This window comes from Neoarius graeffei, chromosome 18 (assembly GCF_027579695.1).
Source record: "Neoarius graeffei isolate fNeoGra1 chromosome 18, fNeoGra1.pri, whole genome shotgun sequence".
Classification (NCBI taxonomy): Eukaryota; Metazoa; Chordata; class Actinopteri; order Siluriformes; family Ariidae; genus Neoarius; species Neoarius graeffei.
This window is the reverse complement of record NC_083586.1, coordinates 55,706,729-55,757,236: the sequence shown is the minus strand read 5'-3', so window position 1 is coordinate 55,757,236 and position 50,508 is coordinate 55,706,729. Positions and strand designations below refer to the sequence as shown.

The 50,508-nt window shown below is 40.4% G+C and overlaps 2 protein-coding genes across 3 annotated transcripts; one reads left to right on the top strand and one right to left on the bottom strand.

Moving 5' to 3' along the window:
• Positions 1 to 13,414: 13,414 nt before the first annotated feature.
• On the bottom strand, positions 13,415 to 35,218 carry LOC132866782 (tetraspanin-1-like). The gene is made up of 7 exons (XM_060899557.1): positions 35,040 to 35,218; positions 31,164 to 31,379; positions 30,587 to 30,661; positions 28,023 to 28,130; positions 15,418 to 15,549; positions 14,537 to 14,629; positions 13,415 to 13,782 (listed from the first exon to the last, which is right to left on the bottom strand). The coding sequence occupies exons 1-7, from the start codon at positions 35,094 to 35,096 to the stop codon at positions 13,741 to 13,743; spliced, it is 723 nt and encodes a 240-aa protein (XP_060755540.1). The 5' UTR covers positions 35,097 to 35,218; the 3' UTR covers positions 13,415 to 13,740.
• A 3,771-nt stretch (positions 35,219 to 38,989) lies between these two features.
• On the top strand, positions 38,990 to 50,295 carry LOC132866319 (B- and T-lymphocyte attenuator-like). Of its 2 annotated transcripts, none has more exons than XM_060899034.1 (7): positions 38,990 to 39,085; positions 39,179 to 39,298; positions 41,483 to 41,821; positions 45,495 to 45,554; positions 45,771 to 45,893; positions 46,007 to 46,047; positions 46,130 to 50,295. In XM_060899034.1, the coding sequence occupies exons 2-7, from the start codon at positions 39,217 to 39,219 to the stop codon at positions 46,487 to 46,489; spliced, it is 1,005 nt and encodes a 334-aa protein (XP_060755017.1). In that variant the 5' UTR covers positions 38,990 to 39,085; positions 39,179 to 39,216; the 3' UTR covers positions 46,490 to 50,295. The 2 variants fall into 2 exon arrangements, with proteins under 2 accessions (XP_060755017.1, XP_060755016.1); XM_060899033.1 differs by having other exon boundaries at positions 46,004 to 46,047.
• The last annotated feature ends 213 nt before the right edge of the window (positions 50,296 to 50,508 follow it).

Here is a 50,508-nt window from a genome sequence, read left to right as displayed (position 1 = left end):
GTAGAACAGGATAAAGCGGCTAGAGATAATGAGATGAGATATTTTAAAGGTTCTGAGCGCAAAGTTGAATTCTGGGTTAAATGTTCTATTTCTATTGCTGTTGGAGTTTTGAGATGTTGCGCTGCCACACACACACACCGTCAGGGGCGGAGCTAAAGGGGGTGGGCCCTCCCCCTAGCTGTACAGGGCACCACCCTTTGACATTCAGGCCCTCCCAATAAATGTGCCTTACGCGATTTCATTGGAAATTCCTTGAAACCTACAAGTTTTCACATGATTACAGACTAGTTGACCTATATATCTCTCATTTTTGCTACACATTCTTATCATGGTTAAAAAAATAAAATAAAAAAACCCTGTGAAATCCCTAAACAAACTTAAAATATAATAAATTGTAATGTTTTCAAGCTAAACTAAGCTGTTCCTTTTGTATTTAATTGTTTTTCATTTGAGGAATTTGCAAAAAAAAAACAACTGCAATGCATGATGGGTAGGGTCTAAAGGCTGCCTAACGTCCTCATCCATCTGACGACATGCAACAAGTCTAGGAAGGTGCATGCCTGGTTGCGGTTGTTGGTTGTCTACTAGAAACGAATTCAGCATGTTTAAAAGTAAAAGTGGGGCACAAAAGAGGAAGGAAAAGAAAAATAAAGAGGAGGCAAACTCTAAACTTCCAAGGTTGGATTCATTTTTTACTTTGCCTTCTCCTGTCCCTGAATTTGCTAGTAGTGAACATGCGTTGCCCTGTGTTAGCACTAGCAGCAGTAGCGTGGTGGTGCTTAGCAGCAGCTCCAGCCAAAGTCATATAGAGGAGGGTGGGGAACGTGGAGAGAGGTTAGCTGAGATGAGCAACCAGAGTCAGGAGGGTAGGGAATGTGGAGAGTTAGCTGAAGTGAGGGCGGCACGGTGGTGTAGTGGTTAGCACTGTTGCCTCACAGCAAGAAGGTCCGGGTTCGAGCCCCGTGGCCGGCGAGGGGCTTTCTATGTGGAGTTTGCATGTTCTCCCCGTGTCCGCGTGGGTTTCCTCCGGGTGCTCCGGTTTCCCCCACAGTCCAAAGACATGCAGGTTAGGTTAACTGGTGACTCTAAATTGACCGTAGGTGTGAATGTGAGTGTGAATGGTTGTCTGTGTCTATGTGTCAGCCCTGTGATGACCTGGCGACTTGTCCAGGGTGTACCCTGCCTTTCGCCCGTAGTCAGCTGGGATAGGCTCCAGCTTGCCTGCGACCCTGTAGAAGGATAAAGTGGCTAGAGATAATGAGATGAGATGAGCTGAAGTGAGCAGCATGATTCCCAGCATGGAATCATCAAACCCAGCTAATTTTCCAAAAGACCGTGGTAATTTCCCTGAAAACATTGCAGATGCTAATGTGAAGAGGTATATCCTTCAATCTGGCCCATGTAAGCCAAATGGTCCCTTTCCTGTCACTGGCAATTGCAGTTTTTCAACTCATTACTACACATCTGTCACTAAAACTGGTATTAAACTTCCACGAAGCTGGTTATGCTACTCACCCAAGCTTGACTGTGCATATTGCGAGCCTTTCTGGCTTTTTGCCAATCGTCAAGCCCCCTCCTACAATAATGCCTGGGTAAATGGAGTTAGAGATTGGAAACATATCTTCTCCAAAATTGCAGTGCATGAATCTACCCAGATCCATCTCGGTGCGTGTGTAGTCTATGAGCAGTGGAAACTCCATGGTACAATAGATGCTGATATGGAGAGGGATGTTCGTAATGCGGCTAACTTTTGGAGGCAAGTGTTCGAGCACATTGTGAATGTCACACTGACCTTAGCATCATGTAACATGGCATTTAGAGGACACCAAGAGTCCATTGGGCAGGGGAACGCAGGAAACTTTTTGTCCATCATTGAACTGTTGGCCCGCTACGACCCTGTCCTGAAAGAACTGATCAGCCGGCCCGAGGGATCAGTTAAATATCTGAGCCATGCTATTCAGGATGAGATCATTTACATATTATCACAGAGAGTCAAGAGCAACATAGTCCATGAAATAAATGCATCTCCATTTTATTCCATCATTATTGGTGTTTTATTCCATCATGATTGGTGTTTTGCCCCGGGGCCTTGTGTGCAGTTGTTCCGCCACTGCACACCGTGCATCCTGTGTGTGAATGTTTTGCCGGGATAAAAAGCGTCCCGCATTTCATGATTCCTGAAATTGCCGAAGCAAGTGAGCAACAATATCACTGTGACCACCATGGGGCGTGTTTGACCCAAACTACTTTTAACCAAAACAAGTCAGCATGGGCAAACATGGCGGACTCGGCTCTCCCACCAGCGGAAAAGAAAAGGAAAGCCCGCCTAGTGAGTACAACTGGGTAAATCCACCTCAAATCACCAGCCTTCAGAAAATGTTCCCGACTGACCATCTCTGTTTGCGTCATACTTTCACAAGCTAATATTATTATTCCCAGTAAACACCACACAAAATTTCAGCCTCATAGAGTATCTTTATTAGTTTTTGAGATATTGGGGCTTTAAAAAATATAGTTTGGTTCAAGATACCAACTTCATATTTTGTGAATATATTAATGAAGAGGGGGCGGCACGGTGGTGTAGTGGTTAGCGCTGTCGCCTCACAGCAAGAAGGTCCTGGGTTCGAGCCCCAGGGCCGGCGAGGGCCTTTCTGTGTGGAGTTTGCATGTTCTCCCCGTGTCCGCGTGGGTTTCCTCCGGGTGCTCCGGTTTCCCCCACAGTCCAAAGACATGCAGGTTAGGTTAACTGGTGACTCTAAATTGACCGTAGGTGTGAATGTGAGTGTGAATGGTTGTCTGTGTCTATGTGTCAGCCCTGTGATGACCTGGCGACTTGTCCAGGGTGTACCCCGCCTTTCGCCCGTAGTCAGCTGGGATAGGCTCCAGCTTGCCTGCGACCCTGTAGAACAGGATAAAGCGGCTAGAGATAATGAGATGAGATATTTTAAAGGTTCTGAGCACAAAGTTGAATTCTGGGTTAAATGTTCTATTTCTATTGCTGTTGGAGTTTTGAGATGTTGCGCTGCCACACACACACACACACACACACACACCGTCAGGGGCGGAGCTAAAGGGGGTGGGCGGGGCCATTGTTCCTGGGCCATTGCCCTTGGGCCCTCCCCCTAGCTGTACAGGGCCCCACCCTTTGACATTCAGGCCCTCCCAGTAAATGTGCCTTACGCGATTTCATTGGAAATTCCTTGAAACCTACAAGTTTTCATATGATTACAGACTAGTTGACCTATATATCTCTCATTTTTGCTACACATTCTTATCATAGTTAAAAAAAAAAAAAAACCTGTGAAGGCGGCACGGTGGTGTTGTGGTTAGCGCTGTCGCCTCACAGCAAGAAGGTCCGGGTTCGAGCCCCGTGGCCGGCGAGGGCCTTTCTGTGTGGAGTTTGCATGTTCTCCCCGTGTCCGCGTGGGTTTCCTCCGGGTGCTCCGGTTTCCCCCACAGTCCAAAGACATGCAGGTTAGGTTAACTGGTGACTCTAAATTGACCGTAGGTGTGAGTGTGAATGGTTGTCTGTGTCTATGTGTCAGCCCTGTGATGACCTGGCAACTTGTCCAGGGTGTACCCCACCTTTCGCCCGTAGTCAGCTGGGATAGGCTCCAGCTTGCCTGCGACCCTGTAGAACAGGATAAAGTGGCTAGAGATAATGAGAATGAGAATGGGATGAGAGAAACCCCTGTGAAATCCCTAAACAAACTTAAAATATAATAAATTGTAATGTTTTCAAGCTAAACTAAGCTGTTCCTTTTGTATTTAATTGTTTTTCGTTTAAGGAATTTGCAAAAAAAAAACTGCAATGCATGATGGGTAGGGTCTAAAGGCTGCCTAACGTCCTCATCCATCTGACGACATACAACAAGACTAGGAAGGTGCATGCCTGGTTGTGGTTGTTGGTTGTCTACTAGAAACGAATTCAGCATGTTTAAAAGTAAAAGTGGGGCACAAAAGAGGAAGGAAAAGAAAAATAAAGAGGAGGCAAACTCTAAACTTCCAAGGTTGGATTCATTTTTTACTTTGCCTTCTCCTGTCCCTGAATTTGCTAGTAGTGAACATGCGTTGCCCTGTGTTAGCACTAGCAGCAGTAGCGTGGTGGTGCTTAGCAGCAGCTCCAGCCAAAGTCATATAGAGGAGGGTGGGGAACGTGGAGAGAGGTTAGCTGAGATGAGCAACCAGAGTCAGGAGGGTAGGGAATGTGGAGAATTAGCTGAAGTGAGGGCGGCACGGTGGTGTAGTGGTTAGCACTGTTGCCTCACAGCAAGAAGGTCCGGGTTCGAGCCCCGTGGCCGGCGAGGGCCTTTCTGTGTGGAGTTTGCATGTTCTCCCCGTGTCCGCGTGGGTTTCCTCCGGGTGCTTTGGTTTCCCCCACAGTCCAAAGACATGCAGGTTAGGTTAACTGGTGACTCTAAATTGACAGTAGGTGTGAATGTGAGTGTGAATGGTTGTCTGTGTCTATGTGTCAGCCCTGTGATGACCTGGCGACTTGTCCAGGGTGTACCCCGCCTTTCGCCCGTAGTCAGCTGGGATAGGCTCCAGCTTGCCTGCGACCCTGTAGAAGGATAAAGTGGCTAGAGATAATGAGATGAGATGAGCTGAAGTGAGCAGCATGATTCCCAGCATGGAATCATCAAACCCAGCTAATTTTCCAAAAGACCGTGGTAATTTCCCTGAAAACATTGCAGATGCTAATGTGAAGAGGTATATCCTTCAATCTGGCCCATGTAAGCCAAATGGTCCCTTTCCCGTCACTGGCAATCGCAGTTTTTCAACTCATTACTACACATCTGTCACTAAAACTGGTATTAAACTTCCACGAAGCTGGTTATGCTACTCACCCAAGCTTGACTGTGCATATTGCGAGCCTTTCTGGCTTTTTGCCAATCGTCAAGCCCCCTCCTACAATAATGCCTGGGTAAACGGAGTTAGAGATTGGAAACATATCTTCTCCAAAATTGCAGTGCATGAATCTACCCAGATCCATCTCGGTGCGTGTGTAGTCTATGAGCAGTGGAAACTCCATGGTACAATAGATGCTGATATGGAGAGGGATGTTCGTAATGCGGCTAACTTTTGGAGGCAAGTGTTCGAGCACATTGTGAATGTCACACTGACCTTAGCGCCACCAAGAGGACACCAAGAGTCCATTGGGCAGGGGAACGCAGGAAACTTTTTGTCCATCACTGAACTGTTGGCCCGCTATGACCCTGTCCTGAAAGAACTGATCAGCCGGCCCGAGGGATCAGTTAAATATCTGAGCCATGCTATTCAGGATGAGATCATTTACATATTATCACAGAGAGTCAAGAGCAACATAGTCCATGAAATAAATGCATCTCCATTTTATTCCATCATGATTGGTGTTTTGCCCCGGGGCCTTGTGTGCAGTTGTTCCGCCACTGCACACCGTGCATCCTGTGTGTGAATGTTTTGCTGGGATAAAAAGCGTCCCGCATTTCATGATTCCTGAGATTGCCGAAGCAAGTGAGCAACAATATCACTGTGACCACCATGGGGCATGTTTGACCCAAACTACTTTTAACCAAAACAAGTCAGCATGGGCAAACATGGCGGACTCGGCTCTCCCACCAGCGGAAAAGAAAAGGAAAGCCCGCCTAGTGAGTACAACTGGGTAAATCCACCTCAAATCACCAGATTTCAGAAAATGTTCCCGACTGACCATCTCTGTTTGCGTCATACTTTCACAAGCTAATATTATTATTTCCAGTAAACACCCCACAAAATTTCAGCCTCATAGAGTATCTTTATTAGTTTTTGAGATATTGGGGCTTTAAAAAATATAGTTTGGTTCAAGATACCAACTTCATATTTTGTGAATATATTAATGAAGAGGTGGCACGGTGGTGTAGTGGTTAGCGCTGTCGCCTCACAGCAAGAAGGTCCAGGTTCGAGCCCTGTGGCCGGCGAGGGCCTTTCTGTGCGGAGTTTGCATGTTCTCCCCGTGTCCGCGTGGGTTTCCTCCGGGTGCTCCGGTTTCCCCCACAGTCCAAAGACATGCAGGTTAGGTTAACTGGTGGCTCTAAATTGACCGTAGGTGTGAATGTGAGTGTGAATGGTTGTCTGTGTCTATGTGTCAGCCCTGTGATGACCTGGCGACTTGTCCAGGGTGTACCCCGCCTTTCGCCCGTAGTCAGCTGGGATAGGCTCCAGCTTGCCTGCGACCCTGTAGAACAGGATAAAGCGGCTAGAGATAACGAGATGAGATGAGATATTAATGAAGACATGCTCTTTCCATTGGTAAACTGTGGGTGGTAGAAATGGGCAACTGGACTTGCTTGAAGATTCTTGAAAACGTTTCACCTCTCGTCCAAAAGGCTACCACCCACAGTTTACTATGACCTGGATGATTGAGAATCTTCACAGACATCTTTCCATTGGTATAATTCTTTTTATGGTAGTCTCTGTAAACCTGCTGTAGATCCTCAAACTACAAACATGGACATTCAAGACTCACAGCGCCCTCTGTCTCCCAAATATTAACTACCGCTGACACTAATCTCCTCAATTAGCCCTTCTCCTAATTAAACCACTCTCACACTCCACTCCAACGTGAAGTATTGTTCTGTATTCACCCAGTTCATACCAAGCCTTGCATTTCTCTATTTGCCTCTCGATTTTCTGACCTTTGCTAGCCTTATTTCGTTTACACGCTGTCTCGTCTACTCTACGTTGTTTGCCGATCGACCGATCCTCGCTTGCTTCCTGACCTCGCTTCTTGTCTATCGTTTTGTCTTCGTCGACATTCTGCTTCCCTGCTCTCCTCTGCATTTACATCCATAAGTGCCTGCACTCTGACAGGTAGACCTTGTCATACATGAGCAATATGCATTTGAAATGTAGGCATGAAATGATTTTTTTTAATGCCTCATAAATCAGAATTTAATTTCTTTTCGAACAAGTCAGTCACCAAAATAGTACTACAACATGAGAAATAAATACCAAAATTTGAAAGATCTGATGTGCTTCAATGTGGAAATACAGAGGGCCAAAACTGCTCCAAAGCACAAACGATTTAAAAAAAAAAAAAAAAACAGTTTTCAGCAAGTTATAAACTGACAAATATGCAACTTTGGATCATCTTTTATAGTAGTTAAAGACATCTAGTACCTACTAACAACTCCTGAAAATTTCATGCATCTAGCACCCCAATATCTCAAAAACTAAAAGATATAAGGCTGAAATTTTGTATGGTGTTTACTGGGAATAATATTAGTTTGTGAAAGTATGAAGCAAACGGAGATGGTCAGTCGGGAGGCCTCCGGTGATTTCATATGGACTGACCCAGCTGCAAGATAGCACAAAGTTAGATGATGACATTTTCCTGGACAGATAACTAAATCATTCTAGCTAGCGATTAGCTATCTTAGCCTTAGAATACATGAGCTCGACTGCACGGGAGCGAGCATGGAGTTATACACCTAATATTTTTGATCTTACAGAGAAAGAAACGAGAACACAAAAGCAGTAATGGAGAAAAGTTATATTCATCTTTTGTTTCATGGGTTTATTAGCGAATGTCAATCACAAATTACGTCCCTGCGACTCAAAAGGTCATCACAGGGCTGACACATATACACAGACAACCATTCACATTCACACCTACGGTCAATTTAGAGTCACCAGTTAACCTAACCTGCATGTCTTTGGACTGTGGGGGAAACCGGAGCACCCGGAGGAAACCCACGCGGACACGGGGAGAACATGCAAACTCCACACAGAAAGGCCCTCGCCGGCCACGGGGCTCGAACCCGGACCTTCTTGCTGTGAGGCGACAGTGCTAACCACTACACCACCATGCCGCCCAAGAAAGGGTGTGTGTATAATAATAATAATAATAATAGCTGGGGTTTTTTTTCATGGTATATCAGATATATTCCATTCAGCTACTTGTCTTCAACTCGTTCAATATCATGCTAGCTGAATGGAATATATCTGATATACCACTCAACACCAGACAATATTATTTCATTCGAAAGCTGTCCATCAAAAGAAAAGCTAAAACTCAATCAGTAGATTTAAAATAAAAAGGAGTGGCGGTAGAGAAGGGCAGGCACACTAGCCTCATCCCAGAACAAACCTTGCTCCAAGGGGCCCTCGCCTGCCTGTTTTGTGCTGATCTATAAGCATAATTTTAGTTGAAATAAATATAAAAATAAACTCGATATAAAAATAAATCTATATTCCAAAATGGGCTTAATAATTTTACTTGGAGTTTCTCAGCTGTTTAATGATTTGCTGTAAGCGATCGTGACACTGAACGATCGTGCATTTGTGAGCTCATGTATGTGGAAGACGGTAGATAGCGTTTTCTTCCGAGTGTTTCACTGCTCTCTGATGCAGCATAAGCAGCAGTTTGAAAAGACGCGGTTGTTTGGCTTCATGTGTCTCGGAGGAAGCGTGTGTTCACCCTTGCCCTCATTGTTTGGTTGCCGTCATGTGACTAAGGAGAGCTGTCTGGTAGATGGGAACTGGCAGGTGCCCAAATTTGGGGAGAAATTTTAACAAAAAGAGAAGTTACTCTGGTAATGTGATGCTATTTCTGATTAAGTTCCTCTCTTCACTATTTGTTGCATAATATGTGCTCTAATGTACACTACCGTTCAAAAGTTTGAGGTCACCCAGACAATTTTGTGTTTTCCATGAAAAGTCACACTTTTATTTACCACCATAAGTTGTAAAATGAATAGAAAATATAGTCAAGACATTTTTCTGGCCATTTTGAGCATTTAATCGACCCCACAAATGTGATGCTCCAGAAACTCAAGCTACAGCCACACGACAACGGCAACGAGATTTTTTTTTTAAATATCGCGTCCACATGGGCAATGGATCACTAAAATTTCAGGTACATATGGCAACGCAACGCTTGCTGAAAACGATGCAATACACATGCCACACCTCTAGGTGCGCTGTAAGACGGTCCCGTCTGAGACACCAGAACAATAGAAGAAGGGGTTTGCGCATGCGCATAAACCCCTTCTGTAGCATCAGCCACATAAAGTTTTGATTATTAATCAGTAGCGTAAAATAGTATCTATTGTCTAATACACTTATTTATATTTCATATTAAAACGTCTATGTAAATTAATACATAGAAAGCCTGGCCAGGCGCTGAACGTTCTTCTGCCTTTACTTTAAGAGAAATTCAGGGCGAGCATGAGCCTAGCTTCTTCCGTGTCACTCACCCTGTCACTGTCACACGCACACACCTTCTGCTCGTTTTTTGAATGGAGACGTGGAAAGAGGAATGAATGGGGGTAGATGGAGAGAGAGAGGAATGAATGGGGATAGATGGAGAGAGAGAGGAATGAATGGGGATAGATGGAAGCCGCCAACATTCTGATATCCTCCAGAATTCTTTAATGGTCCGGAATATATTGAATGCTACACGTTGATGGATTACTTTGTTCTTCTACGCCCTTTTTGAGGAATGTATTGTCTGACTTAAACCAACATCTGAAGAGGTGAGATCGCTCCTTTTTTCCCCTTTTTTTCCTTTTTATTTGTTGACAACTCGCATCAAGTTCGTTACACTTCTACCCGGCGTGAAGCACTCACAGTCATGTGGTTGTGACGTCATCGTAAACAAATCCATTCTACTCATCCAGACGACTTCGCAACGGCGCCGTTGCCAGATCTTTCCACTCTGGAACCCGTTCTCAAAAGATTTCATTTTGGGGCACCCAAAACGCCGGTGCCGTGTGGACGCCAGGCCTAAACGATAAACAATTTTATCAGATTCACCTGAATCCGTTGCTGTGTGGACTGGGCCTCAGTCTGCTCAAAGGAAAGTCAGTTTTATAGCTTCTCTAAAGAGCTCAACTGTTTTCAGCTGTGCTAACATGATTGTACAAGGGTTTTCTAATCATCCATTAGCCTTCTGAGGCAATGAGCAAACACATTGTACCATTAGAACACTGGAGTGAGAGTTGCTGGAAATGGGCCTCTATACACCTATGGAGATATTGCACCAAAAACCAGACATTTGCAGCTAGAATAGTCATTTACCACATTAGCAATGTATAGAGTGGATTTCTGATTAGTTTAAAGTGATCTTCATTGAAAAGAACAGTGCTTTTCTTTCAAAAATAAGGACATTTCAAAGTGACCCCAAACTTTTGAACGGTAGTGTAATTAAACATTATGTAAAAATCCTGATGCCCTAAACCTTGCTGATGTCTCATCACATCACCCCTGTGGAGGATGACCCCATATGGACAGTCGAAAGATGCACTTAGAGGACGGCTCTGGATGCTTACAGTTTTGCTGTGATGGCTGAAGACTACAGTCACCATGGTAACTTGAGGACTGCAGTTGTCATGAACATTTTTGCACTCAAGTCTCCATCAATGAACAGTTCAACAAAACAGACTTCATGCTAAAACTATAATGAACTTCCTGGTTACACAGTTGTACTTTGTGACTCTATAGGACACTGTTACAGAAGCAAGTTATTTATAATCATGCTATCTGTTATCACCCAGATGAGGATGGGTTCCCCTTATGCCGCTTTTCCACTACAAACGCGGCTGAGCCGTGCCGTGCTGAGTCGAGCTGAGTCGAGCTGAGCGGGGCTGTTGGAGTTGCATTTCGACTACAACTGCGCTGAACCGTGCTGGCTGGAAGTGGGTGGACACATTGGGTGGAGTTAGCGAAAGTGGGTGGACGTCACGTGATGTCGTTAAGCAGCGCAAACAGTGACATCAGTGAGCTTTTAAGCGGTAGTCTCACGACCCGGATAGTAAACAATAAACATGGAGGACATGGAGTCGTTAGTGTTGCTGGTCTTGGTGCTGTGGCTTGTTGTCACCGACAACGCCAACAGATACTGGCAAGAGCGTATAGATGAGGCGAGGCGCATAAGGCTTCAGAAATTCTCGTAATTCGTAATTATTCTTCTTCCGGGTTTGCGGTGTTTACAGATCCCAGCGTGCTCGCGGGGCATGTGTGGGCATGTGAGGACACTCCTCCTCACCAATCAGTGCACAGGGGAGTGTCTGCTCACGCCCCCAGCCTCACTCGGCACGGTTTGGCTCGCTTCAGCCCCACTCCAAAACGGTGCGAGTTTTAGGGGCTAAGCAGGGCTGAAGCGAGCCGAGTAGTGCTGTTTTTTGGTAGTCGAAATGCGAGCCATGTCGGGCTGAAGTGAGCTGAAGCGAGCTGAAGTGAGCTGAAAAAGGGTAGTGGAAAAGGGCCATTAGAGTCTGGTTCCTCTCAAGGTTTCTTCCTCATGTCGTCTGAAGGAGTTTTCCCTCACCAACATTGTCCTAGGCTTGCTCATTAGGGATAAAATTAGCTCATATGTTTAAAATCTTTATTTTTCTGTAAAGCTGCTTTTACGACAATGTCTGCTGTTAAAAGCGCTACACAAACTATATAAACTGACTTAAAATGAATTCAATCAGTGAGCTCCCGTGAATGACCACACATTAGATTCAGGTTTATGCTTTATGATTTTTTACTTGTAAAACAAAACACCGAGAGGAAAAAAAAAGCCCGAAAAATAAATAGGGAAATAAATGCTAACAGTAAAAAGGTATAAATATAAATATGTATATAAAATATACAGAGGATATTACATGATGGCGCCAAGATATTTAGTTTATCTTTGAGTGGTGAACATATTCATGAGTCAGTGAAGTGAACACGAGAAGATAAGCTTCATATTTTTCCATCACCATGTAATATTCTTTATATTATATGGACACATCCACAGAAAAAAAATGCAAGTTAATGAAAAGAATTTTAATTTTGAACCGGTTCGTCATTTTGACAATGCATGTCTAGTCAGTGGGAAAGCACTGGGAGTGACATCATCGGAGTGAAATATCGGGAATTGTTATACGTACAGGACACTTTTTCGATGGCATAAAAACATGTTCTAGTCCCTTCTAGCAGGTTTCATTCATTTGGTTTGACAGCATGCAATATTGTTAGTATATCGCTTACCCTACGTGTATTACGTCACTCTACCCAATGGAGAATGAGCGTTGAATATGGTTTATGATATTGCATGGTTGTCAAGACAGCATGATGTCACATGTCGGAGATGTAAAACGTCCGTCCTAGCAAGCGACTGGGACAATTTGTAAACAAACATGGCCGCCAGGTTTGCTTCGTTAAATACAGAAGATGCATTGAACACCCGAAACAAATGTGTATGTATAATAATAATAATGTCTGGCTTTTTTCGCGGTATATCAGATATATTCCATTCAGTGACTCATCTTCGACTCGTTCAGTATCATGCTAGCTGAATGGAATATATCTGATCTACCACGAAAAAAGCCAGACAATATTATTTAAATGTCACTCAGATCTGCGATGTATTTTGTATGAAAAATGCGAGTTTTTCAGCATGAGAAGATAAACTTCATATCTTCAAGCCAAAGTGATTTTCTTTTTATTATAATCGACACAAACAAAAAGTCCCCAAATTTCTCAAAACAACTCGCTCATTGATTTCCTCACGAGTGATCTCTCGAGATTTATGTCATAGTTTCGGTTCTCTGTGTACCAGATGGAGCTCATATGAAAAATACGAGTGGTGTATTTCCCAGTAAAACACTCATGTCTATATAATATAAAGCTTTTATTCACGGACCTATACCAAAATATTTGCCTTGTTGTTGTATACATATTGTGCTTACAAAAGTTATGAAAGAAACATACAGGATTAAAAAGGTGCTAAAAAGACTCTTCTGTACACATTGTAGTTTATAACATGTGGGACAGAATATATACAGTACTGTGCAAAAGTCTTATGGAAAGAAATGCTGTCGACCAAAAATGGCTTAAAAATAATGAAATGTTTCAACATTTAAAAAATAAAATAAAATAAATACTATAAACAGGAATCAGTAAGCCATAATAACTGAAACAAAGTCAGTATTTGGTGTGAGACGACACTTTGCTTTAAAAAAAAACAAAAATAGTAGTCTCAGGTCCAGTGAGTGCAGTCTTGTGCGGAAATGAGCTGTAGGTTTTACTGAGCGTCTTACAGAACCAGCCACGGTTCTTCTGGACACTTTGACCATCACGCTCGCTTCTTCATTTTACACCAAAACCCAGTAGTCTTCGTTATGTTTTCTTAATCTGAAAAGTGCTCTCTTCTTTTGTAATATGCTGCTCAGATATATTACAAACGTTTTTTTTTCTCATCTCATCTCATTATCTCTAGCTGCTTTATCCTGTTCTACAAGGAAGGTTGCAGGCAAGCTGGAGCCTATCCCAGCTGACTACAGGCGAAAAGCGGGGTACACCCTGGACAAGTCGCCAGGTCATCACAGGGCTGACACATAGACACAGACAACCATTCACACTCACATTCACACCTACGCTCAATTTAGAGTCACCAGTTAACCTAACCTGCATGTCTTTGGACTGTGGGGGAAACCGGAGCACCCGGAGGAAACCCACGCGGACACGGGGAGAACATGCAAACTCCGCACAGAAAGGCCCTCGCCGGCCATGGGGCTCGAACCCGGACCTTCTTGCTGTGAGGCGACAGCGCTAACCACTACACCACCGTGCCTCCCGTAATGTCGAAGTCATAAAATAGAAATCTATAACAAAGTTTGTATGGGGAAAAAAAGGGGTGCCAAGACTTTTGCACAGTACTGTATAATTTTGTAGCAGTGTTATTTCAGATTGTATCTTGTTGGATGCGAGAGGTCCATGTACAGTGCTTACACCTGCAGGTTTCCAGGTTTAGTTCTTGTACAGTATAAGGGACACGATCATTGCGGCAACCTATAAAAAGAGATAGAAAACACAATCTCAGCATTAAACATAAAATATTTAAGTTATTCTACGATATCGAGTTGTACATGAGCTGATAGCGGCTATAAGCCATGTGCGACGAGATTGAGTGGAATAACTGTTGTATTCTACCCACATCACTGGATTTTGAGAAACGGAGCATTTTTATTTTTTGAAAAGTTGATAAATAAAACCTTTATACAAAACATCTGAAAATTAGAATGTAAACAAACCGGTGAAATGACAGTCGCAATTTGTGAAAAATGCGATGATGATAATAATTCTTGAAAAATACATTTAAAAAAACGTATGTTCTTACCATCAAATACTTTCATTCCATATTTAGTTGCTTTTTTATTTTTATTTTTTAGGGTTTTGTTTTCGAGTAGTTTTTATTTCGTCCTCGGTTGGTTCAGCAACACGCTCCGCCATTTTGTTTTTCTCTACTCATGGTATGTGAGCTGATATCCTACTCATAGAATAGCCAATCAGAGCATGCGATTGCTCATGTCCAGTGAATATAGATATACTAAAAACAAATATCCATGTGAGAACCCTGACATTTGGCACATTTGGGCCAGATGACCATGGGAGTCACATCCATCACGTGGCTTTGCGACAAATTTGGGAAAGGACACAGTGCTATACTGTATTTGGTCTAATCCAGCTCTGCATAAATTAGTTCTGTGCGAATATACAGTACTCCTCTGAAAATGGACCCAAAGTGGTGTTAAGATTTCAGTACCTCGATAGCAGCGACACAAACGGCCACGCCCGCTAGCAAAGTCGAGTTGCTCTTCACCAACTTCACCACAGCATCGAAACAGCCGACCACATGCTGTAAGGAAAATATGAATGAATGAATAAATTAATTTTTTTTTTGAATGAATGAATTTATTTTTATTTCGAACATGTATAAAAAATTTATGTATCTATTTGTGCATGCAAAAGAAAGAAAACGAGAATTTAAAAAAATAAATAAAATAACAAAGAGCTAAGACATTACAAAACACCACATATTGTTCAAAAAAGGAGTGGGAAGAAGTACAATACTTTTTTAATTTCCCACCCCTTTTTAACTACCCTGAAATCCAAACTACATTAATACACCTATAAAAATATATTCCATATATACACTTCATGAATATCTATATAAATATTTAATTACAAAAATAAATATATACTACATACCATATATACACTTCATAAATATCTATATAAATATATAATTACAAAATATATATATATATATATATATATATATATATATATATACCACATATACACTTCATAAATATCTATATAAATATATAATTACAAAAATAAATATCTACTACATACCTATCCCTGTAAATATGAATATATAAACTATACCCATAAATAAATATATACCATATACTAAGTTAGTTCTAATATAACAATCAACCCTATTCTATTTATCCCTCATCATCCTCCGTTAACATACAAAAATAAATATGAGGGTTTTGAAATCACAAAGATGGATAAATTATATCTCAAAGAAACAGATTAGCAGTTTTAAGAGCAGGAAAAGCCTTGAAGTTGTCTAAGTTAAATATAAAGGTTATAGTGTATGACTAGGTTTGTGAGTGGACTCAGGAAGTGTACCGCTGAAGTTGCTTTATCACCATCACAGCTTTCCGTTCTTGGAGAGCAGCAGAACTGGGGGTACTGGGAGGTGCGTTTTACAAACGGGGAGCCAGTGAAGTCAGTGTAGTTGGTGTAGCCACAGCATTTCAGCTAAAAGAGCATTTGTACACATACAAATTTTGGCACTTTAGTTTGAGAATCAACAGCAATGCTATTATATTTAACAATTAATTATTCACTGAAGGTGAAGTGAATATTGGTGAATAATAACCGACAACGTCATGGTAATTATTTCATCATTATTCCACGAAATCGAGTCGTACATGAGCTGATAGCTGACGAGGTGCATAGCACCGAGTTGTCTATAAGCCATGTACAACGAGATTGAGTAGAATAATTGTTTTATTCTATCCGCGTTCACTGGATTGAGAAACGGAGCATTTTTATTTTTTGCAAATTCGATAAATAAAAACTTTATACAAAACGTCCGACAAAATCATTTCTGCTTAGAATGTAAACAAACTGGCGAAATGACAGGAGCAATTTGTTAAAAATGCTATAATAATAATAATAATAATTCTTGAAAAATACATTTTAAAAAAAGATACGTTCTTACCATCAAACACTTTCTTTCCATATTTTGTTGTTTTCTTTGTATTTTTTTTCGAGTAGATTTTTTATTTCATCCTCGATTGATTCATTAACACGCGTCACCATTTTCTTATGTTTTTTGTGGTTGGCAAACTAACTTAAAGGTGCATTACCGCCACCAACTGGGCTGGAGTGTGGAACAGGCGATTGGGAGGGGATCTATGTTCTTTTAACTTAAAGCCTAGGTTACAACTGGACATACGATTTTTTGGCCATGCGATTTTTGGCGTTTCCCAAATCACTGCGTTTTTTTGTTCGTGGAGAAAGACGCACATTGGCCGTAAGTTTGTCTTGCAACCTGAAAAAACGTAAGCGCCCGTAGAGTTTGTTTGACATGACAAAGAACCTCTGCGGCCAGCCTACGGCTCGAAAATCAGCACGTCACACACGCGCCCTCTGTGCGTTTCATGCACGTCCTCCGTGCGTTTCTTGCGTTTTTTGCACGTAGACCGGCCGTAGGAGCACGTACGGCCGGTTGTGACCGAGGCTTTAGCCATTTCTGTTTCTTTTTAAATACTTGATAAAGTGATACAGTGGTATGCAAAAGTTTGGGCACCCTGATCAAAATAGCTGTTACTGTGAACAGTTAAGCAAGTTGAAGATGAAATGATCTCCAAAAGGCATAAAGCTAAAGATGACTCATTCCTTTTATATTTTAAGCAAAAACAATTTTTTTTTATTTTCATCTTTTACATTTTCAAAATGGCGGCACGGTGGTGCAGTGGTTAGCGCTGTCGCCTCACAGCAAGAAGGTCCTGGGTTCGAGCCCCGGGGCCGGCGAGGGCCTTTCTGTGCGGAGTTTGCATGTTCTCCCCGTGTCCGCGTGGGTTTCCTCCGGGTGCTCCGGTTTCCCCCACAGTCCAAAGACATGCAGGTTAGGTTAACTGGTGACTCTAAATTGACCGTAGGTGTGAATGTGAGTGTGAATGGTTGTCTGTGTCTATGTGTCAGCCCTGTGATGACCTGGTGACTTGTCCAAGGTGTACCCCGCCTTTCGCCCGTAGTCAGCTGGGATGCGCTCCAGCTTGCCTGCGACCCTGTAGAAGGATAAAGCGGCTAGAGATAATGAGATGAGACATTTTCAAAATGACCAAAAAGGAAAAGGACTCAAAGCAAAAGTTTGGGCACCCTGCATGGTTAGTACCTAGTAACACCCACTTTGGCAAGTATCACAGCTTGTAAACACTTTTTGTAGCCAGCTAATAATCTTTCAGTTCTTACCTGGGGGATTTTCACACATTCGTCCTTGCAAAAGGCTTCCAGTTCTACAAGTTTCTTGGGCTGTCTTGCATGCGCTGCTCTTTTGAGATCTATCCACAGATTTTCAATGATGTTTAGGTCAGGGGACTGTGAGGGCCCGGGCAAAACCTTCAGCTTGGGCCTCTTGAGGTATTCCATTGTAGATTTTGAGGTGTGTTTTGGATCATCGTCTTATTGTAGGACCCATCCTCTTTTTATCTTCAACTTTTTTACAGATGGTGTGATGTTTGCTTCCAGAATTTGCTGGTATTTATTCGAATCCATTCTTCCCTCGACCAATAAAATGTGCCCTGTGCCACTGGCTGCAACACAACCCCAAAGCATGATGGATCCACTCCCATGCTTCAGAGTTGGAGAGGTGTTCTTTTCCTGGAATTTGCCACCCTTTTTTCTCCAAACATACCTTTGCACATTGTGGCCAAAAAGTTCTATTTTGATTTCATCAGTCCACAGGACTTGTTTCCAAAATGCATCAAGCTTATTTAGATGTTCATTTGCAAACTTCAGACGCTGAATTTTGTGGCTCGGATGCAGGAAAGGTTTTCTTCTGATGACTCTCCCATGAAGGTCATATTTGTTCAGGTGTCGCTGCATAGTAGAACAGTGCACCACCACTCCAGGGTCTGCGAAATCTTTCTGAAGGTCTTTTGCAGTCAAACAGGGGTTTTTATTTGCCTTTCTAGCAATCCAACGAGCAGTTCTTTCAGAAAGTTTTCTTCATCTTCCAGACCTCACCTTGATCTCCACTGTTTCTGTTAACTGCCATTTCTTAATAACATTACAATCTGAGGAAACAGCTACCTGAAAACACTTTGCTACGTTCTTGTAGCCTTCTCCTGCTTTGTGCGCACCAATTATTTTATTATTCAGAATGCGAGGGCGTTGCTTAGAGGAGCCCATGGCTGTTTATTTTAGGGACAAGTTTGAGGAGTCAGAGAATTTATCCAGCTTTGAAATCTGCATCATCTGACCTTTCCTAACGAAGAATTTGAACAAGCCACAGCTCAATAAGCTAATTAAGGTCTGGAACCTTGGTCAAAGTTACCTGAGAACTCAAATGTATTGGGGTGCCCAAACTTTCGCATGGTGTTCCTTTTCTTTTTTCACTCTCCAATTGTACAAAACAAAAATAATACACAAATCTTGCAGAAAACGGTGAGAAGAAATGTCTCGTCTTTACCTTTATGCCTTTTGGTGATCAGTTCATCTTCTGCTCACTTAACTATTCACAGTAACAGACATTTTCAGTAAAGGTGCCCAAACTTTTGCATGCCACTGTATGTCTGACTTGATGCACTCCGCCATTTTGTTTTTCTCTACTCACGGCATATGAGCTGATATCCTAGTTAGCCAATCAGAGCATGTGATTGCTCATATCCAGTGAATGTAGATAGAATAATCTCCAATATTCACTGAGCCTGAGGTGGATAATTGTTTTATTATAAATACACAGGTGATTATTTCAAAACAATAAATAGAAAATCACATAAAAAAAATTATTTAAAACTTCAAAAGCGGCAATAAAGGCGTGGCGCAGACTTGTGTCACTTATCTACGCTGAGTTATATAAAATACTTTTTGAAATTGATAAAATAAATCACAATTCCACTTTAACTTTGAATAGTTTTAGACCAAACTTTGTAGCAGCTTTAGTGATTTTAGGAACAGCGTTTTCTTTCATAACTTCCTCATTTACAGTGACGACGTGATCGGTCGCCATTTTGCTGAGTCACTCAAGGTGATTATCGAGAAATAGTCCGAATTTCTTGACCAATCAGTGCATGTGATTTCCTATAATCACCTGTGCATTTATACTAAAATACAACAATACTGTATTTATAGTCAGTTGTTATAGTGTTTGTTAAATTAAGAGAAGCTGAGACGTCTATCCTGGGACATCATGCTCCTTCACGCATATTAGAAAGTAACTTTATCCATATGTAGCTACTCATCACACACAATAAAAGTAAAACTTTCCTTAAATAAAAAATCCAAATACTTCTTTAATAGATACTTGGGTAGCAATGAAAGCACAACTCATTTACTCGAACTAGCACATACAGGTGCAAAATCTCTAAAGCTATTTTTAAAGAATGAAATTTAACGAACGCCTCTGATCACACACCGAGTTTGGATACTTGATTGTAAATTACTGTTGTGCCATTTATCCAAGGAACCAAAGAATAAAACCTAATAAACAACAGCTATTATTGTGAGATAAATATGAGCCAGCTAGCATGCTAATTGGCAAAAGATAAACGCACAATGTAGATATTTTTGTCGCGGTAGGAGATACAGTGGTGCTTGAAAGTTTGTGAACCCTTTAGAATTTTCTATGTTTCTGCATAAATATGACCTACAACATCATCAGATTTTCACACAAGTCGTAAAAGCAGATAAAGAGAACCCAGTTAAACAAATGAGACAAAAATATTATACTTGGTCATTTATTTATTGAGGAAAATGATCCAATATTACATATCTGTGAGTGGCAAAAATATGTGAACCTTTGCTTTCAGTATCTGGTGTGACCCCCTTGTGCAGCAATAACTGCAACTAAACATTTGCGGTAACTGTTGATCAGTCCTGCACACCGGCTTGGGGGAATTTTAGCCCGTTCCTCCATACAGAACAGCTTCAACTATGGGATGTTGGTGGGTTTCCTCACATGAACTGCTCGCTTCAGGTCCTTCCACAACATTTCAATTGGATTAAGGTCAGGACTTTGACTTGGCCATTCCAAAACATTAACTTTATTCTTCTTTAACCATTCTTTGGTAGAACGACTTGTGTGCTTAGGGTCGTTGTCTTGCTGCATGACCCACCTTCTCTTGAGATTCAGTTCATGGACAGATTTCCTGACATTTCCTTTAAAATTCATTGGTATAATTCAGAATTCATTGTTCCATCAATGATGGCAAGCTGTCCTGGCCCAGATGCAGCAAAACAGGCCCAAACCATGATACTACCACCACCATGTTTCACAGATGGGATAAGGTTCTTATGCTGGAATGCAGTGTTTTCCTTTCTCCAAACATAACGCTTCTCATTTAAACCAAAAAGTTCCATTTTGCTCTCATCTGTCCACAAAACATTTTTCCAATAGCCTTCTGGCTTGTCCACATGATCTTTAGCAAACTGCAGATGAGCAGCAATGTTCTTTTGGGAGAGCAGTGGCTTTCTCCTTGCAACTCTGCCATGCACACCATTATTGTTCAGTGTTCTGATGGTGGACTCATGAACATTAGCCAATGCGAGAGAGGCCTTCAGTTGCTTAGAAGTTACCCTGGGGTCCTTTGTGACCTCACTGACTATTACATGCCTTGCTCTTTGTTGGTCAACCACTCCTGGGGAGGGTAACAATGGTCTTGAATTTCCTCCATTTGTACACAATCTGTCTGACTGTGGATTGGTGGAGTCCAAACTCTTTAGAGATAGTTTTGTAACCTTTTCCAGCCTGATGAGCATCAACAACGCTTTTTCTGAGGTCCTCAGAAATCTCCTTTGTTCATGCCATGATACATGATACTTCCATAAACATGTGTTGTGAAGATCAGACTTTGATAGATCCCTGTTCTTTAAATAAAACAGGGTGCCCACTCGCACCTGATTGTCATCCCATTGATTGAAAACACCTGACTCTAATTTCACCCTCAAATTAACTGATAATCCTAGAGGTTCACATACTTTTGCCACTCACAGATATGTAATATTGGATCACTTTCCTCAATAAATAAATGACCAAGTATAATATTTTTGTCTCATTTGTTTAACTGGGTTCTCTTTATCTACTTTTAGGACTTATGTGAAAATGTGATGATGTTTTAGGTCATATTTATGCAGAAATATAGAAAATTCTAAAGGGTTCACAAACTTTCAAGCACCACTGTAGGTTGTGTTTTTATGGCGGTGACGTGGTATGTTTTTTATATATATATATATATATATATATATATATATATATATATATATATATATATATTACACAGGGTGCGATTTGTCAAAAAAACAGAAGGGGGGATGTTTTTTTTTTTTTAATCATGAAACGTCACAAAATTAAGGTAACAATAGGCTAACAGCTCAATAACATCCGATGATATCGAAGGAATAACACTAAATGAAAACGAACACTAAACCAGAGATAGTAAATTCATCTTCCTATCTCTCTGACTAAATACACGAACACTAACACACAACAAAGTTCGCATTGCTTGTCGCGTTGCTGTGATGTTTCTCTCCCTTCGGATTAAATGGACAGTGACTCGAAAATCACTAAAATACATGAATACTAAATGAACAGTTTGCTCTGATGGCGCAGTTCATGTGGCCTTTTCTGCTTTCCCGTCGGTGCGCTATCCGCCGCGTTTCGCCCTTCTTTAATCCACATTTCTGTGAATTTCTCAGCAGGGAAGGAACGCACGTCTGGCCCATTGACAGCGAGGAAAAGAAGGCTGTCAGTGTGGATACATTCATTCTGTTGCGCTCATCAGTAAGGATGTGATTCATGGCGCTAAATCCACATTCACACTCTGGATATTGTTATTATCTACAATGTATCTATTTGCTGGGGACGTTCATGAACATCAAAGCTGCCACTTCGGGTCATTTTGAAAGTGAGTGCAATGTAGACCATAGAAAACTGTGTCACAACATGCCTGTCATATCAATTTTTTTTTTGGTTTGTTTGTTTTATTGACGGGGTTGTCCCCGAGGATTTTTTTTTCAGCAGAGATAAAAACCAGAGGGGGGATGATCCCCACTATCCCCCCCAGCAAATCGCACCCAGTATATGTGTGTATGTATACAGTGGGGCAAAAAAGTATTTAGTCAGCCACCAATTGTGCAAGTTCTCCAACTTAAAAAGATGAGAGAGGCCTGTAATTTTCATCATAGGTACACTTCAACTATGAGAGACAGAATGGGGGGAAAGAATCCAGGAAATCACATTTGTAGGATTTTTAATGAATTCATTGGTAAATTCCTCGGTAAAATAAGTATTTGGTCACCTACAAACAAGCAAGATTTCTGGCTCTCACAGACCTGTAACAACTTCTTTAAGGCTGCTGGGCCATAGAAGGTTCACGCTGCACGCTGCATGCTGCACGCTGCACGCTACACGTTCACGTGAAGAACCGGACCCTGGGCCATTAAACTTCATGCTTGGATGTTCACGTGTTGCGTCTGTTCTACTTTGACCGAGTAACCAACAATATGGACTCTTCGGATGACGACGATTGCCTCATTCTGCTTTTACTGAGACAGAGGAAGAGAAAAAGGAACAGAATTTGGAGCCGAGAACACTTCCTTCTGAGAGAAACCCGTGGTGAATTTCACCGAACATTCTATAATCTGCTTGACAATCCCGATGAAGAACTATTTTTCAATTATACCATTCAATTATATTTTTTCTGAAGTTTTCCCCTGAAAGCATAGAGTTATCTCCCTAGACCCGTTCTGATTGGCTGGCGCGGCGGTGACCGCATGCATTGACTGGAATTTCCGTCTTCACGCCTAGAAAAAAGTGTGCATGTTCATTTCACGCTTCACGCGTGAAGTGTGCAGCGTGCAGCGTGCAACGTGAACGCCGTTCTATGGCCCAGAGCAAGTCATGCTACGTTTGTCCACTTTTCTTTACACGCGTGTAGCGTGCAGCGTGTAGCGTGCAGCGTGCAGCATGCAGCGTGCAGCGTGAACCTTCTATGGCCCAGCAGCCTAAGAGGCTCCTCTGTCCTCCACTCATTACCTGGATTAATGGCACCTGTTTGAACTCGTTATCAGTATAAAAGACACCTGTCCACAACCTCAAACAGTCACACTCCAAACTCCACTATGGCCAAGACCAAAGAGCTGTCAAAGGACACCAGAAACAAAATTGTAGACCTGCACCAGGCTGGGAAGACTGAATCTGCAATAGGTAAGCAGCTTGGTGTGAAGAAATCAACTGTGAGAGCAATTATTAGAAAATGGAAGACATACAAGACCACTGATAATCTCCCTCGATCTGGGGCTCCACGCAAGATCTCACCCCGTGGGGTCAAAATGATCACAAGAACGGTGAGCAAAAATCCCAGAACCACACAGGGGGACCTAGTGAATGACCTGCAGAGAGCTGGGACCAAAGTAACAAAGGCTACCATCAGTAACACACTACGCCGCCAGGGACTCAAATCCTGCAGTGCCAGACGTGTCCCCCTGCTTAAGCCAGTACATGTCCAGGCCCGTCTAAAGTTTGCTAGAGAGCATTTGGATGATCCAGAAGAGGATTGGGAGAATGTCATATGGTCAGATGAAACCAAAATAGAACTTTTTGGTAAAAACTCAACTTGTCATGTTTGGAGGAGAAAGAATGCTGAGTTGCATCCAAAGAACACCATACCTACTGTGAAGCATGGGGGTGGAAACATCATGCTTTGGGGCTGTTTTTCTACAAAGGGACCAGGACGACTGATCCGTGTAAAGGAAAGAATGAATGGGGCCATGTATCGTGAGATTTTGAGTGAAAACCTCCTTCCATCAGCAAGGGCATTGAAGATGAAACGTGGCTGGGTCTTTCAGCATGACAATGATCCCAAACACACCGCCCGGGCAATGAAGGAGTGGCTTCGTAAGAAGCATTTCAAGGTCCTGGAGTGGCCTAGCCAGTCTCCAGATCTCAACCCCATAGAAAATCTTTGGAGGGAGTTGAAAGTCCATGTTGCCCAGCGACAGCCCCAAAACATCACTGCTCTAGAGGAGATCTGCATGGAGGAATGGGCCAAAATACCAGCAAGTGTGTGTGAAAACCTTGTGAAGACTTACAGAAAACGTTTGACCTCTGTCACTGCCAACAAAGGGTATATAACAAAGTATTGAGATGAACTTTTGTTATTGACCAAATACTTATTTTCCACCATAATTTGCAAATAAATTCTTTAAAAATCAGACAATGTGATTTTCTGGATTTTTTTTTCTCATTCTGTCTCTCATAGTTGAAGTGGCCTCTCATCTTTTTAAGTGGGAGAACTTGCACAATTGGTGACTGACTAAATACTTTTTTGCCCCACTGTGTATATATATATATATATATGTATATATATATATATATATATATATATATATATATATATATATATATATATATATATATATGTATACACACACACACAGTGGTGCTTGAAAGTTTGTGACCCCTTTAGAATTTTCTATATTTCTGCATAAATATGACCTAAAACATCATCAGATTTTCACACAAGTCCTAAAAGTAGATAAAGAGAACCCAGTTAAACAAATGAGACAAAAAATATTACACTTAGTCATTTATTTATTGAGGAAAATGATCCAACATTACATATCTGTGAGTGACAAAAGTATGTGAACCTTTGCTTTCAGTATCTGGCGTGACCCCCTTGTGCAGCAATAACTGCAACTAAACGTTTGCGGTAACTGTTGATCAGTCCTGCACACCGGCTTGGAGGAATTTTAGCCCGTTCCTCCATACAGAACAGCTTCAACTCTGGGATGTTGGTGGGTTTCCTCGCATTAACTGCTCGCTTCAGGTCCTTCCACAACATTTCGATTGGAGTAAGGTCAGGACTTTGACTTGGCCATTCCAAAACATTAACTTTACCCTTCTTTAACCATTCTTTGGTAGAACGACTTGTGTGCTTAGGGTTGTTGTCTTGCTGCATGAGCCACCTTCTCTTGAGATTCAGTTCATGGACAGATGTCCTGACGTTTTCCTTTAGAATTCGCTGGTATAATTCAGAATTCATTGTTCCATCAATGATGGCAAGCCATCCTGGCTCAGATGCAGAAAAACAGGCCCAAACCATGATACTACCACCACCATGTTTCACAGATGGGATAAGGTTCTTATGCTGGAATGCAGTATTTTCTTTTCTCCAAACATAACGCTTCTCATTTAAACCAAAAAGTTCTATTTTGGTCTCATCCGTCCACAAAACATTTTTCTAATAGCTTTCTGGCTTGTCCATGTGATCTTAAGCAAACTGCAGACGAGCAGCAATGTTCTTTTTGGAGAGCAGTGGCTTTCTCCTTGCAACCCTTTCATGCACACCATTGTTCAATGTTCTCCTGATGGTGGACTCATGAACATTAACATTAGCCAATGTGAGAGAGGCCTTCAGTTGCTTAGAAGTTACCCTGGGGTCCTTTGTGACCTCTCCAACTATTACACGCCTTGCTCTTGGAGTGATCTTTGTTGGTCAACCACTCCTGGGGAGGGTAACAATGGTCTTGAATTTCCTCCGTTTGTACACAATCTTTCTGACTGTGGATTGGTGGAGTCCAAACTCTTTAGAGATAGTTTTGTAACCTTTTCCAGCCTGATGAGAATCAACAACGCTTTTTCTGAGGTCCTCAGAAATCTCCTTTGTTCGTGCCATGATACACTTCCACAAACATGTGTTGTGAAGATCAGATTTTGATAGATCCCTGTTCTTTAAATAAAACAGGGTGCCCACTCACACCTGATTGTCATCCCATTGATTGAAAACACCTGACTCTAATTTCACCTTCAAATTAACTGCTAATCCTAGAGATTCACATAGTTTTGCCACTCACAGATATGTAATATTGGATCATTTTCCTCAGTAAATAAATGACCAAGTATAATATTTTTGTCTCATTTGTTTAACTGGGTTCTCTTTATCTACTTTGAGGACTTATGTGAAAATCTGATGATGCTTTAGGTCATATTTATGCAGAAATATAGAAAATTCTCAAGGGTTTGCAAACTTTCAAGCATCACTGTATATATGTAAGACCACAGTTAATATATTTCAGCCATGAATTATGTCAGTCATGTATTATCTAAGTAATTCGAGCCTATTTTGTTCCTTCACAACTCTGAAGATAATGTTCCGAACATCTTATATTTGCGCAAGTTCTGATTAGCAACTAGCACACGGTACAAGATCAATGGCAAATTCAAGGAAAATGCGAAATGTCTGTCACATTACAGTTGCATTACACACACAGAGACAATATATTAGGCCTAAAATGAACTCTGCTGGCTAAGTTTGATGTCTGTATTATTTATTACCCTCTATATGTGGATTAGCAAATGCTAACTCGATCGCTAGGTGGTGGAGGTGTGTAGGAAGGTTAATCCTTGGTGTGTACAATAGGATTTCAAGTAGCCTATCCATGGAGTTAGAAATATTTTTAATGGTACTGAGTTAGATGTGTGTTTGGGTAAAATGTGTTACCTCAGAGCTAAACTTAGTTCAGCCACAAACTCTAGGCGCCAACGCTACGGTCACACTGCAGTTCACGATGCTTTGAGATGGGTTATCAATGAAAATGAAGCGTTTTGGTGGCGATGTGTACTTCGTACAGGCGAGCTAAAAGTTGTGGTCCCACAGCAAGCAAACACTTGGCCCGAGGAAACCTGCTTCAGAATTTTCTATGTATTGGCAGGAGAATAATCTCCGATGCTTTGCTCAATAGATTTCAATGATGCGTGACATGAGCACCAACCAATCGGCGACAATCACAAATTCGTCACCTAACCATCACCAAACTACAACTACTACTACTTCTTTTCAGCTGCTCCTGTTGGGGGTCACCACAGCAGATCTTGTTCCGCATATCTGATTTGACGTAGGTTTTTTTGTTTAGTTTTTTTTTACACTGGATGCCCTGATGCAACCATCCTCGAGCTATCCAGACTTGGGACCAGCACTAAGTATGCACTGGCTTGTGCAACCCCAGTGGCTGGGTATTTATTTTATTTTTTTACCTCATTTGCCAGAGCACCCAGAGGAAATCCACACAGACACAGTGAGAACATCCAAACTCTACACAGAAAGGCCCCTGTCAGCCATGGGGTTCAAACCCGGAACCTTCTTGCTGTGAGGTAACAGTGCAAACCACTACACCACCACGCTGCCCCTAACTATCCATCTAACCGTCATCAAACATTTGCTGAATATTCATGAACCCTTCGCCCAACCAATTACAAACCTTGGCGAAGGATCGCCTAATGTAAATGCACTTTTTAAGTCTCGGTGAATATTGGACCATGCCTCGTCACTGTGTCGCAGCCCCTGCGAGCATCAGGATATAGATTTGAGACAAATACATCTCAAGAGGCTCGGCAAAGAATCCCCAAACTTTGGGAAGTATTCTCAAACCCATCTGGAAATTTTTGCTGCTTTGTTTGTCAACGAAAACATCGCCACCAAATTTCAATGCATGCAACGAAATTTTTCATGATGTTTTTAGCCATTCATGAGGTGGAGAAGCTTGGAGAACGTTCACCATGCATCGCACGATTGGTGGCGATGCGACCAATTTTTCATCACCAAGTGTGACCAAAGTGTGGTCGCAAAACCATCGCGAGCTGTAGTGTGACCAGGGCCAAAACTAGCTCATTTAGGTCATGAAATTAATTTGTGTTGTGGATAGCTAGCTGTTCCCCCTCGATATCAAATTGAAACTGAGTGTCAAATTGAAACTCGGATACTGAAATCAGATACCACTCACGTCTACTTGTGACACCTACTTTGCTAGCATTTAACTAGCTGGATCGCTAGTAGTGATGATAGGAGGATGCTTGCAAGCTAATTACAGTTGCTGTGTGAAATAGTAAAAACTGTGTGTTCCCTCAAGTGAAATGTGTGTAATTCCCATTATTATAATAATGGGAACTATTCATCCATACAGTGCAAACTCTCCATCCTGACACAAAACAGTGAAATGTGATGTACCAGACTCATCGTTTCATTCCACGCGTTAGTGACGATGTCGTTTTGACCGTAGTCCTCTTTAATATTCTTAGCAACTTCTTCACGCAATTTATCCAGCAGTTTCTCCGCCTGAGAAAACAAACAAAATAGAATTAAACTAATGGATTAAATATTACAACAAACACACGCTCATTTCACTTTTGCTTTTAAAAAAAATCCATAGTCGACCTGTTGTACTCTTTCAGAACGTTTTTGTCCGTTATGCTTGTCACTGTATATGGCAATGAACTGCTCCTATTGGTTTAGAAAAAGGAAGTAAATTTCAGCCTGTTTGCTAAGGGGCTCTTTTGAGTTTCCTAACTGTCCAAGGTCTAATGTTAATCACAGTGCACCCAGACAGAAAAACATGAAGTTTGACTCTGAGGTCAGCACTGCTGACACACTTTGTTTCGAAATGTGAAATCAGACCATTAATCTGAATTGTTAAGAAAAGAAGGAAGTAGATGTTGGACAAGAAGGGGAATTTCAAAACAAAGCAACAACAACAAAAAAAAAACTTATTAGTAACTGAGCCATTTCACCGAATCGGAGCCATTTCCGTCCCTAGAAAATTATATGTATAAATGCACATAAAAATGTACTTTAAAATACATTTCCTTATTATGCAGAATGTCCTGCACATTGATCTGATTTCAAATTTAAGATATATAATTGTAAGGATTAATAAAAACTACCTAAAACACTGAAAAATAGCATGTGTTACCTGTCCCCGCACTCTATACTTAACTATGAAATATTATGATTAAAATCCTTCAGAAACAGTATTTCTTTTGCACTGTTGTGTGACTCCATATCCTATCCATGGTTTAAATATTTTTTTTCATAAGAAATCCACAATATCTTAGTTAAAATACACATTTTAGTTGTGTCCCTGGGTTTTCACTCAGTCCTGTTACCCAAACATATTACCCCATGTGACAAATTTGGAACATTCCATAAATCACATGCTCAACAGGAAGTTACATCAGTTGTGTCTTCTGAAGGTCATGGGAAAACCAAAAGTTAGTTCTCTCATTTCCTTTTCTGTATATTTGATGATTTTTTAACTTTGACTGATAAGGTCAATGTCAACATACTGTCCTGTTACTTAAATTATTTCTTAGATGATATTTGTTTATTTTAAAAATACAGATTTTTGGTAAATCACTAGAATGTGCCATGTGTGGTCATGCTATTAGCGATGACGCCATGTGGCTTAATTCCATGTATTAGCTAATCCTAGGCTAAAAACTCAGTCCTGTTACTTTCAGTCCTCTTACTCATATAAAGAGTATGCAGTCATCTTTGACTTCCAAACCTTTTAAAAAAATAAATAACGTAGCCTGAGGTTGACCAATACACATTTTGAATAGTTAAATATGTGTGTTATTATAATCAGTGTTGAAAAGATATAACAAATTAAGTTTTATTTGGGAGTGGTACAACAAGCAAATGGCACCCATTCGGTGGAATGTCCCAACTGATGCTTAGATAGTGGAACTTTCTTGAAATATGATGAAAATATATTTATAAAAAATGAACCTCCTATAAGAATGTATAAATCATAAATTTATGATTTAAATTACTTTTAAGATCAAGTATATGGAACAGAATGGGGTCTCGAGGACTTCTGAGACCTTGATGGACTCGATAGAAAAGCTATGGAAGCAGATGGTCAGATACAAAGCTCAGAGGACAAAGAAAGTCCACTTGGGAATGTAGGTAACAATATTTGGGAAATATTGTAGACAGCTACAGCTAAAAATAACTTGGAATTGGTCAGGGTTCTTTCATAAGCAGGTGAGACTGGGATTAAAATCTTTCTAGCACACGTCTGGGGACAGATACTGGGGACCAGTGACCGAGATGCAGTTTTCAACTGGCTGCTTGGGAAATGTATCATACTGTAAGCATCGGTGTATACAATAATAATAAGAAGAATAAGAATAATGTACACACTCTGGCTACTTTAATAGGAACTTGTTCTTGATTCTAAGATCCCTGTTCTTGGCTGGCAGGAGATGCTTTTCTGCTCACCACGGCTGTAAAGAGTTGCTATGAGTTACTATATTTTTCCTGGCAGCTCAAACCACCAATCCAGCCATTTTCCTCTGACCTCTCTTATCAACAAGGCATTTGTTGTTTGTTTCCACCCACAGAACTGCCACTCCCTCGTTCAATGTTTTTTGTTTTTTGCACCATTCTGTCTGTGTAAACTCTAGAAATTGTTGTGTGTGAAAACCCCAGGAGGTCAGCAGCTTCTGAAATACTCAAACCAGCAGTCCATCTGGCTCAAATCAACACCCAGGCCACAGTGAAAGAAAGTTACACTTCACTGTGAGATCACAATTTTTCCCATTCTGATGTTTGAACATTGTGAACATTAACTGAAGCTGTTGATTTGTATCTGCATTATTATTTTTTTAAATGCGTTGTGCTGCTGTCAAGGGATCGGCTGATTAGGGAACGGCATAAAACAAAACAGCAGGTTTATGTGTGGGTGTTCCTATAGCCAGCAAGTGTATATTCAGGATCTTTGCACTTACCGTAGGCTGGTAAAGCAGAATGAGTACAGCTGCAGCCACCTCCGCGATAAAAACAATGAGGATGATGATGAAAAACTGTAAAGACATGTGACGTTGAATATATACATTACAATAGTTCTTAAAGGAATGCTTTGGTGAACAACAACAAATGTAGTCAATCAGCCAAGGTGCTGTATGTTTACTGTCGCACAGAAACAAAATGTAATGTATAGAAATGAATGAAACTTTTCTATGTAGCTGAATACCGGAATATTATCAGGGTAGCCACCTTGGACAACTAGTTATCATGTCCTTCCTTAGACCAGTTTGAGCTTTGACCTACAAATCATTAATTTAAAATTTCAATTCCATAACACAATGATGTCATTTGAAGGAAAAAGAATCGAAGTACAAATCTGGCTGTGGATGTCTTGAAGAGATTGTGGCTGAAATAGACTTGTTAGCTTCATTAGCCTTGTAGGTCCAGCACCAAACATCAGACGCTAAACATGTCTTGGCTGTGTGACTAGATTTGGAAGTAAGAAGCAGACTTTTCATCGAGAAGGGTTATTAAAAACCAAGGTCAGAGGTCACTCACGGTCATGAGCATGCACTTATTTTTACAGCAGGCTCCACAGCAGCCCAGGAATCCCATGAAGGCGAGTATGACCCCAACAGCGATCAGCAGGTAGCCAGTGTTAGCCAGATGTGCTAATTCTGTAGGAACGTCTTTAATGTGTTCCAGCACTCCAAATATAAACTTTCTGTTAATTTCAACCAAAACTCCAATGGCCACAGTCGCAACTCCTGCAGTCTGGAGACCAAGTGAGAAAAAAATACAGATGAAAAAGGCAAAATTAGAATGTACCGTAGGTGTGGAAAAGAGAAGAGGGCAATTCCATGTAAATGTCAACCTCACCATGCAAAAATAAAGCAACATGTAATACATCAAAACCACTCCCAGAGATATCACCTAGGCCTGTATTTTACAGATGTGAATAAGTTGAACCAATTTGTAACCAACCTAATATGTCACTGTCAGTCTTTCTTTCTTATAATGTAAAACCCAAGCTAAAATCAACTTTGATCATGTACAATTCTATATTATTGCCACAAGCCACAGAAATGTATGCTAAAATCCACAAAACAGCAAAACAATAGCCATCCTAAATATTATTTAAGAACTTTGATAGTTTTAGCTGATATTTAGAGAGTTTTTCAAAGGGTTATGGTGGTTAAACTGCTGATTTTCTAAACATATGCCATGTCTATTTCAGACGCGTCACATCCATAACGGAATTTCGTCACATCCATAACACTGACTTTTCCTTCCGAAACTCTGCATGAAATACAAAATATTTTAAACAAAGATTTTTTAATATTCACCTTGGACCCCTCTATCAAATGGATATCTCCATTTCGACATTAGGTTTACGATTTCACAGAGTTTGATAAAAATGTACAGTCACCCAAGAAAAGTGATACTTTTTCTGTCACATCCATAACGCATCTTTTATTGGCATTTTCTGGCATGCCCTAGATGTACTATGGGAATTGTTCTTGTTCTATCACTTCTCCAGTATGGTACAGCCTTAAAATATGCAACACCTGTTTAAATACTGGGAGACAATAAAACATGCACTGGGTCATTTGTTGCCATTTTGAGTTCAAGTGTCACGTCCATAACGCTGGAATTGCCCAAGAGCTATAAGGAGACTGTAATTTTAGCTGAGGGAATGTGGAGTTAGAGGAAGCAGTGAGGGAGTAAAACCCAAGAAAAGCACCAACAAAAGTAGGCTGCTGTTTACTTTACTTTCTTGGTTTAAAACCAAGAAGCCGCTAAAAGCTAAACCTCAGTTTGATTCAGATTCTGTGACAAGATCTGAAAATTGTTGTTCACCAATGATCTCTCTCAAAGACACCAGACCTTCAGCAATTTGGTCAAGAAGAATTGAACAAAAATATCAAGATCCAAGGATATATAAAGCTCATCTCATCTCATCTCATTATCTCTAGCCGCTTTATCCTGTTCTACAGGGTCGCAGGCAAGCTGGAGCCTATCCCAGCTGACTACGGGCGAAAGGCAGGGTACACCCTGGACAAGTCGCCAGGTCATCACAGGGCTGACACATAGACACAGACAACCATTCACACTCACATTCACACCTACGGTCAATTTAGAGTCACCAGTTAACCTAACCTGCATGTCTTTGGACTGTGGGGGAAACCGGAGCACCTGGAGGAAACCCACGCGGACATGGGGAGAACATGCAAACTCCACACAGAAAGGCCCTCGCCGGCCACGGGGCTCAAACCCGGACCTTTTTGCTGTGAGGCGACAGCGCTAACCACTACACCACCGTGCCGCCCTGTATAAAGCTGATGGATATATCCCAGAAGACTTTCAGCTGGAGTTGCAACCAAGGTTCTACAGAAAGCAACTGTTCAATCTGTTCAAAGTGTTTGAGGTTTTTAATTTGGTTCACAATAACAATATCACTTTCAGGTGTTACACATGTTCTGCAAATCAAATGGTGACAATTCCAATTAAGTCAATTACAATACCAGGTTGTAACACTACAAAATGTGGGAAAGTTCAAGAAGGGTGAATATTTATGCAGGTCAGAGAAGGTCTTCTGAATGACCCAAGACACATACACTGGTGTCCAAAAGTCTGAGACCACTAGAGAAAATGCTTCTGTGTTGGAAGGTGTACAAAAGGTTTAATTACAAATGATATCAGCAATAACTTAAGTCAAAATGTAAATTTTATAGAACATTTGCACGAATTTGAAATTTTCTTTGGATTTGGTTTGTCTCCCATGACAGTTAGCACTCAAGTTGACATGGGCATCACAAGTTTGTGTAAAACCTAATTATTTGTGTTGGATCAAAACCACGGGCGTGTCGTTTGAACACGTTCTGCAGTGGAAGGGATAAATCTCTCGGAATATCTGACCTTTCATACAAAGGAGTTACAAATGTCACAATGTCGCAAATTTGCTTCAGTTTAATTAGTGAATTACAAATCATCCAGAATATTGAATAGTTTGGATTTTGAACATTTCCTTTTCTTTATTAGCTCATCCAGCCAACAGGCGATGAGCTTATTCCATCATGTGTTGTTCGTCATCTGTCGTTGTCCACATTTCACGAAAATCGCTTCTTCTCTCTCAATTCTTCACCAATTTTTATTCTTTTTGGCAGGAAGGTTGGTCTGCCTGGGGTGCATATGGCTTCTACCCAAATTTGCATAATTACAATTAATAATGACGATATGGAGTAATTAATCCCTAATGAGCAGTTTCCATACAAATCGCTTCTTCTCCCTCAATTTGATTCTTTCTGGCATGAAGGTAGGTCTGCCTGGGTTGCATATAACTTCTACCCAGATTTGCTTAATTACAATTATTAATTAAGTTATGGACTAATTAAGCCTTAATGAGCAGTTCAATAAAAATCGCTTCTTCTCAGTCAATTCCTCGCCATTTTGGATTCTTTCTGGAAAATAGGTCGGTATTCCTAGGGTGGATATCACTTCTATATATTGCTTGTGTATAGTGTATATAGCTTGCAACATCTATTGCACAGGTGGCACGGTGGTGTAGTGGTTAGCGCCGTCGCCTCACAGCAAGAAGGTCCGGGTTCGAGCCCCGTGGCCGGCAAGGGCCTTTCTGTGCAGAGTTTGCATGTTCTCCCCGTGTCCGTGTGGGTTTCCTCCGGGTGCTCTGGTTTCCTCCACAGTCCAAAGACATGCAGGTTAGGTTAACTGGTGACTCTAAATTGACTGTAGGTGTGAATGTGAGTGTGAATGGTTGTCTGTGTCTATGTGTCAGCCCTGTGATGACCTGGCGACTTGTCCAGGGTGTACCCCGCCTTTCGCCCGTAGTCAGCTGGGATAGGCTCCAGCTTGCCTGCGACCCTGTAGAAGGATAAAGCGGCTACAGATAATGAGATGAGATGAGATGAGATATTTAGCAAGTCCATCTCTTGTAACAAACATATCTGTGTGATTGAATATATTTGAATATTTCCATATATTAGAAATCTTTATCAGTAGCTGTTCACATAAACCAAGATTTCAAAATTTTGCTCATTTTAATCTCTGGTTATGACTAAAAAAAGAAAAAAATATGTATATAATATTTAACAGAATTTCCTGTTTTGGAAAATATGTGGTGTAGAAATCAACCTACTACACATTTGACCCAAAAACTTTTTTCCACTTTCATTGTTAGTGAAAGCACTATGGATTACCTTAGGCAGTACATTCATCAAACAGTCAGTCTCACCTCTTCATATACAGTAAATATATATATATATATATATATATAAACACACTTGGGTTTGATCCAACACCATAAATACTAAAGCTATTAATGGTATATTATGCTATCTGTATTAATGATGATCATTCAAAAAAAAAAAAAATCAACATGTTTTCTTCATTGTATTAAAAAAAAACATGACTTACAAAGATCACACTGTTGAAGAGGACCATAAGTACTCTCAGGATCCCTTCGCAAGCCATCTCGAAAGTGGTTTTTTTAAGCTCTCCTGAAAACCACGTATAAATTGAACAAACTGTTTGTTGTTTAAAGCATGCACTGCAAACCCAACTGTGAAAGGAAGTGAGTGATTGCAATTGTTCTGAAAATGTATGCTGTGTGTCAAATGTTCTGCATTTGCACAACCAAGAAGAGCAGACATGTGACGTGCTCTAGTTCCCCTGAACTCAAGCTTTCCTGTACGAGTTCAAGAAGAGTTTATTATATCCATGAATACAACCTGCAACACAATGTAATGCGAACAGTACTGTTAAATTAGTTTAGCAGTTAAAAAGATGTAGTCATAAAAATAGATTTGGGGGAAAAAAGAACTTGTCAGTCGTTTGATTTCACAAACAGTGCAGATGTTATAAAACCTAAGCCATGTTCATCAATTTTAACATGTAGGATGGTTGCCTTTTTACACACAAGCTATTTAATAAAGGAAGGCTATGAAAATGCAAGTAATATAAAAGAAGTGTGAGTTACCCTTTAGAGAAGTGATTGAGTAATCATTTATCATTTCATCATCATCAGTTCACTGAATCCATGGGTGTATCGAGGTTTTACATCAAATCTGACATCTTGTGATAAAGTACAGCTGTGATCAGAAGTTTGCATACACTCATCATGGACATGAACGTCATGGCAATATGATTGTAGATGTATCTTTGTACATAATAATAAAAAAAAGAATTGTTTTTTGAAAAATATATGCTCATTTTGAATTTGACGTCAGCAACATGTTTCAAAAAAAGTTGGGACAGGGGCATGTTTTACCACTGCATTGCATCACCCTTACTTTTAACAACACTGTAAACGTTTGAGAACTGAGGAGACCAGTTGCTGTAGTTTTGAAAGAGAAATGTTGTCCCATTCTCACCTGATATACAATTTCAGTTGCTCAACAGTTCGGGGTCTCCTTTGTCATATTTTGCGCTTCATAATGTTGCAAATGTTTTAAATGGGAGACAGGTTTGGACTACAGGAAGGCCAGTTTAGCACCTGGACTCTTTTACTACGGAGCCATGCAGCTTTAATATGTGCAGAAGGCAGTTTGGCATTGTCTTGCTGAAAGAAGGAAGGCCTTCCCTGAAAAAGATTTTATCTGGATGGCAGCATATTGCTCTGAAACGTGTATATATTAGTCAGCATTAATGATGCCTTCCCAGATGTACAAGCTACCCATGTCATGTGCACTAATGCACCCTCATACCATCACAGATGCTGACTTTTGAACTGTGCACTGATAACAAACCGGATAGTCCCTCTCCTCTTTAGCCTGGAGGACGTGGTGTCCATGATTTCTAAAAAGAATTTCTACTTTTGATTCGTCAGACCTCAGGAAAATGTTCTACTTTGTCTCAGTGCATCGTAAAAGAGCTCTGGCCCAGAGAAGGTGACGGTGTTTCTGGATATTGTTTATATCTGGTTTTAACTTGCATTTGTAGATGCAGTAATGAACTGTTTTCACAGACGATGGTTTTCTGAAGTGCTCCTGAGCCCATACGGTGATTTCCACTACAGACACGTCTGCTTTTAATGCAGTGTCTCCTGAGAGCCTGAAGATCACAGGCATCCAATGTCAGTTTTCAGCCTTGTCTCTTGCATACAGAGATTTCCACAGATTCTCTGAATCTTTTAATGATATTATGGACCATAGATGATGTGATCCCCAAATTCTTTGCAATTTTACATTGAGGATGTTTTGTTATTCTTAAATTGTTGCACTGTTTGTCCACACAGTCTTTCACAGATAGTTGGTGAACCTCCCCATCTTTACTTCTGAGAGACTCCGCCTCTCTGGGATGCTCTTTTTATACCCAATCATGTTACTGACCTGTTGCCAATTCACCAAATTAGTTTTTTTTTTTTTAGCATAATACAACTTGTCCGGTATTTTGTTGCCCCATCCCAGCTTTTTTGAAATGTGTTGTTGGGACTAAATTCAAAATCAGCATATATTTTTCAAAAAACAACAAGATTTCTCAGTTTCAACATTAGATACAACCCCGATTCCAAAAAAGTTGGGACAAAGAACAAATTGTAAATAAAAACAGAATGCAATAATTTACAAATCTCAAAAACTGATATTGTATTCACAATAGAACATAGACAACATATCAAATGTCGAAAGTGAGACATTTTGAAATTTCATGCCAAATATTGGCTCATTTGAAATTTCATGACAGCAACACATCTCAAAAAAGTTGGGACAGGGGCAATAAGAGGCTGGAAAAGTTAAAGGTACAAAAAAGGAACAGCTGGAGGACCAAATTGCAACTCATTAGGTCAATTGGCAATAGGTCATTAACATGACTGGGTATAAAAAGAGCATCTTGGAGTGGCAGCGGCTCTCAGAAGTAAAGATGGGAAGAGGATCACCAATCCCCCTAATTCTGCACTGACAAATAGTGGAGCAATATCAGAAAGGAGTTCGACAGTGTAAAATTGCAAAGAGTTTGAACATATCATCATCTACAGTGCATAATATCATCAAAAGATTCAGAGAATCTGGAAGAATCTCTGTGCGTAAGGGTCAAGGCCGGAAAACCATACTGGGTGCCCGTGATCTTCGGGCCCTTAGACGGCACTGCATCACATACAGGCATGCTTCTGTATTGGAAATCACAAAATGGGCTCAGGAATATTTCCAGAGAACATTATCTGTGAACACAATTCACCGTGCTATCCGCCGTTGCCAGCTAAAACTCTATAGTTCAAAGAAGAAGCCGTATCTAAACATGATCCAGAAGCGCAGACGTCTTCTCTGGGCCAAGGCTCATTTAAAATGGACTGTGGCAAAGTGGAAAACTGTTCTGTGGTCAGACGAATCAAAATGTGAAGTTCTTTATGGGGACGCTGTGTCATTCGGACTAAAGAGGAGAAGGACGACCCAAGTTGTTATCAGCGCTCAGTTCAGAAGCCTGCATCTCTGATGGTATGGGGTTGCATTAGTGCATGTGGCATGGGCAGCTTACACATCTGGAAAGACACCATCAATGCTGAAAGGTATATCCAGGTTCTAGAGCAACATATGCTCCCATCCAGACGACGTCTCTTTCAGGGAAGACCTTGCATTTTCCAACATGACAACGCCAAACCACATACTGCATCAATTACAGCATCATGGCTGTGTAGAAGAAGGGTCCGGGTACTGAACTGGCCAGCCTGCAGTCCAGATCTTTCACCCATAGAAAACATTTGGCGCATCATAAAACGGAAGATACGACAAAAAAGACCTAAGACAGTTGAGCGACTAGAATCCTACGTTAGACAAGAATGGGTTAACATTCCTATCCCTAAACTTGAGCAACTTGTCTCCTCAGTCCCCAGACGTTTACAGACTGTTGTAAAGAGAAAAGGGGATGTCTCACAGTGGGAAACATGGCCTTGTCCCAACTTTTTTGAGATGTGTTGTTGTCATGAAATTTAAAATCACCTAATTTTTCTCTTTAAATTATACATTTTCTCAGTTTAAACATTTGATATGTCATCTATGTTCTATTCTGAATAAAATATGGAATTTTGAAACTTCCACATCATTGCATTCCGTTTTTATTTACAATTTGTACTTTGTCCCAACTTTTTTGTAATCGGGGTTGTATGTTGTCTCTGTACTATTTTCAATGAAATATAGGCTTTCCATGATTTGCAACTCATCACATTTCTGTTTTATACAGCATTGGTGTCCCATCCAGGGTGTATACTCCATACACACCCAGTGTTCCCAGGACAGTCTCTGGTTCCACTGACCAGGATAAATAGACCCTATAGTGTGTTTTGCAGTAGTGATCCACAGGATGGCGCTGTTGAGTTGAGATAAAAATGATGTTGCAGTCATGTGAAACCACAACATACAGGACATGAGGGTGTCAAATGTACAGGGTGGAAGAGGTAGAAATAGAAAAAGGGGTAGTGAGATAATGAAACAGTGATGCAAAGCGATGAGACGAGGGCAAATGTTGTGCAGGTAAGGTTTGCACTTTCACCCTGTTGGTCGAAAACATTTCTGTTTTGTGCTGACATGAGTTAATACCGTGTGTATATGCTATCATACCATCAGGCACACCTGACTTTGCATGTGGTAAAAAGCAGTTCTTCATGGCACGTTGCGTCTTCCAGATCATCTGTATTCTTATCGTCCATCTGTGGCTCTCACTCCTAACCACCAGTAACACAGAAGGTAAGTCAAGATCTTCACACTTGCATCATTTACTCCATCGAATCCTTTTTTTTAAATTGACGTCTTACTGAACGTCTGTGGTGGCACTCACTTGGCACATTACTTTACCAAGCTTTAAATGGATCAGAAGCATTGCAGTTAATGAAGTATGAAAATCCACAGCTTTACTTGTGGACACAAAATGGATCGCCTTCATGAGCAAATAAGAATTCGCTCACCTCTGTGTTGTTTTTCTACGAACGAGGTTTCCTACTGCTATGGTGGTTAATACCATACCATACCATGTTTCACTTTAAAGTGTTTTTCTGACCTTGAAATGTGTCAACTTGCTGTATATTTGTGTGAACATCCTGAAAAAACAAGTTGATCCTTTAAATGTACAATTTAGTTGGGTAAAAGTCACCCAAAGCCTTATTTTTATGAAGAACAGAGGTAGTCAGAGTGGCAGCTTTGCCAGAGACCTCCATACATTTCGTATACACATATATTTGACACAAAATGGTAGAAGATAAGATAAAATAAAATCAGATCAACTTGGTTCATCACATTGGGAATTTTTGCTGTAACTGTTTTATTATTTTGGTTGTTTTTGTTACCTTCTTTAGTAGGGTGCATCAGTTGCCCCCTAAAAATGAAAAGTTCCTCTGATCATGATGCATTTTTGTTTTGATGTTCCTTTTGGTAAGAAAACACACTGGGTGAAATATTTTGACAAAATTCAAAAGTTTAATGGTGGCACCAGCAGCTCAAAGTTATGGAAAAAGCTGCTATTTTATGACTTTTATGACAAAATTTCGATCACTTTTCATGAAACATTATGGCACCTTATAGAGTATACCAAATATCTTAGATACTGTAGACAGTATGTCTAGAATGTCTAAAAATATTTGGAGGTTTATTTTAGGGTGCCACTAGCATTATCTATCAGTGTTATAACCCTGGTTTTAAGCTTGCCGCCTATGCATATGCTCGCCCCTATTAAATGCAAATGTTCTTAACATGATCTCTGGGTCACAAGAAATCAATAAATGGAGTCCAACATTGTGATTCAAAGCTTACGCGAAAACATAAAATAAGCGTTTTTTGGCAAAAAATGAACCTCATGGTGCCACCATTAGACTTTTGAATATGGTCAAAACATTTTACAGGATGTCTTTATTGGTGAAAAGGAACACCCAAACAAAAATGCATCAGATTTTATGAAAGTGAGGGCAACTGATGCACCCTATTCTTTAGTCATGGACATAGTTTATATACGGTATATAAACTGTTTCCATGTTCACGACTAAATAACAGTAATGTATTGACCTATTATATATATTTAAGTCTTCTATGAATAATAGAATTGTGTAAACAATGATTTATTTCGAAAATGGATATAAAAATACTCAAAATACATTCTACTTGTTCCACCAGCTGGATGGCCTGATCTCATCCACCTGTTGTTGAATCCAACAGTTGAAACAATGCTGCTGTGGTGTTATATATGTAATATACAGCCTGTAATTTCTAGTAAAGAAATTTCCTGGTAAACTTTGTAAGCTGGAAGTAAAATGTGCCTTGCTAGCTGATAAGAGTGTGTTAAAATGCTACTTGAACTCGAACAGTATAGCTCATTTTCTCTCGTTTCTGTTTGAAACAAATGCCGTATAACTATACGTACAACTAAACAAAACACAATTTATCATGTGCCATTTTTAACACTTGTATTTATACTAATCTCAATTTCTCAGAAGTTTAAGCAATATCTTGTAAACAGGATGTGCCCCTTCAGCTCAAGATGGAGGAGGTGGGGGGCTCACTTTTATCCCATCGCCCACCTATAGTGATAAATGCACACCCACTAAAATATACTTCCCCAAAAAAGTGTCATTTTTGAGAAAATAGTAGAAAGTGAGTTTTTACTGGTTTTGTGTGGGGGGTGAGATGATCGTGATGATGAGGATGGTTCATTTTCATTGTGAGTCATCTTTCAGTTCCCGTCTGTCCAGAGACACAAAGAAAAAGTTTTAAAAGTTTCATTTTGTGGTCCTAAGGGAGAACCCTAACCTTGAATTGTTCTAAGGAGAATATGATAAAAGGGTTCCAAGCAAGTGACTTTTAGAAAATTAATGAGCCTTTTCTCTCAAGAGAACTTTTGAAGCAAACACTATTTGAATCTTTCACTTTGATTTTGATTTTTAGGACGTGAACCAACCTGCTTCGCATCCATCAGGGTGCCACGGAACTCCGTGTCGAAGGTTCATGTAATGGGCAAACTGAAGATCAACTGTACTATAAACAGGGGAACATACTGTTGGGAAAACATAACCACTGAATGGTGCAAAGTTGATTATGATTCTGAATGCAAACCTTTCAACTACTCCAATAACATCACAAAATTTTGGATGAAGGTTAATACGACTCAAAGCCAGTTGTTCCTGATATTCCATAACATATCCATGCAGGATGCTGGTCTGTACAGATGTAGGATACAATCACCTATGTCCATTGTCAGCCATTCTATCAATGTCACTGTGACAGGTAAACACACCATACTTATATATACAGTATACAGTATATATTTTATGTATGCGCTCAAAGAAGATATAAATACAGATAATTTAACAAACACCGCCAATCAAATGCTTTGGTAGACACTTTTGTTTGTTTGTTTGTTTGTTTGTTTTAATTACCCACTACTGGCAATAATAGATATAAATACTCTAACCAAGCTGAGATTTGTCTTACATTTGATATTAGACAGTGTTAGTATCAACACTGTTAACACAAATATATTTCATGTGCTATGTGCGAGTCGTTTTAGTTACTCTCTTTCTAGCCTTTCTCTGATAGATCTTGAACTTTTTGCCAGAAAATCAAACTCGCAAGCATTTCTCAATTCATATATACAGTACCAGTCAAACGTTTGGACACACCTTCTAATTCAATGGGGTTTTTTTTCAATATTTTTATTAATTAAAAGATATGTCTTAAAGTATTGATGGATGTCATTTCTCTTTACTTAGTTGAGCGGTTCTGTTAACACCGGTTAACACATGATGCTACCACCACCATGCTTTGCAGTGTGGATAGTGTTTTCTGGGTGATTACGAGCATTGGGTTTATGATAAATGTAGTCCAACGCCTGTTAATTGAAAAGTGTTCCTCATGAAGCTGGTTTGGCAAAACGTTGCCCAAATTGAACTGGAACATTCTGTTTTGTCCTCAAGTGCAATAATGTCTTGTTTCATCCTTAAGTGTAATACTCAAGTGCAATAATAACCCGTGCAATATTTCATCTATACTTCATGCCGCTTTGAACCTTACATATTAATGAAGAGGACGTCTGTATAGGTGAAGGTTTTTTTCTAAGTACATATCGTTTTATATCTTTACAATTTATTTTTAAGTTTATTTATTTTATTCACGGACATGGGAGCAGCAATTTTGTTGTGCAATTGTGCAATGACAAAGTTCTATTCTAATCTATATTCTGGTTAAGATAATGCCAATAGTGTGCAAAGCGCCATCAAGATAAATGCTGGATACTTTGAAGAATCTAAAATATCAAATGTTTTTTATTTACGACAAAATTCCATATATGTTCCAGATGTTATTTCATAGTTTTGATGTCTTCAGTATTGTAGACAATAGTCACAATACAGAAAAATAGCCTCAACGAGGTTGTAGCTCATACCACCCACTGTTGTTGTTGTGTGAGTTTGAAATCCAATCAATCCTGTAGGAGGAGTAGCGATTTTTGTGAAATTGCATATGACCCCTGTGTAGCTGTGTCCATGGTAGGTGGCGCCACCTGGTTAACAACTCTTGTTGGAATATGTCTTTAGAGTCTTCTGGGTGAGTTTCAGTGAAAACGTCCCAGCAGTTTACAAACAGTAGTGTTGAGTGTGACGAGTCACCCCAAATTTTCAAACATCCATAAAATGTTAAATATGACAGGTCGCACCACCGTCTTGACCACTTTTATACATACCAAACTGGGCAACATTACATATGAGTTTGATCAAAATCTGATCACTCCTGGAGGAGGAGGAGTGATTTTTGTGAAATTGCACGGGACCCCTCTGTAGCCTCATCCATGGTAGATGGCACCACGTGGTGAGCCATTCTTGTTGGAATATGTCTTTAGAGTCTTCTGGGTGGGTGAGTTTCAGTGAAAACGTCCCAGCAGTTTACAAAGAGTAGCGTTTAATATGACAAGTCACCCAAAAATTTCAGATGCCTATAAAATCATAAATATGACAGGTGGCACCACCATCTTGACAACTTTTATGCACACCGACCTGGGAAACATTGTACATTCCCGATTCCAAAAAAGTTGGGATGAAGTACAAATTGTAGATAAAAACGGAATGCAATGATGTGGAAGTTTCAAAATTCCATATTTTATTCAGAATAGAACATAGATGACATATCAAATGTTTAAACTGAGAAAATGTATAATTTAAAGAGAAAAATTAGGTGATTTTAAATTTCATGACAACAACACATCTCAAAAAAGTTGGGACAAGGCCATGTTTACCACTGTGAGACATCCCCTTTTCTCTTTACAACAGTCTGTAAACGTCTGGGGACTGAGGAGACAAGTTGCTCAAGTTTAGGGATAGGAATGTTAACCCATTCTTGTCTAATGTAGGATTCTAGTTGCTCAACTGTCTTAGGTCTTTTTTGTCGTATCTTCCGTTTTATGATGCATCAAATGTTTTCTATGGGTGAAAGATCTGGACTGCAGGCTGGCCAGTTCAGTACCCGGACCCTTCTTCTACGCAGCCATGATGCTGTAATTGATGCAGAATATGGTTTGGCACTGTCATGCTGGAAAATGCAAGGTCTTCCCTGAAAGAGACATCATCTGGATGGGAGCATATGTTGCTCTAGAACCTGGATATACCTTTCAGCATTGATGGTGTCTTTCCAGATGTGTAAGCTGCCCATGCCACATGCACTAATGCAACCCCATACCATCAGAGATGCAGGCTTCTGAACTGAGCGCTGATAACAACTCGGGTCGTCCTTCTCCTCTTTACTCCGAATGACACGGCGTCCCTGATTTCCATAAAGAACTTCACATTTTGATTTGTCTGACCACAGAACAGTTTTCCACTTTGCCACAGTCCATTTTAAATGAGCCTTGGCCCAGAGAAGACGTCTGCGCTTCTGGATCATGTTTAGATACGGCTTCTTCTTTGAACTATAGAGTTTTAGCTGGCAACGGCGGATGGCACGGTGAATTGTGTTCACAGATAATGTTCTCTGGAAATATTCCTGAGCCCATTTTGTGATTTCCAATACAGAAGCATGCCTGTATGTGATGCAGTGCCATTTAAGGGCCCGAAGATCACGGGCACCCAGTATGGTTTTCCGGCCTTGACCCTTACGCACAGAGATACTTCCAGATTCTCTGAATCTTTTGATAATATTATACACTGTAGATGATGATATGTTCAAACTCTTTGCAGTTTTACACTGTCGAACTCCTTTCTGATATTGCACCACTATTTGTCGGCGCAGAATTAGGGGGATTGGTGATCCTTTTCCCATCTTTACTTCTGAGAGCCGCTGCCACTCCAAGATGCTCTTTTTATACCCAGTCATGTTAATGACCTATTGCCAATTGACCTAATGAGTTGCAATTTGGTCCTCCAGCTGTTCCTTTTTTGTACCTTTAACTTTTCCAGCCTCTTATTGCCCCTGTCCCAACTTTTTTGAGATGTGTTGCTGTCATGAAATTTCAAATGAGCCAATATTTGGCATGAAATTTCAAAATGTCTCACTTTCGACATTTGATATGTTGTCTATGTTCTATTGTGAATACAATATCAGCTTTTGAGATTTGTAAATTATTGCATTCCGTTTTTATTTACAATTTGTACTTTGTCCCAACTTTTTTGGAATTGGGGTTGTGTGTGAGTTTGATTGAAATTTGATCAAACCTGTAGGAAGAGGTAGCGATTTTTGTAAATTGTGGCCAGGCGATGAACAGACGATGCATGATCGCATAAGCTCGTCCAGCCTGGCCCGTGGCCAGATGAGCTAAAAACCTATGAATGAATGAGTAGGCGTGTACAAACTTTTGACTGGTACTGTATGTATTTATTATGTGGAATTTCTCACTCTAGAGTAAAACCCATTTCTTAAGGCTGTGACTTTTGACTGGCAGTACAGATTGAGTCATCATATCATATACTTTCAGATTATGTTCCAGATTGTACCACTGACTACAGCATTGTAAGCCAAGAAAACAATACAACAAGTAAGGACTGTTGTTTTTTTTACACCTAATTTCATGAGCATAACATTGTGTCATATGTTTCTGACCGGTATGGTCATGTTTAACCTTTAAAATAAAGCCTTGAAGTTATTTATTTAGCATTAGGGGGTCACAAATGGCTAACTTCTGCTCATTACTAGCAACAGTAATGAAGTACTGCTGATGAAGTACCTTCATAAAATACTTTTCTTGCTTCAGACGGTTCCAGTCTGCTTGGTAAAAATTCAGAATGGCTGCAGTCCTACATCTACATCTACAGTGGGATTGGGGTACTGCTCTTCATAGTGATTGTCGTGTGTGTAAGTGTCATCCGGTGTCGAGGTATGTGCAGTTTTTCCTTTGTTCTCTGTATGCACAAAATAACATCCTGTTGTGCTCTGTACTGGACATGTACAAGAGGTTCAGAGATCTGCATTTCTGTTCAATTTTAGCAGGACAGAAAAAATCAATTAAAGAAAAAATACGCGAGAATCAGGTACAGTATGTATCTATCTTTCTTACCTAACTAGGTTACTGATTAACAATGAAAGGTTCTCATGATCCAATCCAATCTACAGTTCACAGCAACTCCAGTGGCTGATCTTGCTCCACCAATATTAATTCCCAGGGAGTCTCCACGTAGCAAAGCCCACGCCAATCCACCATGTCGACCACTACCACTCCCTACCACTCCCGCTATCTATGACACCCCTCCTGTCAGACTGACATCTCTAAGAGACCGATCATCGAGGGGAGAACATCCTATCAATCCGAGATCACCGAGACATTGCCACAACCGTGACACTGTGCAAGAGGAGAAAGAAGAAAATCCTTTGATATATGCCTCCCTAAATCATGAGGCTGTGCCACAGAGACCTGTTAAAGTTGCTCATGTACAGATTGAGGCATCGGAATATGCTGCCATTAAAGTCACATAACTCTAAGTCTACCGAGAACCGATTAGGGATAGATTTTGTGTTTATTTCTCTAACTGTTAAAGCCAGTCTTGGCTCAGAACTTTACTTAAAGGAGATACGCAGAACCTTTATTTTTAAATAAATTTCTGAGTGGATAGTATCTCCACCCTTGACTCTTGTATGCTGCATAAATGGGAATTAAAAATATATATTTTTGAGAGTTAAAATCGACCGCAAAGTTGGCATTTGAGCTGCCCTGCTGAGCCAGCCAGCCCTGAGTGCGTGACGTCACTGCGGTAATCGGTTTTAAGGCCGAGGCCTTTGACAGCTATAGACCAAAGTCATATAAATAAAAATTTATGGTGAAAGTAAGAAATGCCGTTACCGACTTGCTCAACTAAGACTGATTTGACTTCACTGATTGTGGGTCGACTCTCATTAAAACAGGATAGGCATTATAACTTATGCAACACACATGTACATGCATGCATTTCCACTGATAAAATGTAAAAGACTAATTAAATAATCAGATGAACTGAGACAATCACATTCTGAAGCAAATTAAATAATCTTATACCGGTAACTTAAACACACAAAATGCAGGTAAACAACGTGTTGTTTTTGTTGTTTTATATCCAAATGAAAATCGCAGCTTAACCGTCTGTGTTCTCGCTTCGTGAAGGCCGACCTTGTGGCTGATTGTTTTGAAACAATCTGATTTTCAGTTGTTCGTTCAGTTCTCCGTTCATTCACTTCTTCCACGTAAGGGAGAGATGGCAGCGATATCCAGTGAAGAAATCAGACGGCTGCTCCACTCGTTCTCCATTTTCTCCATATTGAGTACTCCACCATTACTGCTCGGCTCAGGCAATTACTAAAACCTGGGATGGGACGGAATGTCACCGATTTTAGTAACAACCACAGGGAGGTCACTGCCCGAGCGATATGTCTTGTCACGTTCTGTCCCAGATTTTACCAATAAACCTCGGCTCACACTCCGGGAGAACTGGTGCAATTGAACTTACTTTCCTTTTTAAAAAAATAAATTAAATAAATGCTTTTCTTTTCTTTAATTGTTGGTACTGCACCCTCTTTCAATACAGGCTTATAGCCAATGCTCCTCAATGGATCAGAGGTCTTGTACGAGTCTTCAGTAAAATGTGCAGAGCAGAGCAGAAACCACTTCATAGGCGCCCAACATGCCCGTGAACTTCTCACAAAATGCCTCCAAATCTTTGCAGTTTGAACATTCTTGGGCCATGAATACAACATAAATCCACCTTCTGTTGTGTTGCTGGCACATCTACTGTACATGGCATGGCGATGAATTAGCTCAAAATGGAGGATCGGAGTTGCAGTCAGCTCTGTGATTTAGTATAGCGGAAATGGTGATGAGACCGATAAACTTCCTGCTGTGACGTTACGGACATCAAGGTCATTCACTCAGACCGCTACCTATATGAATCACTTTAAACATAAAAATGACTATATTAGATTTATTGTGAATGCTTAAAACTATTTCTGTAACATTGTTGAGGTCTCAAGGCATTTATAAACAAAAGTGAGGTCATGGTTCTGCATATATGCTTTAAGTACTTTGCTGTAGGCCTATTGGTTGACTGCACAGGAACCATAGGCCTATTTGTTAACTAAATTCTGTTTATTTACAATATTCATACATTGCTTGTGACAATGTGCTTAATGTGGAATGAGATCAAGTTGTCAGTGATGACTAAGTTAAAACCAAGGTTCATTCCACCCGTGACTGTGATCCATACCAACTACAACCATGATCCAGGTCAAACAAGAATGTCAAGTCAATTTATTTGTATAGCGTTTTTAACAATGGACATTGTTGCAAAGCAGCTTTACAGGAAAATAAAGATTTTAAACATATAAACGAATAAATTTATGCCTAATGAGCAAGCCTGAGGTAATGTGGCAAGGAAAAACTCTGAGATGACATGAGGAAGAAACCTTGAGAGGAACCAGACTCAAAAAGGAACCCATCCTCATTTGGGTGATAAGATAGCGTGATTATAAATAACTTGCTCCTATAACTTGTGTCCTATATAGTCACAAAGTATAATTGTGTAACCAGGAAATTCATTATAGTTTTAACATGAAGTCCATTTTGTTGAAGTTATCAAATGCGGTCCATACTAACCAACCATACTAACCGAACCAAAACTAAGACCCATATCAACCAAAACCATGGAAAGACCAAGATTTATAACCAAGGCAACATCAAGGCCCATACCAACTGAGCACATGAAAAGACCCAAGTACATACAACTGAGCTCAAGGCAAGACCAAGGTCCATACCAACCGAGATCAAGGCAAGACCAAGGTCCATACCAACCGAGATCAAGACAAGACCAAGGTCCATACTTACCGAGATCAAGACAAGACCAAGGTTCATACCGACCAAGATCAAGACAAGACCAAGGCTCATACCAGCTGAGATCAAGACAAGACCAAGGCTCATACCAGCTGAGATCAAGACAAGACCAAAGTCCATGCCAACTGAGATCAAAACAAGACCAAAGTCCATACCAAATAAGACCAAGACAAGATGAAGGTCCATACCAACCAGTCTTATCTCATATTGGCTGAATATTGTCTTGGTCATGACAATAAGTCTTAAACATGAAGAATGAAATTATGTACATGTCTTGCCTTAGTTTTTAGTTGGTGTTATTCTTGGTCAGTACAGGCCTGGGTTTTGTCCTGGTCTCGGTTGGTAATGGTCTTGGTAGAATTGTATCTCCTCTCTCATTTATCATGCGATTTCAGTTCTGATCAATGTTTTGGGTAGATCTTCCCTTTGGGGAACAAAATTTAATCCATTTTCCTGTTGTAAACAATTTGTCATGGAGGTTGGTCCTCTCTCACATTGTGACATTTCAGTTCTGTTTGATGGTTTGGTCGTCATTGTTTTGATGGCAGGCCAGATGAACGACTCTGTCCTTGACGCTCTGGTTCTGTTGATTATCTTTTCCTTCCCCTCTCTCTAACTTAATTTTTCATTGTCAGAACTAATACCTCTGTCAGTGGTAACACAACTGTCTACTGTGCTTCTCAGGTGTGACAAACATTTTTAAGGACAATCTGGAAAGTTTTGGATATTCGCTGATGAATAGTAGCCTATAAGTATTCCTGGTTGGATTCAGACTTGCACAGTTAAGATATGGAAATCTGAATATGAATGAAAGAAGTCACAGAACATCATAACAGAAAGGACACACAGTAAAATACATGCACTTATGTAAATAAGTCATAGCACTATGACCATAGCATCTCGGGTAGTGTGAGTTTATGAAAGCTTGTGTGCTTTATTTTAGTCTTTGTTTGCTCCTCGTATCATGAAATCCCAGTGGGACTTTCCGTGTGTTTTTAACAAGCATGCCATTCAGAAATGCTGCAGTTCTGATGAATAAAATACCCCATAACACTTACATAAGCACCAGACAGTCCAGCACACAGAAGCAATTACTGTAGTGGTCTTGTGAGCCAGTGCTTGGCGACCTCAGATGGTGTGAAAATGAGTGTGAATGGTTGGTTGTCTCTATGTGTCAGCCCTGCGATGATCTGGCAACTTGTCCAGGGTGTACCCCACCTCTCGCCCATAGTCAGCTGGGATAGGCTCCAGCTTGCCTGCGACCCTGTACAGGATAAGCGGCTATAGATAATGGATGGATGGATGAGATAAGACCAAGATCAGGATACAGTGACCTCAAGAAAGATCTTGGTCTTGAGACTAGCATTGTAGAAATCATAAAAAACGGCCATGGATTTCCAAATAAATGATATTTGTGTGACGTGAATGAGCTTGGTGAGATTTATTTCCCACAGATTTCCCAACAAGGGGACAAAATAATTGGTAGTAAAGAAAACACACCCATTCCAAGCCTACTGCAGTTTTCAGATTTCCAAAATGTTCTCTGTTTGAAGTTCAACATATACTTATTAATGACCTAAACATGGTTTGATTAATGACTATATAGTTATAGGTTTATCTGTATAGTATTTCACTTGTA

Coding starts and splice junctions, on each gene's coding strand:
- LOC132866782 (XM_060899557.1), bottom strand. CDS start 35,096: ATGGCTTGCGAAGGGATCCTGAGAGTACTTATGGTCCTCTTCAACAGT. Junction 15,550..28,022: donor GGAATGAAACGATGAGTCTG/GTACATCACATT, acceptor ATGCTCTTTTAG/CTGAAATGCTGTGGCTACAC. Junction 14,630..15,417: donor GTGATAAAGCAACTTCAGCG/GTACACTTCCTG, acceptor TTTTCCTTACAG/CATGTGGTCGGCTGTTTCGA.
- LOC132866319 (XM_060899033.1), top strand. CDS start 39,217: ATGGCACGTTGCGTCTTCCAGATCATCTGTATTCTTATCGTCCATCTG. Junction 45,555..45,770: donor CCAAGAAAACAATACAACAA/GTAAGGACTGTT, acceptor TTCTTGCTTCAG/ACGGTTCCAGTCTGCTTGGT. Junction 46,048..46,129: donor AAAAAATACGCGAGAATCAG/GTACAGTATGTA, acceptor TCCAATCTACAG/TTCACAGCAACTCCAGTGGC.